Source organism: Lissotriton helveticus, chromosome 10, assembly GCF_964261635.1.
Source record: "Lissotriton helveticus chromosome 10, aLisHel1.1, whole genome shotgun sequence".
Classification (NCBI taxonomy): Eukaryota; Metazoa; Chordata; class Amphibia; order Caudata; family Salamandridae; genus Lissotriton; species Lissotriton helveticus.
This window is the reverse complement of record NC_136071.1, coordinates 464,896,740-464,968,828: the sequence shown is the minus strand read 5'-3', so window position 1 is coordinate 464,968,828 and position 72,089 is coordinate 464,896,740.

The window sequence follows — 72,089 nt, the reverse complement described above, 5'->3', positions numbered from 1 at the left end:
CTTGTTCCTTTAGCTGGTATGCCTTGCTGTCTCCCTGTGTTGTTGCACTGAGTTGCCTGTGGTTTGACTTCACTGATTGCAGCATCCATGTGTGGTTTGATGGTCTGACGGGGGTGTTCTGTGTTCCTGGTCTTGGATGAGATGTGCACATTCTTGTTGTGTGTCTCCATGGCCTTCCATTTGTGTACACCCCAGTTTGGATTGCTGATTTGTTGTGCTCCATTGCTGTTGACATTTTGGATGTCTGTGTGCGGGTGTGTGGTATGTATGTGTGAGTATGCAGGCTGTGTGTCCATTTGTATGTTTGTTCCTTGTATGTGTTACTTTGGTGCTTGTACTCATGTTTGTTTCTATGTGTGTGGTAGTGCTGTGGTGTGTATGTTTCGTGGCACTCTGCTATGTGTTGCGTGTTCCTGTGCAGCCACTTCTGCAGTGTCTGTCTCCATGGTTGTTTGTTGTGTGGTGCAGGGTGTGGATTGACCTGGCTTGTTGCTGTGCATGGGGGTGCACAGGATGGGCACCTGGCCTGTGCCTTCATGGGGTGCGTTGATGTGTGGTGGGAAGGTGTGTTCCTGGGGTGTTTGTGTCCTGCCCATGCCTTGGATAGGCCCTGCCTTCTGCATTGTGCGCATGTATTCTCCGCTGCAGTGATGTGACCGGGACATTGCTGCAAGTTCGGGGTTGATGTGTGTCCAGGATACAGAGGGGTGACTTAGTGGCAGGTGGGTCATGTGTGGGTGCCCTTGTGGATGAGTTGATGCCCCCACAGGGTGTCCATTGTGGATTTGGACCCTGTGTCAGCACATATGTTGTGTGTTGTATTTGTGTAGTTGCATACCTGCGGCAGCGTCCGCGGTGGCCCATGAGATGATAGTGCTGTACCAGGTACAGCACCGGGTACACGTGTAGTGCAGGGTCCATGGCGGTCGTGCTACAAAAGGGGATGGTGGACGGAGGGTTTGAACAAATCAAACACTCACCCCCAGTCAACTGATCTGGGTTTAATCCATCACCATTCTTTAGTTCACTCAGCCACCCCAGTTCAGACATGGCTATATGCAAATCAGTCTGACCCTGTGCCTCATGGGAACAGTCCAGCCCGAACTGCCAAGCCATGTCTTTCCTGGACCGGAAACAAGTATCCTGGGACCGGTTTTGGATTCATAATCCTCATCAGCCAGGCTATCTTGAATCCAGTGGCCAAGTGAACAAGGGACTCACATCTGAGCATACCCTGCCACACTTAGGGCGAACAAAGCGATACAAAAGGGGATGATGGATGGAGGGTTTGAACAAATCAAACACTCACCCCCAGTCAACTGGCGGTCGTGACCAGGTGGTGTGGACCGGGACTCTGGTATCGCGCTCCGCTGTCGAGTTTCCAACGTCTCTAGTTGGGCGGTGTCTCCGCTGCGGTGCGTCTGCTTGTTTGGGCCATCCTAATTTGTGGAGCGGGGCGGACGTCATTCCGCATGGCGGTGAGTCCACATTGGCTCACACCGCTGAGCCGGCAGGCGCACTTTGATGGTGGTGCGCGTCACTCCGCGGCAGACGGGAATTGACCTATGTTTTGCAATACTAATATGGCAGACGTGTTTCCTGCTGCTCGCGGGCGCAAAATGCATTTTTCCTCCCCACCAGCACCGCGGTGGTGCCACCGCCTGACATCCTAATGGACCCCTAGGTGTTTCACAAGACATAGGGCTGAACCAGGCATGGTAATGTTCTATATTGGGGTTTTTAACCTGTTGTCTGGGGACTCAAGGGATCTCCAAAGCCTACTCAGGGGGTCCGTGACTGCCTAAAAAATTAAACAAAGTTAACATATTAATAAGGTGTGTATATATAAAGAAGCAAAATGTACAATTGTAAATTTTATAACATTATGTAAATATGAAAGAATCTGCAATTGGAGGCTAATAATTAAGTTAGATCCCAAGAATGATTTGTGAGGGCCATGCAAATGAATCAAACAGTATATAGTATGAACAATGAGTGGCCTCACTTGATTTAACAAAAGCACCAACCTTCCTATTCAAATTTAAATTTTGATTCTTCTTTTTATATTTGTTTGTGAATTAAATACAATCTTTTTACATTGATGTATTTTGATGAATGCTTGCTTCTGTACATGTTGTGTACTGCTTTACAGTTCAAATTATAAGTGTTTAGGTGGGGATCCCGGCTTCCGGAATGTCTCAGTGGGGGTCAATAAGTTCCATTGATGATTAAGTGAGGGTCCTCAGAAGCAAACAGGTTAAGAAACACTGCTCTATATGGTTCCTCTCTAACCCGGCCACCGTTGTCTAGCTCTTGAAATCAGGAGCGGGTATTTGGGTCCATACCTAACATTAATTTGTAGATGGGTAAAAGTAATCAACCGTGATGTTTTTCACCTCAGGGTTCTGAGTTACATTATAAACAACTGAAGCTTTGCCCTTGCTGTCTATTATTCACTGTTAACCACCGACTGTTCTATATATTTCCATTAGTAGGGATTTGAACTTGTTCACCACGAGGGGATGAAAATTACATATTGACACACACACTCTCTTGGAGTCTGCACATTTGAAGTGATCAGAGTTTGCTGTTATAGCTGCAAAACTCACTGGCCCTCTGATTTGATAAATTATGAGACCTTTCTTCAGAGGTTTAAACTGGGCATTAAAGGCTCTCTTTTTGATTGACAGGCCTGAGCCACAGGCGAGGGCCTATAACAAGAGAGAGTGGAGTAATATTACCTAACAGCGATTTGCTATTTACCGAAATGCTATTAGGTAATATTAAGTAATTGTAAACACTTTGGCGATTCCTATATACACAGCATTTTGCAATTACGAAATAACAATTCAGTAAAAATCGCTATTTGTTGAGCGCAAAAAGCTTGTTTCATACATGTGACTCTATGTCCTATAGATGGTATTGACTCAGGAAATATGACCTTCTTTCTCTTAAACAAAACAATGTAATCTTCCATGACAACTTCAACTATTGTCTCAAAGACTTAAAGTGGCTTGTGGGTCACTTCCAGCAATTGGAGGTTTACAACATTAAACCAGTCAAAACACAAACAACCAACACAACTGGTTACCTTATCGACCGTATTTTCACTTACGTAATCACCCACTAAGATCCAGCCTCTTTCATTTGAATTGATCATCTGGGGGTTCCCTTACAACTGGTAATTGAGGTTCAAACTAGTTACCAGAAAACCTCAGGATAATCTGTTAGTCCACAAGGCAAGTACAGGAGACAATTGCAATAGCTGATCTTTTTCAATCCACAGATTTTTGCAACCTCCACAACAAATCTATGAATCTATCCACAGCAGTTCGTGAAGTTTTCCACTGCACTGAAAAGATCTTTAGCAGCCAAAACATAGAAATTATGTGAATATCCTTCTGATTTCTTCTTAGAAATGATAGGTATAATCCATTAAAAAGGAGCGTATACCCACCCAACAAGGAGTGGAATTGGTATTTGTAGGAGAGTAGGGTTTGCTTCCTATGGTTACCCCCACTTTTTGCTGTGTTTCACTGGTTTTTCGAATTTAGGGGCCTATTAGGATGTCCGTCCGCCACCCCAGAGGTGGAGGCACCGTCCGCAGGAGCAGCGGCGGTCCCTCCGTGCGAATTAGGATGTAACCGCCACCCTGGTGGTCACATCCTGTATTTTTAACATTGCGGCGGGTGCTGCTTGAAGCAGCACCCGCCGCAATGTTAAAACTGCAAGCAGTGCATTTGCATGCACAAAGCGGCAGGCACCGCGCGGTGCCTGCCGCTTCGTGCATGCAAATGCAGGGGGGTACCATAGGTACCCCCCATGTGCACCCCCCCTTCACCCTGGGGGCCCGCAACGGGCCCCCAAAGAAAAGACCGCATGCCTTTTCATGGCGGCATTGCCGCCGCGGAAAGGAATGTCCCAGGGCATATCCTAATATGGCTGGCGGTGTCTGATAGACACCACCACCATATCAGAGCTTTTCCGCCGTGGTCTCGCAATCATAATCGGCCCCTTAGTATGGCTGTGGTCCTGCTAATCAGGCCTACATCCTAGCTGTACTCTCTCTAAATTGATACCATGTACTCTAGGTACATACCAGATTGGTTACTGGGTCACTCTTGTGAGCCCCTGTATATGGTACCCTAGGTACCCAGGGTATAGGTGCACCCTAGGCCTACTAGGGGCTGCAGCATGTATTGTGCCACCCCTGGTTAGCCTTCCAAACTGACACCACAGGTCTGTATTTACAGCCTGGGTGAGGTGGTGTAATCACCCCTTACTTAGATATAGTATATCTATATCTACCTTATATATAGACACATAGTAACCTATAAGTCACTCCTATGACAGGCCTTGACAATCCTGTGTGGGAGGGCGCCCTAGCATGACCTGAGTCCCTCTGCAGCTTTCGGAACCATCTCCTTATAGCTGTTCTATGATATAGCCATACCATATACTCTTAAGTGCATTATAATCCTCGTGGTTAATGCTAACTCTGGTATGGCTTTATCAAAACATGTTGTGTAAGGTGTCAAACACTTTGAAATACTACCCCCTGCCAGTTCTTGTGGTGGGGGTAGCATTCCACCCTTCTAGAGGGAGAAGACATGTAGTTACTGTTAAACCCGGTTAAAGTTAAACAGAGCACAGCATCACAAAATGGAGGCTGCTACCACAGACACAAGTCTGCCCTCCTGCTGCTGGACGAAACTCCGGCAGGGGAGGGCTGGACAATAGGTTTCCTGTTTAGTGAGGTGCTAGCACCTCCCCAGACATGCTTTAGTGTATTGGGGAAGGGAGGGTTGCATTCAGTGAATGCTTTTCAGACACGGCCTGGGATACACAAGAAGGTGCTCCATTCATTTCCCAGTTCAAACCGGTTGCTGGGGCACTCAGCCCCAGCTCTGGTGCAAAACTGGACAAAGGAGAAGGGGTGTAACCACCCCCTCCCCTGGTCTACCCATAGGAGGGACCTTGGAGTTAGTCCAACCCCTAAACTTACTATAAGTATAGAACCTCACTCCCTAGGACTTTAGATTACCATGGACGAAACTCTGCAACATGTATCTTGGACCTTCGACATTCCATATCGACTGGAAGATGGAAGAAATCTCCTTTTTGGTCAAAGTGTGACCACCCTGTTCAAACAGGCACCAACTGCAACTTTGCTGGTCTGCATTTTCGAGGCTCCCACCGGATCCTAAAGAATCTGCAACACAGAACACAGACTTCCAGTCTTCTGTGATGCTGCCCTGCGCTTCCAGCAAAGCTGAGACCTGTAGCAGACACAAGAGACGTGGGACCAGTACTCCTGTATATCCTGCATTTTGCAACTTGCACCTACTTCCTGAGGTATCCCGATGTTGTGCTTTGGAGTGCTTGAAGACCCCTGCCCTGAGTACCTTTTGTGCCGAAGCTCACAGGCCCACAGTCCACGAATGTCCCGTGGGCCCGCTTTGTGTATTTCAGCTTGATGCATCTTCACGGTTCCTAGTCTGCTGACTAGTGAGCCCCCAAGCAGCCCAATTCGTGAATTACTTTGCTTTCCTGGTTGCACTAGACATGCTCCAACTCCTCTCCAAAGGGGGAGTTCCTCAGATCTTGCTGGTCTGCACCGAAGCCCATCTCAACATTTTGTGTGGATTGCGTTTGCCAAGGCTTGTTGGGTCCAATCCGGATATCAACACCGCAGTCAACTAGATCATTTGTGGGACAGCTCGAATCCAGCTTCTGGTTGCTGTCGACACCTCCTGGTCCTCGTGGCTGAAGAGACAAGCTTCACCTTCTCACCTGAAATCCCCCACATCGGCTGGCATCTTCCCATTGCCATCATGGTCACTGGATAGTGACCGAGACTCTGTCTCCTCTGCTTTCAGGTTCTTCACATCTCCGATCCACCCTTGGATCCATCTGGACACATTTCCTCTGGTCACCTGCAGCACTTCTTCGCAGCTCTCCATTGGAATCGACAAAGAAACCCAACACCAAAAGGCACCTGCTTCCCTGGGTGAGGTAACACGAGTACTCCGGTGCTCCCGTGGGTCTTGACTCTAGAAGTTTCCTAGTCTAAAAGGGTTCCATTGTAGTTCACCTAGAAGTACCCTTAAACTGTAACTTTGTAACTTGTTCGTTCTCCATAGAAAGTCAATGGTAACCAGCAGCTGTGTTTAGACACTGCACGCGTCTCCAGTGGACCTCCTACATCCTATCCTTTGGTGGTTCTAGGTAGCCCCAGAGATTTCACAGGCCTTATGCCTGCTTTCTAACTCTCACGTGGTTCTTATACAGCTATTTTAGTATATGGTTTGTGAGGCCCCTAGGGCATAACGTATACTGTGCAACTTATCGTATGCTAATTAAGTACCTTGTATTGTACTTTTACCTCTGACCTCATAAAGAGTGCAGAGGGGTTGTGTATAGAATAAATACATATATATTTGATATATACCTTTTGTGGTGTGCTTTCATTTGATCATTCAAGAGATTATAATTGGTAAAACAACTTGCTTTACTCGTCTACAAGTCTTAGCCTGAAGGCTGCTCTCCACAGCTACCACTAGGATAGTTTAATTTAAGGTTGACTTTATAACCTACCATCAATAAGGGTCGTTTGGACTGGTGCAAGGTGCCCACTAGAATAGTGGACATCATATACCAGGCCAACTTCTCACATTGGTGTGTAGCGGATGGGATAAGAGCTTGCATTGTTTTACCAAATAATCTTGAGAATATCATTTGAAAAATCACATCAAGGTACCAGTAGGTACATATAAACCAAGCTTATAATACAGAAGTTCTACTGAACTTAGAAGTTGTAGGTAGTAAGGGCCTAGCACACCCTGACTACAACTCCTAAAGAGGTTCTAGTAGGTAACCAAGTAGTGTAGGTAGGTGCACACAACACGCCTCACTGGTCCTGGCTTTAAAGGTAGGGTCTAGTGTGCCTCTGCAAGAAGACAGCCCTGTGCTGTCTTCTAAATATGACACATTCTCTTTCCAAGAGTTAAGAGGTTTGTGTTCCATAAGGATATTAAAGCAAGGACAGAGTCCCACCACCCAACGCCTAATAGATATCTTAGTGGTAGATGACTTAGCCAAAGCATCAGAGCCAGATACCCAAGGTAGTAAGGAGGGGGGCCATCCATCATCAGAAGAAGATCCTAGTGGGGTTCCCCACCAGGGCTCTGAGGATGATGAGGATGCAGACCAGGAAGTGGTTAATGAACCCAACCTGGCAGACACAAGGCTACCTGGAGATGGAGAGGGCCTTCAAAGGCCTCCCTCTATCCCCCCACATAGGCCTACTACTGGTGGACCTGGAAGGGTAAGATCACCTTCAGTGGAATCTAACTATTCTGGTTCATCAATAGGGTCCTCTGCCTCATCTCATAGGAGAAGAAGTTCTCCTGAGAGGAGGGAACATGACTATAGGATGAAGGAAGTCCAGCTTAGGATCAAGAGGCAAGAAGTTGCCCTTGAAAAAAGACCCTGGCTCTTGAAAGAGAGAGACTAAGGAGGGGACTAGAGTCCCCTGGTGGCAGCATTATCCCTAGTATTAGGGATAGGTCTTATGACCATAAAAACCTAAACAAGATTGTCCCTCCCTATCAGACTGGGGATGACATCCACAAATGGATCACTGCACTGGAAAGGGCCTGCAAAGTACAGAAGGTACCCCAGGAGCAGTGGGCAGCAATCTTGTGGCTCTCCTTTGCAGATAAAGGTAGATATACACTCCTCACTGTAAGAGAAGAGGGTGCTGATGATTACAAAGTCCTGAAGACTGCTCTAATAGATGGGTTTGGCCTAACCACTGAACAGTATAGGTTGCAGTTCAGAGATACCCAGAAGGCACAGACTCAGAACTGGACTGACTTTGTAGATTGTGCTACTAAGGCTCTGGAAGGTTGGTTACTGGGCAGTAAAGTGTGTGACTATACAGGGTTGTATAATCTAATCATGAGAGAACAGATTCTTAATAATTGTCAGAACCTGTTGTTGCATCAGCACTTGGTTGACTCTGCTTTGACCTCTCAGCAAGAATTGGGTAAGAAGGCAGACAAATGGGTCAGAACCAGGGTGAAGCAGAAGGTACAGAATCAAGGTGGTGAACAGAGGAAGCAAGACCAAAAGGGTGGGGAGAAAGCTAAAGACCAGAAGTCTTCACACGGTCCCCAAAAAGCTTCTAATGGTGGGGGTCCCCAACAATCCAAAAAGAAAGAAGGCCCAAAGAAACCCTGGTGCAAAGTTTGTAAAAGTAATAGTCACTGGACTTGTGATTGCACCAAAAAGGAGACAGCTCCAGCCACCATTGCCCCTAGGGCAACTGTTCCCCCAGTTCAGCTCCAAGTGGTGGTTCTCAACAGAAGAGTGTAGTAGGGTTAACTCTGGGAACTGAGATGGACTCTGGCCTAGTCAGAATGCCAACTCAAGTTGTTTTGATCTGTGATGGAGGCATAGATATGTCCTCCTTTGTGTGTCCCAGTAATCTGGGCAAGTACAGACACACTCCTTTAGTCAATGAGAAAAAGGCTCAGGCCTACAAGGACACAGGTGCCAGTGTCACAATGGTGACACTTGACTTTGTGGATCCTGGACAGATCATAGTTGGTGAAACCTACCAAGGGACCAATGCTAGCAATGTTACTACCACACCTAGTATGGCAGTTGTTAATTTCTCCTGGGGAGGGGTAACTGGCCTTAAGAAGGTTGTTGTTAGTTCAGACCTCCCTGTAGAATGTTTGCTTGGCAATGACCTACAGACTTCAGCCTGGTCTGAAGTGGAGTTTAGGGCACGTGTTCATGCAGTGACTAGGTCACAGGCCAGAAATTGCAACACTGAGCAGGCACTGGATTCTGAAATAATGGACCAGTTGCCTACCTGGAAAAGGAGCAGTAGGGTTAAGGCTGGGCCTTCCCCCTACCTCAGAGTGAGGATCAGCTTTCCGAGGAAGCTGATTGTGAGCCTGAAGAAGGAACTGTCCTAGAAGAACTTGAACCTCATCAGGTTGAGTTTCTTGGGACAGGGGGACCTTCCAAGGCAGATCTGAGGCAGGCGCAGTTCGACTGCCCTTCTCTTGAACCCCTCAGACAGCAAGCTGCTGCTGAAGCTGCACGGAATGCCAGCGGAACCCATAAAGTTTACTGGGATGAAGGGCTCCTGTATTTAGAGGGTAGAGACCCCAAGCTTGTTGCTTCCAGGAGGTTGGTCATACCTTAGGCATTCAGGGGCTTCCTTTTGACAATAGCCCATGATATTCCCCTTGCAGTACATCTTTGCCAGAACAAAACTTGGGACAGGCTTGTTAATCATTTTCACTGGCCCCACATGTCAGAAGACCCAAGGAGTTTTGTCGCTCCTGTGTGACCTGTCAAGCCAGTGGCAAAGCAGGTGGCACTACAAAAACCCCCCTTATACCACTACCTGTGGTGGGGGTTCCCTTTGAAAGAGTAGGGATTGACATTGTTGGACCAATGAATCCCCAAACAGCTTCTGAGCACAGGTTTATTCTGGTGATAGTGGATCATGCCACCAGATACCCAGAAGCTATACCTCTTAGGACCACTAAAGCACCTGTGGTGGCAAGAGCACTCTTGGGAGTTTTCTCAAGAGTGGGTTTCCCTAAAGAGGTTGTATCGGACAGAGGTGCAAACTTTATGTCTAATTACTTGACTGCAAAGTGGAAGGAGTGTGGAGTGAACTATAAGTTCACCGCACCCTATCAGACAAGTGGAGTGGACCCCACACTATTGTTAAACAGAAGGGAGAGGTCACCTATTTGGTAGATCTGGGAATTCCCAGTAGCCCCCATAGGGTGCTTCATGTCAACAGACTGAAACCATATGTTGACAGTACAGACATGGGCTTGCTCATGGCTACTGATGAAGGACAGGAGGAAGAGAGTGACCCTCTCCCATACATGCTCTCTCAGAACCCTGATGATGGGTCAGTTGATGGTGTAACCTTGGCAGGTATCCTCACTAACCAGCAGCAAAATGACTGCAGCAATTCAAACATGTTTTCACTGACTCCAAGTCAGACTCCCTGGTGCACTCATAAAGTAGACACTGGGGACAGTCTGCCTGTTAAAAATAAGATTTACAGGCAACCTTATCATGTCAGGGACTGCATCAGGACAGAAGTCCAGAAAATGTTGGATTTGGGAGTGATTGAGCCCTCAGAGAGCCCTTGGGCCAGTCCCGTAGTCCTTGTGCCAAAACCTTACACCCAGGGTGGTAAGAGAGAGATGAGGTTTTGTGCAGACTACAGAGGTCTTAATGCTGTCACTAAGACAGATGCCCATGCAATACCCAGAGCAGATAAGCTCATAGAGAAGGTGGCCTCTGCCAAATTTCTGAGCACATTTGATCTGACAGCTGGCTACTGGCAAATCAGGTTTGCGGATGATGCCAAGCCAAATACAGCATTTTCTCCCCCTAGTGGGCATTATCAGTTTGTTGTGATGCCCTTTGGTCTGAAACATGCACCTGACACATTTCAAAGATTAGTGAACAAAGTCCTCTCAGGCCTGGATGACTACTGTGCAGCTTATCTTGATGATATACCGGTCTTTAGTTCCACCTGGGAAGATCACCTGATCTACCTGAAAAATGTTTTGGAGACCCTGCAAACAGCAGGCCTAACTATCAAGGCTACTAAGTGCCAGATAGGGCAAAGTCAGTTTGTGTACCTGGGCCACCTTGTAGGCGGAGGCCAGGTTCAACCATTGCAGAGCAAAATCCAAACCCTAATGGACTGGGTTGCTCCAAACACCAAGACTCATATCAGAGCTTTTTGGGGCCTGACTGGGTACTAAAGGAGATTTGTCAAGGGGTATTGTTGCATTGTGACACCCCTGAATGACTTAACTTCTAAACGAATGCCAAAGAAAGTTCAGTGGAGAGTCAGCTGTCAAAAGGCATTTGATGACCTGAAGCAGGCCATGTGCACTGCACCAATTCTGCAACCTCCTAATTACTCCAAATAATTAATTGTTCAAACAGATGCTTCTGAGTTGGGGGTAGGGGTAGGGGCTGTGCTATCACAATTGAATGAAGAAGGTCAGGCTCAGCCAGTAGGTTTTATTAGCAGAAGGCTGAAGCTGAAAGCTGAAGAGAAACATTGGTCAGCTATTGAGAGGGAGGTCTTTGCAATACTGAACCTTGGGACATGATGGCGGCCGCAGGGTCGGCTGTGTGATTGGGAAACAGAAAGAAGGGAGGCGACGTGTTCATGTTTGTGCTAATCATTGCATAACTCTGCATTAATTTTGGTGATCTGGCGATTACTTTACAAATTTTATTGATCATTTTTAAGTGCTGAAACTCTGCGCCACGGCTTCCTGCTAGGAGTATAGGATGGTGTATCTGTTCCTGTTTCCCAGTATGCGGAGAGTGCCGGTCTGGCGTTTTCCACCTCTCTTGCCTAGAACATACCTGGGCATAATCCGTGGCATTGGAGCGGCAGCTACGTGGAATAGAATGTCTCCGAAGCCACTGGTTACAAGAAGCGGGAAAACGAAAGCTCAACCCGTGCTGGATGAAGGTATGAATTCCGATAATCTCGTAGCTGCGGGTGCGCCGGGGGAGATGGGAGGAGGTGAAGAAACTGCACAAATACATAAGAAAGGAGGTGAGCGCCTAACTAAAGCCAGTTTAGCTGCTCGTTCTGCTAATCAGGGATCACAAACTTTACCAGCTCTTTTCGAGAAGCAGCTTTCTAGGAACTTACAGACTTCACGTACAGATATCTCATCAAAAGGTGCAATTGACATAAATAAGGATACCTGTGTTCAGGGGGCACTTTTGTCTTCGTCTCAAGAACCTTTTGTACTGGTTCCCTCAAGTGTTCTTGTAGAGACACCATCTGCTGTTACAGGAAATGCTGTTTAAACTTAAACATAGCATACGCGTTTTTTTACTGTTTTGTGGGGGAGGCGGGGGGGTTAACTGTACGTTTGTTTTCCTGAAACTTAACTGGCTGGTAAATTCAAATTGTCTAATCGCCCAAATTTGTACAAAAGAACCACTGACAGAGTTTGTGAATTCAATTGTCCTACTACTCAACTGGTACTACCGTCAGTTTCTCCTCTCCTCCTACTCTATTATTCTTCCTCCCCCAAAATGCTTATCTTACCTGTGATTCGTGTTTGAGAATAGGGCTAGGCACAGGGCTGGCTGCATGGCAAATGGCGATTAAGGTTGGCTATGGAATCCTGGACGGATGAAATGTCATTGTTGTGGTGGTAGTAGTAGTGGTACACACTGGCAGTAGCAGCATATGAAAAAAAAGGAAATGAAACATTGAGTCGCCTGAGCGGAGCATTAGAACAGTACGATAGATAGTACAGTACACAAGAACACTGCCATAAATTGTAGCCTAAGCAATGCTAAAGTATACAAAATATAACTACTAGTTGCGTGGAGTATGGCTACTACAAGAAATAGTACTGAAGGTGAAGGACACAGCAGCGTAAGCATTCGTCACTCATAGAAGTTCACAACAATAACATTATTTAAAAGATAAGGAAAAGTGAAGAGGATACTGTAAATGTATGTTGTAGTTGTCCTGTTCAATTTGGGAAGTTGCATCCATCCAGCCATTCCTCTTGTTCGCGGTACTCCTCTATTCCATCTGACGCTCCGTCGATCAATCTTGGTGACCTGACCAGACACACTGTCCACTGCCTGCCTGGCAGATGCGGAATTGCAGATTGCTATGGTAAGCCTGAGTTAATGTTTTTCCCATCGCACAAGGTGAAATCCGGCCTGTAATTATCGATGGAAAAACAGGAAGGGATATTAAACACCACGATGAAAAAATATAAGGTACGGTGTGTAGTGCAAAAATAACACTTTCAGTTTCAGAGGCAACAGTATTACATACAACAAGCATCATTTCTAAAGTGCGTACTCTGAGTCTCCTTTTCAAGGATAGTAATTAGCACACAGCAGGCCAGGGCCATGCAGACCGTCAAGGCAGGCAGCACTGAGTGATCCAACCTCCATGTAGCATACCTCTTTGACACAAACAGACAAAGCAGATCTAATTTTATTCAGCAAGCCACATAGCCGCAATTTTACATGAACTGCTGCCTGGACTCTAGCATAACAACACTAAACTAGCTCGACCACTCCATACCACTACTAGACAGACATGTAGTTCTGCTGTGGATGTTGTTGACTTGTTTACCTGTTTGCCACCCACAAAATGGCCATAGTTCTTCCGTAAACCGACGATGATGATCCATCCATCCCAGTGAGTGACTGTAAAGATATTAACTTTGATCATCAAGACTCATCATCATCATGGTATTGGCAAACTCAATGTTATTCATGCAGTCACAGTCTACACACAGTAAGTCCAAGGACATTTTCCATATTTAAAAATGCAACGTAGTGGCCCCTGCAGTAGAAGTAAAATTTGAATTAAACAAGGTAAAAACAGAGTAGACTTGAGTTACATTTAGTGTGTAAAAGATTAAATAATAACAGAACACATATGATTCATTTCATGCACAACAAATAAACAGCAATTGCTTTCATCAGAGCCAGACAGCCAGTGATGTCCACTGCATGCCATCTCATTATTCCTTACCTGTTCCACTTTTTGCCCGCATCTTATTCTTCAAGTGAAGGCCCACAGGGCAGCCTCTCGTGTCAATTTTAGAAGTAACAGTCAGCATATAGTCAGTAATTCCAGTCCCACTTCTTTTGAGGGGGCTCGTCTACGAAGCGACAGTTTCTTGATTCTGCGTAGTCCAGCCATTTGCCTTGAGGGAAATGGATAGGGGGAGTCTGGAGGAGGAGGATAGAAGAGCAAGACTGAGTAGTGAACTTGTGAACTTCAGGATTGCAGACAGCAACACCTTCAATAAGGAAATAAGACGAAGACAGTGCTGCTGATGGATTTGTTGTGATTAGAGTTTTGTTGTGCTAAAAGTTGCAAAAGAAAGAAAGACACACAGAAATAAAAGTGAATAAGGTCGAAAAAAAAGTAAGTCAGTATTTCAGGCCGAGGTGTCAGGGAAGTAGAGCTTGTCCTCAAACTCTGTGAATTGGATCGGGAGTAGGTCAGCTAACAGAGAAGAACTTCCGTCACCTAAGTCGGTGTCCTTTTCTTCCTGCGTGTATTCACGTATTTTGTAATCTGGGGGTACGAAGTGCTGATTCATCTTGATCATTGTTAACCCCTCCACATTTTTGGGCGAGAGGCGGGTCCTTTTTGAAGTGACAATGGCACCAGCAGCACTGAAAACACGTTCAGAAGACACGCTTGCGAGTGGGCAAGCCAAATATTTATAGCCAGCCTAGTGATCAGTGGCCATTGAGGCCTTTTCTCATACCAATACACCAATGGGTTAGGATCAATGAAGACCTCTGTTGGGTCATCCAGATAGGCCTGCACCATCCGCTCAAGGTCCTCCAGGGTTGCTCCACTTTGCGTACCATCTGTTGCCTTTGGATTAACACTGGAACGAGCAAACCCTTGATGAGTTATCCAATCCGCTTCCGACAATATTATGGCTGGGCCTGGTGCAGGTGATGATCTGGTTGCTGGTGTCTTTAACAGATCTGAGGGAAAGTGACTGCCTTCAGCCACAGAAGTGAACTTTGACGCCGGATGGCCTGCTGCTTCAGTAGTACTTGTGGTGGTTCCATCAATTTCCTACCGCTCTTTTTCGAACCGAGTGGCTGACAGAGCTAGCCAATGTTTGTACTTTGAAACATCTTCTTCAGAAAAAGGAATTAATGCATTGCTGGCCAATGCCTTTTTGTACCGTGGATCCAGAATAGTGGCACAAATGTAATGTTGTTCTGAATGTATTGCTTTAAGCCTTTCATTGTCAACTAGGCGGCTTATTAAGCTCTCCGCCAACAGATATGCGCCTTGTTTTTCAGCATCAACTCGGAAAGTTGGAAGACACCGCCTTCAGTTGGTGTTCTAGCATGCGCAACAATGGGATAGCTTTGCCCAAATACAGTCCTCCCTGCTGACTTCACGGATAAAGACCTCAAAAGAACGAAGCATGCCTGTCAGGCTTTTAACTAGGTCCCATTCCTCCACCTCTAGCCTCATGTCTTTCATAGCAGCAGCCCGTGCGTTAAAGACATACTCATTGATTACCAAGTACTGCTCAAACAGACGCTCAAGCATGAAAGGTTGAGTTCCAACGTGTTGCCACCTCCTGGATGAGTCCTCTGACTGGCACTCTACGGTTATGTTGAATGATCCTCAGCTGCTTCCGGGCCTTAAAAGAATGGCTGAAATGTGTGCAGATTCTTCGGCAGGTGGTCAGTAACTTGCTGACTGTGTTTTCTTTTTTCAAGAAATCTTGAACAACAATGTTAATGCTGTGCGCCAAACACGACACTCTGAAATAGCCACCATCATTCATGGCCTTAACTATATTACTGCCATTATCCGTGGAAACATAACCAATCATGCGCCTTCTTGGCAGCAGCCATTCAAAGACCTTACTGTTAAACTCCTCCAAAATGTTTACTGCAGTATAAGGTTTCTCCATGGCAAACATGGCTATTGTTGCATGTTTTCGAGTAGCTTGAAAAATTGTGACACTGTCAACACCTGCAGCAACACCTGATGCACATGTAATCAACAGCTTGGCAACTGGTCCACATGTCTGCTGTCAGGTGGATAGTGTGCACAGCACTCTTCTGCATAGCTGCTCCAATCACTTCCAGCACTTCTTCATGTAGTGCTGGAACCGCAACTCTGGCAAAATAAGACCAGCTAGGAACATTCCATTTAGGGCAGACTGTTGTCACAAATTCTAGAAAAACCACCCCTTCCACGTAAGAAAAAGGGAGAAGGTCCAGCGCTAGCATTTTAGCCAGCATTGCATTATACAGATGTGCTATTGGGTGGTTGCGTTCAAATGGCGCCTCTGACCAGAACATGCTTTTAATGGTGGTCTGGACCGTTTTCATATCGATGATGGTGATCCAGACTTCTTCAACCTAGTTAGGCTCATTGATCTACTTTTTCGTACTGGTGTCTCTACCAGACTCTTACTGTGCCTCATAGATGTTGCTGGGGTAGAGGGTGTGGGCGCTACCATTGCAGTGCTGCTGCCAGGGGTACTGTGTGTACCAGAAAAAATGTCTGTCGGTTCTTCACCTTCCCCCTGCACGATCAGCCCCTCGTCATCATCAGATGCAATATCAATGGATACATTTGGATTTGTTGTAATTTTGGCTTCCCGGATCTTACTAAGGTGCGCCTCCCACTGGATAATGTGGTGTTTTTTTAGATGACCTCTCTGGCCTCCGGCACCATAGTTGGTACCAAGCTTACCCCAACTAACTACTTATTTACAAAACGGACAAATAACTACGTTTTTCGCCTTTTTGCTAATACTAAAGAAGTCCCAAACTGGGGAGTTGAGATTTCTGGTCGTGGTGGTGGAGGTGCTACTTTCAATGCCAGATGAAGTGGAGGATGGGCATGGCCGAATTTGAGTCTGCTGTACACTTACAGTTACAGCACCACTACATGAGGTAACGGAGGTCGAGCTGGAAGGAGGTCCCTGCCGGCCGTTCTGAAGAGAAAATATGGCAGCTGTAGGTCATGTTGGTGTAGTAGTTACCTGTGTTGGTGGTGGTACCAGTGCCACGCCGCCCACATCCCGCACAGCAGCTTTTCGGGATAGGGTAAAAATGTCTGTCTGCTGCATGCCCGCTGGGGCTGGTGTGACGACTGTGATGACTGGGTCGTCATCGTCAGACTCTTCATCAGCAGCCGAATACACCACTTCTACTGCTTCTTCGTCATCACCCATAAGTGGAAGCCTTGCGGGAACCTTCCTTTTACCTAGATTTGTCGGCTCATGGCATGCCTCCCTCTCAGAATAAATTGGTGGCTGCCAATCAAGATCTAGATCATCAGAAGGAAGGGGGCTTGAAGAAGAACCTGTACTAGCCCTCCTTTTCCTTGCTGGGGATCTGGAAGACAATGGATCATCAGGACTCAGAGTGGCTTGTTCGGCTGATAGCTCCGCATGAATCTCAATTTCCTCATGTGCCGCTACTTCTGGAGGAACAAGCATTGTGGGCAGTTGTGCCTCTCCATGCGGCTCTCCATGTGGCTCTCCATGTGCCTCTACTTGCACCTCTACTTACACCTCTACTTGCGCCTCTACTTGCGCCTCTACTTGGGCCTCTCCTTGCGCCTCTACTTGCACCTCTACATGTGCCTCTCCATGCGCCTCTCCTTGCGCTTCTCCTTGCACCTCTCCTTGTTGCACCTGTGGTTGTCGTTGCGGCTGTGGTTGAACACTCGTCAGCTGAGTTACACCCGGCGTTGATTGGATGCTACTTTGCGATGAGTCAACGCCAACATCACTGGTCGATGGTGAAAGAGCAATTAAAGTTGCTGCCTCAGCGGCACTCATGGGCATGGGCCTAACTTGGTGTGGTGGCACTGAGACCAATGAAGCGGAGGTGCTGCTCCAAGCTTGATACCGGGCGGACACCGCTGCTGCAGGGGTAGTTCCCCCCCCAAAAAAAGTGTCTGTCTGCACACCAGTCTCCTAGGTAAGTGGTGCCACTTGCTTCTGTAGCGGAAATTCCGTTCTCCTACAGAACTGTGCATAGAGATTTGGAACCTCAGTGAATTAGGGTGGCCCAAAACTCACCTTAGTACCCAAAATCCCCTTACCGAGCTAGCTACAGTGTCTCATTGGTCATAACAAACTCCCAATGTTTAGACAGACCAGAACATGAACTTAGAATACCTCAGGTATCGTGGAACACATGAACACTCTTTCGCTATACAATCATTTCAAACCAGAACGTGGAGTAAAAGAGGACACGTGCATATTTGAAATATATATTTACTAATGCAGGGTTCTCAAACGCAGTATCTTATATAGTACAAGCAAACATATTATAAGAAACAAAGTTATCAGCATAGTTACTAGTCCATAGAAAGCAAAAGGTGACAGCATGCTAAAATGCTGAAATGAATAGGAGTTAGCAACACCTAATTCTCACCCTCCCTAACCAGCATAGAATATTATATCTATGAAGGTCTCTTTGGGTTTTAGCAGGGCGGGCCCATACCTCAAGATCTCAGTGTCAGAGGATCACATCATCTTCCACCAGCTCTCTGCATGCTAAGCACCATCAAGTGTGTATCGTGTGCTCTAAGCAAAGCAATATAAAACGTGTGTAAAGCCAGATTTTGGCAGCAGCTGCGTTCATGTTATGTCTAGAAAGGTGCGAAGATCAGACCTCACAAAAACACTGTGTCAAGTTATCCTTGGAAGCTTCAGCACTCACTGTACAGACATATTTTACCAAGCAAGCTGATATCAGAGCAATAACATATTATTCTCATGTAAATCACAACGCTCTTCTAGGTTGAAAGCTAAAATAACAATTATGTGTCGTGTTGAAAAGCAGCAAAAGGAAAAATGGCGTTTAAACATTTAATAAGCTCATGCTAACTTAACACAGTATATAGGTAAGCAGTAACTATATGACACCCCCCCCAATGATTCGAGCACGGACAAAACAAGGAATGAGAAGACCAGAATAGGGGCACAGCATGAAACCAGAGTTCGATAATAATGAGCTCGGTTTAAAGGGCAAAAGCAGGTGCAAAGACATCATAGAGCTCAATTAAAAAAGGTCTCAACTCGCCAATCTAGCACTCAAGTCAATAGGTCTGGGTGTGTAAAAGAATTTGTACGCAAAAACGTGACATCCTGAGATGTCAAGGATGCAGCCCATTGAATCCACCAAGGGTGCAAAGCTTTATAATTTGGTACACTGGCTTTCGTAACTGCCTCCAAGGCAGGACATGGGGTAACAACAAACATGCGTTTTCTCTGAGACAGGGCACGTTCCTTAAGAATTGCCATCTGCACAGCCGTTAAAACCTTCTCCACAGTGGAAAATCGCATTTCAGCCAAAGTGTACAAGTGTGACTTGTAAGCAATGGGTACTGTGTCTCCTTCATTAAAAGTAAGGTACGTGAAACCCACCGTCCCAGGGATTATTCTTATCACCAGGTTGGTGTGGTTATCACGAGTCAGTAAGAATTTAGAAGCGAGCAGATCAGCCTGCATAGTTGCAAAATGCCTAAGTGCTCAGGCAGCCAGCATGATTTGGAAAAAGTTGGTTGTATAAAAGCATACAAAGGCTTCATACGCTGGGCATATTCCGGAATGTATGTCCTCCTGAAATTTAAGAAACCCAGTAAAGACGGTAATTTTTTCAGCGTTGTCGGAGCGCGCAGTTGTGCGCATTGCTCCAGGAAGTGAGGAGCCAAACCTCTACCTTCGTTGTTGAGCTCACAGCCCAGGAACAACACTGTGTACTCTGCAATGTGCGATTTTGCAAAGTTGAATTTGTAACCCATGTCTGCAAAGGTACAAATTATGCTGTTTACTCGACACAGATACTCCCAAATTGCGTCGTCTGTGAGATATATGTCATCCACAAACGAGCATGCATCTGGGTCGATTCTCTCCAAAAGAGAGACAATGCGGGCGGTAAAAATCCCAGGACTTTTCTTATAGCCCATAGGCAATAGCCTAAATTGTTTTTGCACACCGCCGCAAGTAAAGGGGGTCCATTGGGAACTTAGACCATCCAATCGATGGGCATAAAAACCGTTGCAAATGTCAAGCGTGGTCTTAAAACGCTTACGCACTAGGCTATCCACCAGGGCAGAGCCGTGAGTATTCTGTACTGCACAGTTACGGCAATGCGAGTTTAAATGCCGGTAATCCAACATCAAACGATATGAACCGTCAGGCTTGGTTACAGTAAAGAAGGGGTATTCATCGGTGACACACACGTTTGAATCACTCCTTGATATTCCAGTTGTTCAAGGATTGCCGCGACGGAAGCTTTTGCTTCACGCCGAATGGGATATTGAGGTTGAGGTTGTGGCTGAGACCGTAAAGGAATCTCGTGGTTTGGGGACAACTTATCCCAACCACATTGGTTGCGGTACAGAGCCGGCGCTAGAGCCTTAGCCCACTCTTCTGCAAAATGCAGCGCATGCACTTTCGAGACTGTGTTCGTGAAACTGGGGAGGATTACCTCCTCCCCTCGTGGTGCTGCGAGAACAAAAGGTGGGGGCCAGTCAGCCTCCGAAAGCAAAATGTCATATGTAGACGAAAGATTTTCCCAAAATACCCCTTTTATGGTACGTTGTATGTCTCCTTCGATGAACAGGACAATTTCATAAAGTCTATCAGGGGGAGAAACTCTCGTATCAGCTGTTTCTATCACAACATAAATATCAGTCGCTGTCACCTTCAGTAGTGGACGCAGGGCCTCTCTCACAATGGTAATCTCCGCCGCGCTGTCCAGCAAGGTCAGAGCCCTTGTCAGATTCCGAAGCCGTGTTCTCACTATCTGTGGCATATCGATGCGCTGTTAAAGCCGCGACTTTCTTCTTGGCAAACTGCGGTCCCTTCGACGTTGAGCCGTCCTGCTGTCCAGCACGGTCTTTTGGGCGGGGCTGGTCACATCCTTGCTGATCACCCCGACCCCTTCTGCCTCCTCCACCACCGGTCGGCGTGGCCGATGAGTCCTGAAAGGAACGAGGAGAGCGTTGATCAGAAACCTGAAATCGATCAGGTGATTTAATCTTTGCGCGATCGCGCAAGTCATATACTCGGTCTGTTTACGCAGGTAACGGAAACGCAGAACCCGATTCCTGTGTCTGCTGTTGTTGCTGTTGCTTTCCCTGTTTTTGTTTTTTAGGCCAATTTTGTTTTTTGGACTTGGGCTGAACTTCTGTTTCTGAATTCTGCCCTTGGGGCTGCTTTTTCTCTTTAACAGAAAAAGGCTTGAGACCCCTACTATTGCGACCCACGGTCTTATAAGCCGCCACAATAATCCTCGCTAACTGTCGGGGTTTCTCGGCATCGGGAATTGCCGCCAAAGCATTAGCTAACTGAAAGTTCACTGCATCCCCTTGACATTAGCAAGAATGAGATCGCAAACTATATCAAAGGTGCCACACAGGCGCATACCCAATTCAACCGCAGCCTCTGGTCCGTGATCATCCTGAACACGTTTAAGGACCGTAGGCAGGACAGCCATAGACGGAGTGCCGTAACACCTCGCATAGACCGCCGCAAATGTTCTACCCCAGGTCTCACAGTCACCTAGTTCAGGGGCCAAATCCTTTGGCAAGCTAAGTATTAGAATCCTGTGTTTTTCACCAGGAGTCGTATTAGGAAATACAGCTTCCAGCTAGTCAAATTTTGCGGCAAGCCAGAAAGGAAAATCATCCTTTTCCTGGGGACGCCTGCCCATTACAGCATTGACCATTACGGGACTGAGCTTCAAACCGCCCTGTCCGGCCGGAATCGCCGCACCCCCCGGGGGCCAACCCGGAAGATTACGGGCAATGTATTGCACTAAGGCTCGAATCACGGCAATAGAGACTACATGTAGTCTACGAATTTCAGCAAGGTTACAAATGCCGTGTAGAGGATGAGGAGTAAATCCAGCCAAAACAAGCCAATTTGCGCCTGGAATGGACAAAGGACCTAACCTTGGAGTGGTTCAAGGATGGGGGAGGGCGCCACCAAAGCAAACGCGATGCTGCCAAGTATCAATAGGTATTTCCTGTGCCCTGTACGGAGTATATTCAGCCGGCACAGGTGAGGGATTGTAAGTGTGGAACAGACCAGAAGTAGCGCCACAGCTGGAAACGTCACCCATGAATAAAACAGTACGTATGGGTAAACTGCATCCACACTCAACACCAATATCACAGCCCAGCCTTCCAAGGGTACTTGGTAAGTCTGCAAATGATTGCGCACCGCAATTCGACTATGCTGCGGAATGTCCACAGGCTGGGCCATGACAGCACAGGAACGTAGAAAAACAAAGTAAACTTTGTAGCACAACTGGGTAGTAATTCAAGGAAACCGTTTTAGAAAGATTCAAGCTTGAAAAGACCTATTTCAAAAATAGGTAGGTTTTGTCCGACACCACCGTTTTCAGGAAACAACAGTGAAGGGGTTAAGTATTGAATGATATACTACTCGAGTGTCATGATATAAGACCACCAACATATGGGCGCCATGTAGCGGGAATTCCGTTCTCCTACAGAACTGTGCATAGAGATTTGGAACCTCAGTGAATTAGGGTGGCTCAAAATTCACCATAGTACCCAAAATCCCCTTACCAAGCTAGCTACAGTGTCTCATTGGTCATAACAAACTCCCAATGTTTAGACAGACCAGAACATGAACTTAGAATACCTCAGGTATCGTGGAACACATTGACACTCTTTCGCTATACAATCATTTCAAACCAGAACGTGGAGTAAAAGAGGACACGTGCATATTTGAAATATTTATTTACTAATGCCGGGTTCTCAAACGCAGTATCTTATATAATACAAGCAAACATATTATAAGAAACAAAGTTATCAGCATAGTTACTAGTTCATAGAAAGCGAAAGGTGACAGCATGCTAAAATGCTGAAATGAATAGGAGTTAGCAACACCTAATTCTCACCCTCCCTAACTAGCATAGAATATTATGTCTATGAAGGTCTCTTTGGGTTTTAGCAGGGCGGGCCCAAACCTCAAGATCTCAGTGTCAGAGGATCACATCATCTTCCACCAGCTCTCTGCATGCGAAGCACCATCAAGTGTGTATCGTGTGCTCTAAGCAAAGCAATATAAAACACGCGTAAAGCCAGATTTTGGCAGCAGCTGCATTCATGTTATGTCTAGAAATGTGTGAAGATCAGACCTCACAACAACACTGTGTCAAGTTATCGTTGGAAGCTTCAGCACTCACTGTACAGACATATTTTACCAAGCAAGCTGATATCAGAGCAATAACATATTATTCTCATGTAAATCACAACGCTCTTCTAGGTTGAAAGCTAAAATAACAATTATGTGTTGTGTGCAAAAGCAGCAAAAGGAAAAATGGCGTTTAAACATTTAATACGCTCACGCTAACTTAACACGGTATATAGGTAAGCAGTAACTATATGACACTTCTTCTGCTCCTTCTTACTGGCAGAGGCACGCCAACTTTCTTGGTTAAGGAGCTATGGCCACCTTTCTTTGGGCCCATCTTCTTCAGATGTCAGAACAGCAGGACACAGTTGCATGAGTTCTAGAGTTGTCTGTGGCCACACGTGATGTTGTGCACACACCGCAGCAGGACTTCTTCCTGGCACTACAACAAGTGATGATGATGAGGATGATTCCTGGTTCTTCTCAGTATTTGTGCACCTAAAAGCAAAAGAAGCAAGAGAAACATCAGTTAAATAAATGTTGCATATGTTGTGCTTTAATTAATATTTGCAACTAGGCATTTATTATTATTAACACAACACACCCAAAAATGGAAAGACCAAAAATTTTAATTACAATTCTAATCCAAAATGGATGTTTAATTTATTAGAAGAGAGACCCCACAGAAAGACATGGCCCATGCACCACTGAGTACCCCTGGGTGTAATGGATGAAAGCAAGACAGACTGGGTGCAGGCCTATGGCACAAAGCACACTGCCTGGCTTCAAAATGGCCCCTAGACCCCCACCCATATGGCCAGGCCCTGGACCAGGCCTCAAAATGGCCCCCACCCTTATGGCCAGGCCCTGGACCAGGCCCCAACAACACCCAAAACATCGAAATACACACAAAAATCACCCCAATCCAATGTGATCCATGCCCTAAATGATGTTTAAATTCAAGAGACCCCACAAAAAGACATGGCCTATGCACCACTGAGTACCCCTGGGCATAATGGATGAAAGCAAAGCAGACTGGGTGCAGGCCTATGGCACAAAGCACACTGCCTGGCTTCAAAATGGCCCCTTAACCCCCACCCACATGGCCAGGCCCTGGACCAGGCCTCAAAATGGCCCCCACCCACATGGCCAGGCCCTGGACCAGGCCCCAACAACACCCAAAAAATCAAAATACACTCAAATATCACCCCAATCCAATGCCATCCATTCCCTAAATGATGTTTAAATTCAAGAGACCCCACAGAAAGACTTGGTCCATGCACCACTTACTACCCCTGGGCCTACTGGCTAGTGTGGCTTTAACACGCACCCAAAAATTAAAAAAGAACTTCCACATATAACAGTGAGCTACTCAATGACATGCCATAAATGATATTTAAGTTCAAGAAAACTCACCGAAACAGTTTATCATGCACCCATGACTAACCCTGGGCCTACTGGATACTGTGGGTACCCACAATATATATTTTTTAAAGTTGTGAAAAAGTTTATAAATTGTAGTTGCAGCAACTGCAATGCCCCAAACAACACCAACTTACTTGTAAAATCTCGAATCCAAAAGTGATCCCCAAAAAAAGTCCTCAAATACAAATATCCAGCAGCAGCCACAAAGAGTAATCCTTCCAGCTCCAGATCCAAACGAAAATGTAAATGTAAATGTACATGTATTTATATAGCGCAAATCACCGACACGGTATCTAAGCGCTTGCTTAGGGAACCTGTCCTGGTATTCCCCTGTGAGAAGCCCCGACAGGGTGTCCACAAGGTGAAAGCCAGGCATCCCGCCGCGAGGGGCCGTAGTGGAGATTAAGCAAGCTATTGCCCAGAGTCGCAGAGTGTGACCCCGTGAGTCGAGTAGGCACCAGAGCGAGAATTATCGAGTCCGTGGAATTTTGAGCCCGAGACCCGCCGAGGTGGGGAATCGAACCTTGGTCCACGGTCGATCTCAGCTTCCGGGTCTGCCGCCTCTAACCACTGAGCCACGCTTCTCCACTCCAAAGTGACCAGGACATGGACAAAGCACTGGGAGGAGCCTGCTTGACAGGAACAGGAAGTTGGAGACTGTGGGGCACTTCCTCCCTCCCACCCCCCCCCAAAAAAGGAATCCTTGCACAAAAACTGCTGCCAAATGTCAATCAGAGGAGTTATTCTTATCCAATTCATCATATTCAGGAGGTATATGCCAGCGATAGATTTCTTGTGCCGAATAGTGCAATTTCGGGAAAGCGAAAGTCTCCCGCCGGATGTCAGCTGCGCGTCGCATCTACGTCTTCGAAATTGTTTTCTCTTGCGGTGCGTGACCGCGGGCCCTTATGACGTATTCACGTTCAACAAGTCTCGCAGGGCGAGATGGCGGGACACTATGGCATAGTTGCGGTCAAAAAGTCTTGCGCGATCATGCAGCACGATCGAAAATGGCACAGCGCACGCAAACCGGGAGGAAAACAACTCGGCGAACTCAGAATCACGGTAAGTCAATGCCGCGCACGAAAGATTTTTTTAAGCGCGACCTAGCCAAAAAATACGCCAACTCGCAAATTGCGAATTCTTTGACAATTTCACGCGATTCGCGGACTGCGAAATTGTAAAAAATGTGCAAATTCCACGAGCGGAACGGATTTTCAGCCCATGCTTAGAAGTCAATCGCCTCATGACACATTGTTGTTATCTAGTTTGCCCTTGTAGAAGGTAAATGTGCTATTATGGCAAGTATGAGTTGGAAAGCTCCCAGGCCCGAAGGGGTCCCCTTTGGTCTTTACAAATCTAATCTGCTGCTGTGGGGCCCGCTTTTAACCCAAGAAATAACAGCATGCTGTTCTTCTCGTTTTATAGAGAGCTAGTCAGATCAATCTGGTTCCAATTTTTAAAAAAGGTGACCACCAGAATCCTGGCTGTTATCGGCCCATATCATTATTAGGCTCCCTGGTTAAAGTAGCAGGGCAAATTATACTTAATATACTACAGGATTGGGCCGAAGATAATAGAATAATCTCTGAATTACAATTTGGCTTTAGTGAGGTTCTAGGTACAGTCGAGCAGTGTTTAAATCTCAATCTCATTGTGGGTAAGTATTCGCTGGCAAAGCAAGGCAGGCTGTATTTAGCATTTGTGGACCTCACAGCAGCATTTGACTGTGTACTGCATGATAAGTTATGGAGGATCTAGGAGTATTTAGTAGTGGAACCTCCAATATTATATTTTTAAGGCAACTATATAGTGCCGCAAATGCAGGGGTGCAGTATGGGGCCTGTAGGGAGTACACAACCTTATTTAAAAAACAGCGACGGATAAGGCAAGGTTGTGTATTGGCCTCCTTTCTATTTACACTCTATATTAATAGACTGGGTCAAGCACTGGTGTAACAAATTGCCACAAATTAGTAGGCGGCCCATACCCGCCCTACACTATGCGGATAATGCCTTATTGATGTCACGTACTCAAGTGGGACTTCAAAGGGTAGTGACCAGTTTCTCCATGTATAAGGATGATTTGGGTCTCAGAGTAAATGCGTCAGAGACTTTCATTATTAGATGTGGTATTTGTAGTACCAAATGTAGAGACGTCTATATTGACAAGAAAAAGGTTGAATTCAAAAAAAGATTTTCCTATATGGGTATACTTTTTGACTAAAAGGGGACAAGAACTCAGGCAGTCCAAGTAAGGAAATTAATGTTCATGAAAGCTATAGCAGCCTCAGCAAATTTTGCTAGAAAACTAGGCAGATGGCCGTCTGCAGAGTTACTACATATCTTTGAGGCTAAGGGCATCTCTACTACTTTGTACAGCTCCAGTGTCGCGGGCCACATTGATTTTACAGCCATTAAATCTAGTGGAGAATGCGTTTTTAAAATTCTTATTAGCAGTCCTGAGTAGTACATCCTCTTATGTATGCCATTCCGAATTAGGTTTGCCATATATAAATGACCTTGTAAAAATAGAACCTGTTCTAATATGGCACAGGAACTGGACATCATCAAAAACGATGTTTAATCGAGACATTCTAAATGATAGTCTTAAGCCTGAGAAGTATCAACTATACTGTGGCTAAAATATATTAAAAACGTTATGAATGACCTTGGCCATCCTGAATTTTATAATGAACCTAGTACAATGACTGCTGTTACAAGATAATATCTTTAAGGAAAAATGTCTGACTTTACTGGATTCAATTAGATTATCTACAGAAATCGTGAAGTCAAGAGTATTGGCAAATCAAATTATTTTAACTACCGATAGCATCCATCCCTATCTTAAAATTCTACCCGGATATGATTGATTTTTATTGACCAGATTTAGATTAGGGACTATACATAGACTAATACGTTTTCCTACAATGAATGATGGATCAAGAGTAATGAGCAGGTGCCCTTGTGATGATGTCTCCCAAAAAAGAACATTCCATGTCGTTTTATTTTGTAAATTTTGTTCTGTACAAAGAAAGGAATGGATTTTACCAATTTTAAAACCACTCATCCTTAAGCAATGCTGCCCTTTATTTATTGCCGTACAATTTTTAGAAAATGAATATTTAATGTGGATTTTACCAATGTTCTTGAAAAATATACTTAAATGAAGAAACACTATTTTAATGTGAATTTAAAAAATATATATCTTTCAACTACTAGGCAGGCAGGAAGGCAGCTTAAATTACCTGAATAGATTTCATACATGATGTTTTAAAACCCTGTTTTTGATTATAATGATGTATGATATTGTGTCCTTTTATGATTATCTTGAAAGAAATCGTACAAAGCTTGGTTGACTTGACTTGACTATATAGAAATTTGGATTTCAAATAATATCTTAAATTACTGAACAGATCTACACCAAATCAGAAAAAAAAACACTTCTCCCAGCCAAAAGCTATCTTTCTTGCAAATATGGTGTAATTCCTTTCTGCAGTTTGGGCTGTAGCTGTGTGTAAAGTTCCTATAGGAATTAACACGTAGGAAAATGCATTTTAGGCCTCTTTCTCAGTCCCCACTTGATGGATCACCACAAAACTTTCAAGACAGCAACTGAAGTAAGCATCATAGTAGTTTTGAAAATATCTTAAGGATTCACCAAAAGGCGATGTCATCACTGATGCCATTTGAGATGTCCTCTGTGATGTCACTGACCATGTCTTGATTGATGTAATATGTTAAGTCATATGTAGTGCTTTGCTGGGGCGTAAGTTATAGAGAGCTCAGGTAACTATAACTGCCAAATATCTTTGATTTTGTGTGAGTGAAATGTGAGCCTATCTATAACACCCTGTAACCTTTGTTTTTTCAGTGAATTTCTAAGGTATTTTTAAATTCTATTTCCTAACTATAAAATCCCTGTAACCTTTGTTTTTTTAAGTTAATTTTTAAGGTTTTTTCATTTTTTTTCCTAAGTAACCGATTCCCTCTCAAGGGTGAGTGTGTGAGTGAGTGCATGAGTGTCACAGTGGGTGAGTGAGAGAGTGTATGAGTGTCTCAATGTTATCTAATGGGCCTGGGAGTGGATGCCCAAGTGTTTCACTGGGTGTGTGAGTGGGTGCATGAGTGTCTGAGTTGGTATGTGAGTGGGTGCATGAGTGTCTGAGTTGGTGTTTGAGTCAGTGCATGAGTGTCTGAGTGAGTTGTGAGTGGGTCTGTGAGAGAGTGTCAGAGTGGGATTGCTAGTGCTTCCATGTGTGTATGAGTCAGTCTGTGAGTGAGCACATGAGTATCCAAGTCAGTCTGTGACTGGTTGCATGGATCTCTAAGTGGGTCTGTGAGTGGGTCCATACATCTGTGAGTAAGTTTCTGAGTGGGTGTAGGAGTGTCTGAGTGAGTCTCTGAGTGACCGCATCAGGATATCAATGGGTCTTTGATTAAGTGCACAAGTATCTGTTTGGGTGTCTGAGTGAGTGCATGACACTCCGAGTGGGTCTCTGAGTAAGTATATGAGTGCCTAAGTGGATCTGTGAGTGGGTGCGTAAGTCTCTGAGTGGATCGGTGGGTAGCTATGTGAATCTCTAAGTTGGTCTGTGAATGTGTGCATGAGTGTCTGATGTGTTTTGTGAGTGGGTACTTGAGTATCTGAGTGGGTCTCTGATTGGGTATGTGAGTCTGAGTGGGTCTGCCAGTGGGTTCGTACATGTCTGGCTGTGTGGGTATGTGAGTGCCTAAGTAAAACTGAGGGTGGGTGTATGAACATATTTTTTTTCCACTCATATTCGCAAATATGTCACAATGTATATTCACAACTTTGTTGGGCATTACACAGGACCATGCTGACAGTCATGGTGAATTCTAGAACATCACGAGTGAAAAAAAATTCAAAACTAGTATGAAGCTCACTTCAGCTGCTGTTTTTGAAAGTTTCATGGTGACCCTTCAAGTGGGGGCCGAGAAAAAGGGGGTACCAAAACATGTTTTCACCATGTTAGTTACCATAGATGTTTTAGACACGACTACAGCCCGCACTGTTCAACGGAATTACACCATTTGGCAGAAAGGTAGTTGTTGGTTCAGAAGGCAACCTTTTTGTCAATTGGCATAACTCTGTTCAGTAGTTTTATAAATATTAAGGAAAAACTAATTTTTAGTTATAAGGATGCAAAGGCTCCAGGCACCCTCCCGATCTCGTGCTGAGATCTGATTGGCTGCCAACACTTCAAACCAGGAAGTGTTGGCAGCCATCTTGGGATTTGGCTTGAGTTGAGTCCCGAAAAATCATTAAAAAAAGAAAGAGAAGGGGCAGGGTGGGAAGTCCCTAACCCCCTAGGTCTCTGGGAGAGCCGTAGAGGGACCTCACCTAAGCAAAAACAAGTCTTTAAAAAACAATTTGGTGGAGCCACATTGGAGATGGGGCTTCTGCTGAAAAAAAGAAAGACATGTAGGCTCCCGCGCTTCTTTAGTAATAGGCCCACAGGTGGGCTAGATCCTGGGGTCATGTCACACTTAAAGGAGGGGTGCGCACAGGCCCCCCTCCTGAAGCTTATAAATACCTCTAGGACTACCACCTCCCAGGGCTTATGAGTTCTTAAAGGGGGGCCTCACGGAAACACCATGGCCCGGGACCTCCACTTCTACAAGGCTGTTTCAATTGTAATGGGGGACTCAGAGACCAGTCAGGGACCTCCACCTCCTAGGGGCCAAATTATGCTTTTAATATGGGACCATGACCCCCTGCCAGGCCTCCCTTGGTCGGGGGCTCATCACCTGTATGGGCCACATTGAAAAAATAAATTGGGAGCCTTGTGGACCCCTTGTGCCATGTGGTCCTCCACTATTTGGGACTATTTAATTTGTAATAGGGGTCCCAGGGAACACACAGGCCACCGTGGAACACCAGCACCCAGGGTCCAAATTATATTTATTTAAATGGGAGGGGGCTGCAGGCCCGCTCCCAGGCCATTCTCGGACCCAGAGATCACCAGCTTCCCGGGGCCAGCACTACTAGAACAAAGGAAGAGGGGCTTGTAACCCCCCTCCTGGAGCCAAAGATGGCTGTGGGGACTGCCACCCCTTAGGACTGGCTCCTGCTATGTCCCAGGGCACCCAACCCTGGGACAGAAATGTTTGCTGTGGCTTGGAGGAGCTTTAACCGCTCCCACCAAGTCACAGCAAACTCTCTGCTTTCAGCAAGTAAGAGCTGTGAAAATGTTTTTGCTTGCTGAAAGTGGAGCATTTGTCTGTTTCTCTGCCCGCTGACAAGTGAGCAGGGAAACAGACAAATTGTTTCCAGATGCAGGGAGCTGCATGTTTAGCAGCCCCCTGTGTCTGAACACAATGCCGACTCCTGCAATAGGTGGGGATCTGGCAGGGACCATGGGGGCCTTCAAGGTTCCAGGGGGTGGAGTCCCCAAAGCCAAAATTGGCTTCTTGGTGCACAACATTTTAGAGAATGAAGTCACCTTGTATGCTGAGGGTCCTTCGAGGCCAAGAACCCCTCCTGTTACCTACAGTAATTCCCACCGAGCAGGTTTGCTGAGAGCTCATGTCAGGCTTGCCCCCTTTACTCACCACTCTCCAAACGTTCGTCCTGGCACACTGGTTGGAGGATGAAGTCCCCTTGGCTGCTGAGAGTCCTTGGGGGCCAACAACCCCTCCTGTTACCTCCAGTAAGTCACACAGAATGAGATTGCTGAGAGCTCATGGGATGCCCAGGTCCATTTTTCCACCACTCTGCAAATACGCCTAGTAGTTATAAAAAACATAGAAATTCACTTAAAAGCCAAAGGTTAGAGGGACGCTATAGTTAAGAAATAGTTTTTAAACTGTTCTAAAAATTAGCTGAAAAGCAAAGGGATACAGGGACGTGATAGTTAGGCTCTGATTTCACTCGTACAAAACCACTGTAAGTAAGTAATATTTATTTGTACATGATTAATTAAAATCTTTACAAAAATATAAAATACCAGTAGCAACATTAAAAACTATACTGTAATTAGAATTAAAAAGAATACTGCATTACTGTGAGCAGATCAGAAAATGTCCTCAGGTGCTAGTGAAGAACTTCAAACATTGTCAAGTCTTTTTTTTAATGAGTCAAAGAACTTAACGACCTGGCAGTTAAATTTTGTGTTGCTAGAAGTAAAGCATAGTATAACTGCCTGCCTAAAGGTCCGTACAGCATGTGACTTAAAAAATGGAAGCAGGAGATTGCGCCTCAGGTCCCTCAGTCTGGAGCATATACATATCACGTGGACAATATCCTCCGTGCCAGACTTGCACAGGCGACACTGTTGCAAAGCGGGTGGTCTCACCCAGGGGGGGAGGAGTGGCAATATCGGGATTACACCGAGGCGCAGTTTCAAGAACTTTTCTTTGACTTGTATTTTCATCCCGATGTTAAGGTATGCTTGTGACTGTATTTTACCATATCCACCCAGGGTTGTCCATCCGTGCGCTCTGTTTGCTAGGACTTTCTTGTCTTCAATCGCAGAGATGATGCGTGCTGATTTTTTAGCCAGGTTTTTTAAAGGACTGGAGGTCTGTAGACGTATCCCAGGTGTCAGACAAACCTAGGACTTCAATTGATTCAAAAAGATAAACTCTATGCAGCGACGTGCGGTGCCATAGTAGCTCAGACCATATGTTGGCGTTTAGGGAGTCGGCTTCTGCGTTGCGGATTTTGGCGCCAGGTTGCTACATACGCACTCAGCCTTTCTAGGGTTTGTTTGATGATGCCGAATTCCAAGCGAATCTGGGCAGGGGAGACATATGTAGGAAGGTTAAAAATGGCCCTATAGGAGTTGGCTATGACCGTGTCAAGCAGTTCGGCATCCTTCCCATAAAGTGATTCACTCCCATACGTGAGAGTTGGTTGTAGTTTCGCACGCAAGATTTCAAGAAATGGTTTTAGTGTGAGATCAGGGAGTTTTGCCTTTAGAGATTTTAATGCCAGTTAAGTCATTGTGGCTTTCCCTCGGATGGAATGGAGTTGAGGTCTAGAGTTGTTGTTTGAATCCAAGAGGACACCCAGATATTTATATGAGGCTACCCTGTCAAGTTTTTCTCCATTCAGGTACCAGCAAGGGTTCAGTTATTTCCTATAATTGACCGTCATGGATTTTGACTTATGAAGATTTATTTGGAGGGCGTTCTTTGCTGAGAAGGCATAGGTTGCGTTCAGGAGGTGCTGGAGGCCTACTTGGGAGCGGCTTATCGTTGGCGTACAACAGATTTGAGAGAGTGATGTTCCCTAACTTGGGTGCATGATTACGGCATTTCTCTAATTCTGCAGGCAGATCCGCTAGAAAGAGATTAAATAGGATGGCGCTAGAAGGCAACCCTGTTTTAATCCCTTTGTCGTCCTGATCGGTTTTGAAACGTGTGTGCCAGCACCAAGCTTGATTTTAATCCAGGTATTGGAGTGGAACAGTATTAGAACGTCTAGGAGGAGCTTCGGAATGCCCCAGTTGTAAAGCTTCAGCCAAAGTTTGTTGCGATCAACGTGATCGAAAGCTGCAGAATAATCAATAAATGTAAGGAATAAGGGTGACTTAGCTACTTTTGCTGCGCTCATCAAAAGGGACAGAGCCATGATGTTGGTGATGGTCCCTTGACCTTTGCAGAAACCCGTTTGGTTCAAGGGAATGATGGCATTTTCGGAGGCCCATGATGTTAATTCCTCCAGGATAAGACCTGCAAAGTATTTTGCTTCAATGTTAAGCAAAGCAATGAGACGGTAACTATTTGGATGGCTCTTGTTCCCGTGTTTGTAAATAGGACTTATGACGGACCCGTGCCATGAGTCAGGAAGTGTCAAAGTGGAGTTTATGTTGGTAAATATTGGGGCCAGAGATGCACTCCAAAAATCTGCATCTGATTTGTACAACATAGATGGTATTCCATTTGGCCCTGGCGCTCCATTAGGTCTCCCTTTTTTTAGTTGCCGACTGATGTATGCTGGGATAATTTTCATTTGCTCTTGCTCGGCGCCCTTTCCTAGACTTTCTTCCTCTTTTAGATAGTCAGATTTCGTTGGCCTTATTACATCACTCTCCCATGTTTCCTTTATGCTCGCGATCTCGTGGTAATTGAATTGTTCCTTGTTCCCAGGCCTTAAAGGTGTTAAGCCAGGAGGCATTGTTGCCGTGACACCTAAAGCGTCATTATCATTGAAGTGTGATGATAGGTATTTTGTCCATACTTCCTCAGATATATGAGAGTTTTGCCCTAAGTGGTCGGGGTTCTGCAATCTTTTCACCATTCACCAAAACCTGGAGCTGTTTTTCTGCTTCCCCTCGTGGACAAGTTTTATCCAAAAATCGTCGTTTCTTTGCTTTTGACTTTCCCATTTCATCCGTTTAAGCTGTTTTTTAGCTTCTCGGAGAACTGTTTGCAAGCTATAGTTTGCCTGGTCCTTTCTCATTAGTCTCAAGGTTTGATTTATTATTCGTTTTTGTACTTTCATGTCCATGGTTAAGTGGTTCCCGATAAAAGAACCATTTATTTGTCCTGGATTTTTGGACGCCATACCTTTCATTTTCTCCATCATGGCGTCGCAGAAGTTTTGCCAGACGCCCGTCAGCTTGGTGGAGGACCCAGAGAATTAAGAAAAAATGGTTTTCGCGGTGAGGCTGATGGAGTCAATGTTGCCGGGGTTACACTGTAGCCGCTTTAAGTTTGAACTAACATCTGTAACTGAGCCAGTAAGGGGCGCAATTTCCAGATTCGAGCTAGGTCTTATTTCAGCCACTAGGGGCAGGTGGTCGCTGAAGTCGCTCGCTCCAATTTTGAAGGAAGAAATCCAACAAAACATGTTCAGAGAAACGAAGATGTAGTCGAGATGCGAGGAGTGCAAGTTAGAGTGGAAGGTGGCTACTGGAGGGTCGTCTTCGGCATAGCGACCGTTTAAGGCCCTTAGATTAAGTTGTTCCAAGTGGAAAAGGAATTTTTTCGAGAGCTTCGTTCGGGTATTATTTTTTGTGATTCCTTGAGGCGGCACGCCCCATGCTGAGTTTAGTTCTTGAGTGAGTTCGCTGTCTTGATCTTTGCTGATGAGAAGCGTATTGAAGTCACCGGCCATCAAGAGTAGATCAGACAGACTGGCTTCCCTTATTTTTTCTAAAACTTTCACCAGCTCTTCTACCGCCTTATGTTTCTGTTTGGGATGCACATAGGTGTTGATTATGATTGTTTCTTGGGGCTGCATTGTTAGCCCAAGTGAGAGCTTTACCACCTGGATGACACTTGGTGGAGAAATGTGAAAGTCCATTGCCTCGATTTTGCCTATTGTTGATATGGATGCGAGGACCGTCATCCCTCCCGATCTGTGACCAAAGATTGAATTTTTGTTTGCCGGTATGGAACAGGACGTGAAGCCCTGAAGATCTAATCCTTTGTCTTCCCAGGTTTCTTGTAATAATAGGAGGTCAAATGTGAGTAGATATTGTTGGAATTCGGGGGCGGTCTTTTTGCTTTCTAGGCCGTTAATGTTCCAGGAACAGATTCTTAAAACCCTGCCCCTTGGTGAGTAATTGGAGGGAACTTGCCCTTTTTGTCAATTATCTACGTTCGTGAAGCAGATTGTACGCTGAATTGACTTCCAATTAAGGTCGGAATTAAAAAGTTGAGTTCCATGGCTTTTATTTTGTGCAAGTCGAGGACTTTTTACGGATCCCCCGAGAGGCCCAGGTGAACTGCTCCTGGCTCCCTTTAGTATTGAACTGATGTTATTTTGAGATTGTGACCAGGTAGGAGGTAGGAGAGGAGTCGGGTAACGGGGTTGCTTTTCAAGTTTCAAGGCAATCCCCCATTGTTGGAACAGTGCTTCCTCTTTCATTATTTTATGCGCTGTCTCCGAGGAATTCCAGGTTGTTTTTGTTATGTCTGGGCACTGAGGGGCGGTGTTGGGCTGAAACCCTACTTGGAGGAGGTCGGTGGTGCTGATTTTTGCAAGGTATGTTAGTGAGTGCATAAGTTTTAATATATTGCCCCTGTTCAATATATCGTCCTTGCCTCTAGATCTATATTCAGGGATGAAGAGGATCGAAGTTGGATTGCTCGGGTGCTTCATTGTTGCTGAGACTATTGCTGGACACTTGTTCTCCTGTTGCACCTGATCAGTCTGTGAACCTGAAGAGGTTATCTCTGGGGCAGGGGAGAACCCACTATGGTCGTTGGCCAGCCTTGTTGACCCCAATGGGATGTTTAATTTTGATGTAGGCTGTTGGGGTTTCTCAGTGACGTTGGCCATGGGAATATCATCATAGCCTGTTGTTGAGGCCTCGTCAGATGGTTTAGGTTTTGTGAAGACGATGTTTTGGCCTAGTTGTATTGGTTTGAATTGTAAAAGTTCCTGTTTGTATTTTAAAGGTGATGATTTCTTTGCAGGTGTGAGACCTGAGTTTGCACTCTGGGAAAGAGATACCAAAGGGGAAGTACGTGGAGCCTCGGGCAGTGGAGATGACTGGACATTGGTTGTCTGGCTCCGGGTGACGGAGGGTGATGAGTAGTCATAATTATGCCCCACAATGCACTGCTTTTGATGTCACTTATTACATCACACATGACATGATCAGTGCTATGACTGACGACATCTCAAATAAAGTCACTGATGTTGTAATCTACATAACCAGTCACATACCCACTTATACCCCCACCCAACCTCTTGTATGCCCACTCACAAAACCCACACAACTACTCACATACCCATTCACAGACCCATACAAGTACTCACACAACCACTCACTCACTCATACAGCCACTCACACATCTATTCACTCACCTACACAGTCACTCATACAACCAGGCACTTGCCCATATAGACACACACAAAGCCATACTCTCACCCATAGAGCTACTCATACATAGACATATTCACCTATATAGCTACTCCGCATGAACTCACACACCCATACAGCCTCCCAACACACCTACTCACATCACCCATACAAGCACTCATTCACATACTCACACAACCACTTACATAACCATTCACACATCCATTCAAGCACTGCTATATCTGCTCACTCACCCATACTGTCGTTCACACAGACACTTACTCTCTAATACAACCACTCACACAAAAACTCACTTAAGCAAACACTCACTCAAACAGCCACTCACCCATCTATACAGCCACTTACACACTCATTCACTTGTTTATATAGCTATTCAGGTACCCACTCACTCACCTGTACAGTCACTCACACAGTAACTCACTCGCCTATACAGCCACTGAGACCCCCATTTACTCATCAATACAGCCACTCACCGAGCCACTCACTGACCCAAACAGCTACTCACACACCCACTATAGACTTTTAAAAATTTTTAGAAATTCACTAAAAAGCCAAAGGTTACAGGGATGTTAAGGTTGGGGAACAGGATAAAAAAAACCTTAGAAATTCTCTGAAATAAAACAAAGGTTACAGAGACGTTATAGTTAGATCTGAATTACACTCATACAATGCGAGTGAAATTCAGAAGTTATAGTTACCGCTGAAAACTATAAATTACACCCTTGCAATGCACTGCTTATAACCTCACATGATTCTTTACTCATGACATGGTCATTGACATCACTGTCGACATCACATTGTAGGAGTGAAATGCAAGCTTAACTATAAAATCACACTGTAGGAGTGAAATGCAAGCTTAACTATAAAATCCTTGTACTCTTTTGTCTTTTCAATAAATCTCTAAAGTTTTTTTATTCTATTTCCTAACTTTGACTTCCCTTCAACCTTTGTTTTTTTTAATGAATTTCTAAGATTTTCTTTTACTCTATTTCCCAACTAGAATATCCTTGTAACTTTTGTTTTTTGTGTGAATTTAGATATAATACACTAACTGTTTTTTCAAATAAAAATCATTGGTAATATTTTTTTTAATTAATATATGCTGGCATCGTTTTTTTATCTTTTTCATTTTTTTTAGTTCCGGTGTACTTCTGCAGTTCCCACAAGACACACTAGTCAGCCAGAATTATATGGTTTTCTTCTCTGATCAAGTGATTGCAATGTAAATGCTGTGCTGAAATCATGGATTCAACAAAATGTAGAAAATTAAATTTGTCCTATATACAACACTATTTCTGATTTAAGCAATAGAGTAGACATATTACAGGATAACAATGTGCAATACTATATTTATTTTTAAATATGATTCAGTTAAATTATTGTATACGGCACCACAAATTTGCTTATTGACACCGCAGATTAGCTCGAAAACCCAGCAAAATCTCCTCATTTCATTGGACTCATGGGGACCTCACTTTTTTCCCCATTAAACTCCACTCACAACTATAAAATGTAATAGGAAAGAGACAAAGGAGGACATAACTTGTATGATATACTGTTTTACCTGTTGTAACAGTCAGAAACTCTTGAAAACGACTGGAGAATCAACACCTGCTCCTTTATAAGATCATATTCTCTTAGAAGATGAGGAGAATGAAGAACATGCAGCACAACATAGGAAGGAAAGTGACGTCTGGTGATACTTTAGCTTTTCATCATACGAAAAGAATGTTTCTGCAAAAATTGGCTAATGTTACATCTGTGGCAAAGAACTTTAATGAGGAACAGCTAAAAAGTACAGTCTCTTCCATGTGGAAGAATATTAAAACAATCCGTGAGAAAACATGACACAGGACGCTACATAATAAGGAAGCTGCTTCCTATCCTTCTGTTTAATCTCTGAGCATCCACCTCAGCAACCATAACGGTTGCAGCTCTGCCCCCCAAGTTGACGTGCATGGCAACCCATTGTGTACAGTGTCATATGGCTGTTGGACTAAATACAGAGGCCTAATTATGACTACGGTGGTCTATTGGCCCGCCATAGTCGCGGTGGTGGTCAGTGGACCACCAGACTGGCCGTCCACCTGCCGTAGTAGGAGCTCAGCAGTTGAACCACCACTGGATTGCTGCAACTGCAAGGGAATCCTAATCCTGCAGCGTTGTCACAGTGGTCTGAGGCAGCAATATAATGGGGGTGCTGATGTGGCACTGCTGAGCATATTACAAATTGCCTCACTGCAGCTCTATCCACAGCGGGGAGCCAGCCATGGAAAAGGTGGAGGTGAGCTAACTCAAGGGGCCCTTAAAGGGCCCTTTGTCGCATCTGTGCATGGAGGGTGCATGCAGGGGGCACATGTTGTGCCCCCATGTATTTCTGCACCCCTGTACCTGCACGGGTAGAAATGCAGGACATGGTGTATTTCTTCCTGTAATCACAGAAAAAAGAATCCCCTGGTCTAAAAAGGTCAATGAGAGAGAGAGGTTAGCTGAGAAGGTGTTTGACCAACCCCTGAGATATTCTTTTCATAGGACGAAATACCTCACCACCCAAAGGTGCCATGCTTCATTATTAGGATTCTCTTTGTACCGGGATGTCTATCCTGGCATGGGCTTCAATTCCCTCACTGAGATGGAAGAGCTCAGGGATGTTTTGTTTCTAATCAAAGGTATGCTAAATACCACAATGGTGAGTCAGATGAGAGATGCAGCACAAGAAAAAATAATTGTGAAAAAGTAAAACTAGCTACCAGGCACATAATGTACGTTTATTGACATGTCCGGGGCTAGGTTTAAAAACAGGGCACTAACTAGCAGGAATAAAATATACCTGCAGTTAGTGACGATAGTGGTCTACAAGGTTCAGCATATTGACCCTAAGAATGAGGTGTCTTGGATTTCGTCAGGGCCCACTTGTGCTGCTGTAAAGTGAATTATATGTCAAAGTTCCTGTGTAGTACGGAATGACATAAGTCATAGCAAATATTCAAAAAAGGGATGAAATATGATAGGAAAAGAAAAAGATAAAGATACAAAACCAGTGATCCTTATTCCATCTGCTCTATATTTTTTCTGAGGATTCACTGGTAACACCTATACAAGGGCATAATTGGAAAAATGGGAATTAGTGATCGCTTATGCTGGGATGCTCAGTTTCACATTCTGGATATGCTCTCACTTAGTTCTTACAATATCCTAAAGAACTACAAACAGTAACTAACACAATTCATTAACAAATTATAAGATGCATGTAATGTGCATATATCTTGTCTTAGTGTCTTACCTGTTTTTTCCAGGAGAACAGACCTCACCATAACCTGGCAGGCAGCTCAAGAAGGACACCGCTCTTAAAAAAACATGAGGAATGAGTCAGTAATCTCATTCTGTTCGGATGTTGTTGATTAATAACAGTCAGTCTATTTAAGGAGAAAATCAAAGAACCATAGAATCACATAAGGTCAAACGGGTGGTCAGCTGTTGGAAGTGTCCACATAGGGGATTGTGTTGTGGGCTTAGAACGTCTCTTGTGTGAGGTGTAAATGACATGACTCCTCTGTTTATGGCAATCAAGGCCAAATATGCCCCTGTGTAAACTCCACTCAGATCCTAATCCGGGCAAATCATGGGAAGGGCCTGTAGGTAAAAGAGGAGATCAGAAAGAAGAGACAGGGCACAGAAGACGTGAGAGGGACAAAGAACCATTAACTTCCTGTCTAGCGATTTGAGAGGGGTTGAGCTCTCTGCATAAGCAAAAAAGGGAAGGTTGGAAGGCCCTCTCCTTTGGAACCCTAGGCAGATCGATCTGCTGCTGGGTCGTGAAGGCACTGAGGCAGCTAAAACGCTGTGTTTTGTAAGGGATTGCGGGAGGACTTGTTCCGTGGTTGTGGGATGTACGTCAAATCGGCATCAGTAAATCAATAGTGGTACTATGAAATGTAGTCCAACGATGCATCACTATTGAAAAATGCTGTGTTTTGTAAGTAATCACAGGAGGACATATCCAGCGGTTGCGTAATTTACATCGTCAAATTGGCATCAGTCCATCGATGGTGGTGCTGGGAAAAATAGTCCCACGGCATGTCTTTTATCGTTAACGCCGAACAAAAAAGCATGTCTTAATCTGAGATGAGGTTATATACTACAAATGTATACAAATGGAATGGGCAGCAGGTTTCCAGGGCACCAATCCATCTAAAAGATCAATTAATTAGCTAACTTGCAAAGAATTGTATGTTTGTATTCCTCCAGGTGCTGATGTGAAATGGTGATCATGAGTGTTTGTGTATGTGAGATAACTGTCATCCATGAGGATGATAAATACATGAACTCACATAAGTGTGAGGCTGGTGATCTGTTTGTGTATGTGTGGTTACTGTTATTATAGGGGACTCCGAATCCAGGAGCTCACATGGACGTGAGGCTGGTGACCTGGTAGTATAACAAAGCTCCAATAGTGGTTGTTCGAGAAACTTCTTGTGAGTAAGAATGTAATGGTACAGAGGTATATAAGCAAGTCTGTCCTGAATGGAATTTGTATACTGCCCACCTCTGAACTGTTTATACAACTGTCATTTATGAAGGAATATTTCAAATAGCTCATTCTTTCCATTATCGGTTCAGTGGTTAGGAGTCACATGAATGGAGATCAAGTCAATCACAGCTAATGGGTCATCTCATGGTAGTGGAGCCCAGAGAATGTCATCATTGAGTCCATTTCTGTCACTGTGTAGCCTATATATCCATTTTTGTTCTCTTACAAATAGGAAACTAGTGATGTTGCCAATATATGGGGGATATAGGGCTGGTCAAGTACTGTTCACTTCAGATTTTCTATTGTGTGACACTTCTCCAGAAAGTCATTGGTCAGTTTAGTAGCCTTTTTTAATCGCGTATTGTAGTCTTATGTTCTTTTATCCTGGTCTTTTATATTACACGCTGTCTTGCTTAAATAGTGTAGTTTGCATGGGCATGTGATGAGATAGATCAGTTTATCATTGATGCAGTTCCTATTTCTTTTCAATAACCAAGGCCTGTCTGTCCCAATGTCAATGGAGGTTGTATGACACTTGTTTTTGCACACCCCGCATGAGCCACATAGGAAATGACCCTTCACTGCAGCTAATCCTCAAAGAGTCACTTGATTCAGGTTTCTCTTATCCCGTGGCCTGGTGTTTACCAGACTGTCTCTCAAGTTGCTACTTCTTTTGAATGTCAATTAAGGGATTTCAATGGAAGTATTGCCTATATAAAAAAGTTTCCCAGTTCTTGCTGATCGATTTTTATATATTGTTGGCTCACGTGTAATAAGTGTTCACAAAGGTCAATCTGGAATTTTGTTCTTTGGGAGTGGCAATTTCTAACAGTGCATCTCTATTATTATTCTGTGCCCTCTTCTCAGATCTACGTATCAGGTGTGTAGGATAGTCTCTCTTCTGTAGCTGTTGAGTGAGAGTCTCAGCATGTTCCTTGTATTTGGCTATTGACGTGCAGTTCCTCTGTAAAAACTGTCCAAAAGGGAGGTTACCTCATAGGGCTTTTGCATAGTAACTGTTATATGGCAACAGGGTGTTCCGAGCCATCGGTTTTCTGTACAGTTCGGTCTCAAGGCCTCCTACTGAAGGACAAATGAGTATGTCTAGGAAGGGTAGACTAGATTTACTGTGTTCCAGGGTAAACCTGTGAAAGTTGTTCTGGTTGTACAACCACTGATAAAAATTGTTGATGGTCTTAGCCTCCCAACACCAGATGACAAAAATGTCATCAAGATATCATTTCTATTATGTGGGACCTGAATGGGTGTTAGATGACAGCATCTGTCTGTCATCAAAGGAATGCATATACAGGGTCACCAGGCTTGGAGAAAATGTGCTACCTATCAATGTACTTGATACTTGGAGGTATAAGGTGTCCTCAAAGCGTAAGAAATTGTCTTTCATTGCTATGCGAGCACGGTCCATGATACATTTGGACTAGGGTATTTGTGTTTAGGTCTCTCTCTCTCGCAGTATGGTCTCAATGTTTGTCAATGTCTCATCTTGTGGAATACAGGTGTATAGAGACTCCACATCAAATAAAACAGTGTAGTCTGTTTTGATTGTAAAAAGTATCTCTGTCAGATGTCTCAAGACATCATTGGCATCTTGCAGATAAGTTGGAATCTTTCTGACCAGTGGTCTGAGGAAATAGTCCACGAATTGGGATAATGGCTCAAGTAGGGAGCCTATTCCAGAGATGATAGGTCTTCCTGGTGGGACTCTCAGTGCTTTGTGTATTTTTGTAAGTGTATATAAGTATGGAATCACTGGATCTGGAGTAACCAGGAAATCTACCTCCTTCGTGGTGATCCATCCATTCTCATTAGCTGTGTTAACCAACATGGTAATTTCCACTGTAAACCTTGTAGGATAAAGCTTCAAAGGACGATAAGAACATCTCTTGTTTAGTTGTTTAGGGCACTCTGCCCTGTACATACTTGTGTCCATTATGACTGTTGCCCCTCCTTTGTTGGCTGGCTTGATGGTGATGGACTCGTCATTACTCAAAGTTTACAAAGCCTTGAGTTTGTTTTTTTGTAGAATGTGGAAGTGTTTCTTGTTGTTCCTGAAGATACCTTCCACCTCTTTCAGGACGGCTTTCTCAAAGGTGTGAACTTGAGGTGGTATTGCAAGGTAAGGTGGATAAAAAGTAGAACTTCTTCACACGTTGGTATTGGAAATATTATCCACAGTGGTCAGTATTGGGCTATCCACGAAGAAGAAATGGAGTTGGATGTCCTGAAAGAACTGAGCCAGTTCTTGATGAATCTGGAATGTATTGCCTCTAAATGTGGGTACAAAGTCAAGTCCTCATTTCATCTGAAGACAAGGTCTTGTCGCTCCAATTGACGACTAATCTGTGTCGTTGCTCATCCCTGGTTGGGGATGTGTTCTCGTCTTGCTCCTAGTGTGACGAGGAGATGGCGGAGGGCTCCAATGTACTTGTATCTGCTGTTGTTATCTCCTTGTTCCTCGTGATCACCCATGGCCTTGTCCTAAAAAAGTCTGGTTGAAGAAAGGTAGGGGTTGTGGTTCATAGGGTAACAGAGATGGGGTTTAACATTTTATGTTGGGTGTCCCCACAGTGCCAGGGGCCACCATTACTGTTGCAGTGGTTGTGAGTATTGGCCCCTCCATCTTCCTTTGTCTCTTCTTGGAATTCCTTTCTTCTGTGTTTCACCAGTGTTGTTAAAGTCCGAGTTGCTGGACAATTTTTCACTCCCAGATGATAAATAGTTAGAGCCATATTTCTCTCCTTTCTGATTGAACCGTGGTGGTGTGTAATCATCACTGGTGTAGGTATACACCCTCTTTAAAGAAAAAAGGGCTAGGGCTTTCTTGAATTTGTTGATCTTGGCCGAGGGTGGGGACTCTTTATATTCCTTGTTGGTTTTCTAAGCCTCATTGGCTTGTTTTTTATGTAGGGAAACCAAAACAATGGTTTTCAAATGAGTTTTGAGAGTATAGATTTCGACCAAGATGGCATCTGCGATTCGCTTAGCTGTGCTTATTATGACGATTAGCCAATCCCTGGTGCATCGCCAGGTGATCATTTCTTTCTGTACAAGAACATGCTTCAGCAGTCTCACTGCACTGCCTTTGTATGGCTCTCCCTTGATTCATCAGAAAGGCACCCCTGTTGGACCACTACAGCACACACCACCCATCAGGATAAAACTTGTAATCCTGTGGGTGGTCTGACTTTGTGTTTGGGGTTCTTCCTGTGGGTCACTGGCGTGGCGGCCGGCAGGGAGCCTGCCAAACTCATAATCAGGCCCAAAGTCTTTTACTGAGTGTTAATACTCATCCTTACTAGCTTTTTTTTGTCATCACCAACACATTTGATTCCTGAATTTTTTACCTTGATAATATGTCCATTGACATGAAACTGGTTTTGAAATGGTTCAGTACCAAGTTTGTATGGGGTACATTAATCCTTTAAAAAATTATATTAACAGCAGTTTTATCATAAAAAAGGTTATTTTTAGAACCTAACCACTGTGTTTTGCTTAATTTATTTATTGTACATATAGTGTATACGTGTGTGTGTATGGGTTTGTTAGTATATGTGTCTATCAGTGTTGGGGTGTGTTTGTGTGTGTATGAGTAAGTGTATCAGTAACTCAGTGCATGTATTATTGTGTCAAAGGGAGTGTCAGTGTACGTATTAGTAAATCCGACTCCTAGGGTACCTCAGGGTGTGTATAAGTAAGTGTGTGAGTGTGTTTGTGAATTCATTAGTGTATGCATGGGTGTGTCAGTGTGTGTATTAGTTTATCCTAGGATATGTATGTGTGTACATGAGTGAGTGTGTGAGTTTGTTAGTTCATGTGTGCATCAGTGTATATATTTGGGAGTCTTAGGTTGTCCCAGGGTGAGTAAAAGTAAGCATGTAAGTGAGCTAGTGAATGCATTAGTGAATCCATGGGTGTTTCACTGTGTATATCAGTCACTCCTGAGTGTTTCAGGGTGTGTTTGAATAACTGTTTGTTTATCAGAGACTATATCAGTGTGTCCATTGGTGTGCTAGTGTAAGTATTAGTGAGTCCGAGGATATGTCAGAATGTGTATGACTGAGTGAGTATGTCAGTTAATGCATCAGTGTGTCCATGGGTTTGTCAATGTATGTATTAGTGTGTCCCAGAGTGTGTCACTGTGTGTATAATTGGGTGGGTGTGTATGTTAGTGAATGCTTTAGTATTTCCAAGGGTATGTTAGTGTATGCATCAGTGAGTCCTAGGTTGTCTGCTACTCTATCTATTTAAATATATTATAACATCTATAAATGTCTGGAAGATATCTGAATGGGAGTTTGTGTCTACATGGGTATGTGAGTGGGTGTAAATGTGTCTATAAAGGTGTAAGAGTGAGAGTCTCTGTATGGGTTTGTGAATGGGTGAAACAGTGTCTGCTTGAGTGTAAGAGTTAGGATGAGAGTCTCTGTATAGGTGATTGAATGGGTGTGATAGTCTGTAAGGGTTTGTGAATGGAGTTAACAGAATGGTCCCAGGGTTAGAATTCAATTGCACCGCCCTGGTTGAAGTTGCCTCTTTATATTTATGTTTACTCCATCGGATGTCCTGCTCATGTTTTAGATCGAACTCCTTAAAGTCCTTTTCCATTTGGATTTAATGCATGTGACTGATGTTGGCAATTTTGTTTGTAGATTCCCCTAATGAAGGGCAATTGTTCATGCCCAAAATGCATTGGGATTGGCCCTATTGATTAATCATCATTTGTTATTATTGAACTATGGACTAAGAAGATCATTACTTTGTTGAGATGTTATTTTCATCTGAACATTAAAACAATGGAGCAAGATCCAGCAGTCTATTGATTATTTTGCCATGGACATTGTCACTATGTTATTGATTATGCATAGTCGTTGAATTTTGGTTACACTTTGTTGAACATTTCTTTCATCTCTTGATATTTACATTGCTCACACTATTACAGTGGTTTATTGCAGTGCATCCAGTGTCTAGGACACACGTCCCAGTTTTCTTTTTCCTTTTGAATTGGGTGGCTGGGAAGGAACACCCCCCCCCATGGTGCACACTTGAGAAAACAATCTTCAGTAATTTGATTCATATATGTTTAAAATGTGTTTCATTTGAGTGCATCCAAACAGTTTTTTTTTCGATTGGGACACTTTACATCATATGCGTTTTCAACTCACACGATTACAATGTGGTTGTTACAACTGCTGCGTTGTTACATCGCAGTACATTACAACGCAAGTCATTACATGGACTTAACGTAGGGGGCACGCTGGACTTAGGAATGGTATAATTTACTATTCAAACTCCAGTGTGCACAACAGTAGGAAGGTGTTGGAATAGTAAATGATACAATTCCTTAAGTTAGCGAGCCCCCTAGAGCAAGTCGATGTAATGACTTGGGGTGTAATGTACTGCGATGCAACAATGCGGTCGTTGTAACGCATGCGATGTAATGGCTGTTACCCGATTTCTTTGTACTTTTAGACAGTTGGCATTTTCGTACCTTAGCCATTTGGTGCCTGCAGCCTGTCTCTGGTCACCTGGCTGACTATATTTGGCAGTTGGGGCTTGTGTATTCCTCTTAGACAGCTATACACAATGGGAGTGCAGGTGTGATTGGATGGGAGAGACGAGCTTGTCTCAGCCTCACTTACACTTGAGTAGGCTGTATCCTGTCTCCACACAAAAGGGTTTATCAACCCTGCATTGTCACTTCAACCACATTGAAGCTAGGGCACTGGAAGTTGGGAATCCCATGAAATACAGATACTGTCTAGAAGCTTCTCCCACCTACCTGAACCAGGGCACCAGTGTATAAATGAAGGAAATCTAACCCCACCACTTAAGAGCACTTCTGGACCTGTCGATATTCTGCCAGGAAGAAGGACTGCTGTGCAGCTGAAAGGACTGTCACTCTGCTCGACTGCTACTCCAACGGAGCTGTTGCCTTGCTGTGCTGACCAGCTTCCTGTTGCCCTCTTGCCTGGGAAGAATAACTTAACCTGAAACTCATCATCAACTCAGAACCCCAGAGTAACTCAAAGGGCTAGTCTGCTGGCCTCCTGATCTGAGCTGCAGGGACAAAACAGGTTCCCTACATCTCCTGCACTCATCTTCTGTGAGTTCTTGAACCCTAAGAGGTGCTTCTCAGGACCTGTACCCTTAATGTGGCTCTTGAGCTCTTAAATTCAGGCTTTTGGGCTCTTTGTGACTGTGAACTGGCCCATTTGCAATGGAACTGTGACATTTGCAACAAAATTCAGCCAAGCGGCCGATAGCCTGTCTGTGAAGCAAACATCAATCGTCTGCATGGATTGTTAATGCAAAACCACAGCCTGCCAATCAGCGATTCCCAGCTTGCTCTTCCTGCCATACCAACCACTGCCAGTGACACTCTCCTTGCTCCTGGCAACCTTCTTATATGCAAACGGCACTCTTGGCTTAAAACTTGTAGGTAAACATTCAGGGGGACTAATCTGGGACTTTAGCTGACCTGCGCTCCATCGCTATTGGCCTTAACCTTTGAGTTTGACCTGGTACAGAATAACCAGGTATCCCCGGTTGGTGCTTTATGCTTTTACGTGCTATTTTGCAGTTTATCCTTTAAAAATTCATAACTCTAATTCTACTCATATGATTGTTGTTGTTTTATTTATTAAATTATGATCTATTTTTCTAACTTGGTGTGGGATCTTTTTGTGTGGTGTTTTCACTGTTTCACCATTTGTAGTGTTGTGCAGATACTTTATGCATTGCCTCTAAGTTAAGCCTGACTGCTCTGTACCAAGCTACCAGGGGTGAGCACAGGTTATTATAGGGTTTACTTGTGCCTTAACCTCATCACTGCGGCACGAATTGCACCGCAGTGCTGAGCATTCCAATCGCGGGCGTGGTCATGACGGCTCCCGGCCGTCATCAGCACACACCCACTGGACTCATGATGGCCGGGAGCCGTCATCAGCGTCGAAGAGGTTAACCTGGCTAGGATTGTGGTTGCTGCTTGACCAGGGCTCACAACCCAGTCAACCAGTAACCCCATTTCTAACAAATACCTATTGAATAAATGAAATAAAAGATACTATGGTCAGGTGTATGTTGTGTTGTATACCTATTGCTGATCTCCACTGCTTGCTTTGTATCACCCAAACTTCCAAAATGATGCATTTTAATAGTTTAATTGGTTTGTTGAAATAAGAAGCTACATATTTCGATATTATTTTATTCCAGTGGCGCATCCCGAATCTCATTTCACTAATTATTTCTTTCTTATGGGTGGCCCAGATATGACTTTTATACGAAAGTGGAATAGTGCTATGATTAGGAAGGTGAAGTCTTTATTAAGTTGGGCTTCTAGAACAATCTTCTTTAATCTCCCTATTCAAGACCTGTCTCTATAGACATTTCCACATTTACTGAGTGCATTTATATCGTCATCGTAGCTTAATATTACACTCTCTAAAGCACTAGTACAACATTTAATTAATCATAATTCAAAGGACTAACCAATTGGTATTCTGAGATGCAATTCCTAAAAAATATTAAGAAAAACCTACAATTATAACGATACTGAATGATATGTGTGGAAGTGTTTCCTCAGCATCAGATTGGCAGTAACTCCCATTACTGAAGTTATCTTAAATTTGAAAAGTAAAATTATTCAGAATGCTTCTCTACAGTTTGCAGGTTATTCATTATACTCGTGCATATATATGATGCATAGATTTGGTCTTGTGTCATTTTTAATTATCTTTATGTATCTTTTTTCCACTGGACATATTGGCCCTGAAAACCACTCTCTACCTAAATAGTCATCATCACTGGTGGAACAGGAGATTACTCCACTGATGTTCATGCTAGGTCCAATATACTGAGTAAAGTAATACATTCTGAGCATTCTTACAATTTATAACTTTTACTTAAAAAAATCCTAGAGACTTGAAACTGAGGATCAATTACATTCAAATAAATGATAAATAACACATTTATATTTTGGTTGACTTTAAGATTATGGAATAGATAATGGATGAGAGATGGATTGGTTTTTGTTATTTGCTTGGTCCTAATCAACTTGTTTATTATGGTGAAATATCTTTGAGCTGATCAATTAACTATTTTTGTGACTGTATTATCTAATGTGAATATAATTATTATTCAATTTCGATTTTGTTTGTCAAATCTAAACATATATATATTGATAGGAGCACATTTAATTTGCATGTGCTCTAGAATCTATACTCCTTTTTTTTATTGAGCATACTTGGCAACTCACTCACATTTCCTGAATGATAAATAGTACAACAAAAATGAACCACACAACAAAACGAATGGCACCTTGATTTAAACAACCCATCTAAAATACACAGTAAAGACATCTGTATATAATTCCCTCCATATGTTGTAGATGCACGTTTCGACCGTATAATATTTAATCACTTAGGAGAGCTAGAGAAGTTTATTCCACTAAAAAATGATACTATTTCTAAAATGTATTCATCATTTTCTTCATCACCTCTGCTCTAATCCACGTAGTCGATCCTGATCTTACATTTGTAAAGAGCTAGTGCAAAAGTGCTATTGTATTGACATCAACATTTTGTCACTTTATCATTCTGTCCATTTAACAATTCATTAAAGAAAAACATGTGTCATGGTGCTAATATGCTCCAATGTAAAAACAAAACTTCTGAATGAGGGAGGTTAGTGCTTCTAGCGAATAATATATACTTGGGTGCACTGAAACTTTGGTACAAAAAAATTGCCAGATCGGAAGCATCTCTAAGAAAAAGCCAATATTCTCTTTTTTTTATACATTTTGAAAAAGAACCCGCAATTCACTTTGTAGTCTGCAACCTTTTCCTTGGTTACTTCAGCTCCTTAATTCCAAAATTGACAGATGGCTTTACATCTTTTCAGTTCCCCTACTTGCTTTGCATAAGCCTTTTCAAACTTCATGGTGTGAGTCATTTTGTCTTTCCGGTGCAAATTTGTAGGAGGCTTACAAGTTCACCAATTCTGCAGGATAAAGGAACGTGCAATTAGCAATAATATAAAAATAAAATATTTTTGACCATTTGTTAATTGCTGGCTCCTTTTAGAGACGCCAAATAAAGCCAAATTAGGATCTGGCAAAACTTGTATCCTGTAGCCTGACTTATATCCTGAAACACTTGCAGCCAGAAATTGTTGAGGTGAGGAAATGTAAAAAATGTATGGAGCCATCCCCTTTGCCTAATCGCTGACACCAAAAGCAGTTGTTGGAAATTGCTGGATACATTTGGTGGAACATTTCTAGAGTATAATATGCCATCTTGACAGAAATGCCATTCTTTTGTAGTTGGCTGCCCGTAAAGATTTATAACCTAACTCTGCAATTAGTTTCCACTGGCTCACTGATAGCTGGCATTGTGTTTTTTCAAGCACCCTTGAAAAACAATTGCTAGTTCCAGCTTGCCGGAACCTCCTTTAAAGTTTTATACCAGTTTCCAATTCCTTGTAATTTGCCCTTATTAAGAATACTGCTAATCGAATGAAGCTCTTGTGTCAGATTTGTGTGGTGACTCTGCACAAAATGCTTCATCTTATTAAAACTCAAAAAGTGTTGCTTGCACTGAGAGCCCACCCTAGCAATTAGATCTCTCCATGAGATAGATTTTCCCTGCCACATAAAGTCACCAAGAGTTTTAAAACCTATAGAGTTCCAGAATATCGTCTCCCGAACTGTCAGGGAGAGGCCCAAATAGCTGCCAGTGGTTCGTTAAACAATGTAAACTGAATGGGCGAGAAGAGACACCCTTGGCGAGTGCCTCTTTTAATCACAACCGATCCTGCCATCGTGGAATTCACTATCCTTAGCTTGAGTCCCATTCAATAGATTGGATTTCATTGACAAACATTGGGTGGGAAAACCAAACCTCTGGAGACAAAAAAGGCATGCCAATTCACCAGATCGAATGCCTTTTCGGCATCGACTAGCATGACTAAGGCCCTGTTATGATTCATTGAAAAATAGTCTATGGCTTGAATTTGAAACTGGGTGTTTGAGGCCATTAACCCGCCAGCTATAAAATCACTTTGAACTGTATGTGTCATCTGTTGTGCGGCACGTATTATACGGACAGCCCCCATCTTTGTTAGCAATTGGTAATCCGAATTGAGCAGGCTAATTGGCCTATAGGAATAAACAGATGTTGTATTTTTATCCTTCTTCAGGAAATAAACTATTGTTGCTTGTGAGCCAATCAGAAATAGAATGGATCTTTAGAATCTAAATTATTTCTGATTGGCCCACACTGATGTGCTTAAATTTGCCAGTGTGACCAGCACCCAGAAACAAACCCAGTCATTGTGACTACAACGTTCTATAGACCTGTTACATTACCAGGGCCTAATTGGCTGGTCCTGTGTAAGCCTTAATAATGTTTGTTCACTTTGCCAAATTTTGCTACAGTTTTTTGTTGTTCTTTTTTCTTTACTAGAATACCTAATCTGATGCTTTTCTGCCCCGTTTTGAGCAGTTACAATTTTCTAGCAGACTCTAGAGACACGTGCCCTATTCTGCTGCGCTTCTAAAGGAATGGAAGAACATCATTTATTATCACCACCAATGTTTGCCATTATGCTGAATAGGAGGCATGTGCATATTGAACATAACATATCGTGTAGTTGTAAAGTACAAGTCCTCCTTTGTTGCTCAAATAACAGTTTTTTTATTATGCCCGACTCACTGGTGCTCATGTTATCGATCTTGTAAGCATGAAAGTTTGAGTGGACCCATTGAGATTAAACCTTTGACTTCGAAGTCAAACACAAGATTCCTGTAGTGGATGAGTCAGTCATCTGTGCCAAAGAAATCAGAACATTGGATAGAATCATTCACAGTAAATATATTTTATTGTTTTCTTCCTCAATGTAATGAGATGTTCTCCGCCTGAATTAAATCATTTAACATGTTCCAAAGGAAGCATCTATTAGGTACAGATGACTTTCTGCTCACCTGTGCCAGAGGAATTGTTGGGACAACCAGTATCCTCATCCACCTTTATGGTAACTTTCTTGTGCGATCAAATACATTAGGGTACAGATAACTCGTAAAACGAAAATAATAAAACATGATTTCCACAAGTTTAATCCCACTGGGGGTTAGTTGTGGTGGTCTAAAACACCTCAGATATACACAGTAGGAATATCCATTTGCACCAAACAAGGTAAACACAAAACAATACAAATCACTGTCTATGGTGTTCATTGTTTCTGTCAATAATTAAAGAAATTTTTTTGATCTGATAATTGCACTTACAACTTTAGCCCTTCATTTCCCTCCTAATAATCAATATGGTAGATGGACAAGGCCACCCCAGAATTAGAATAGCTCTCCATGGCAAGGCTGAGTTTCAGATGACACGAAGTGTACTTTTTGTGTGTGCGTCCATTGGAAAATCAGGTATTATCTAATTCTTATTGCTTGGAAGTGTTAATTCATTTTTCTTTTTTTTTCTGGTCCAATTAAAAAGCAAATGCTATTTTATTTTAGTTTTATAATTAAAACCGAATCACTTGTCGCTCAGTGGTAAATATTGTGGGGTATTCTCTTAGTCAGAATGTAGTTCATGGTGATTTAGCTTTCATCAGCAAAATTGTCAAATGGCACCCCAAAGTTTTGCAGAATCTGATGTAATGATATATTGTGTATATTCAAGAATGTTGAAGCTAGACATCCGTCATCTATTCTTTGCGCTTCCCATTGAACCCACTGTCCACTGGTGCATGCTCTAACTCCATGTGAATTACTAAAGGAGGCTTAACTGGTACCAGAGCCTTAACCAATCCCCATTTTTAAACGAGTTGCCTCCCTGTCCCATTCCACTTGTACACCAGTTGGTCCATGTCAGCGGTATCCACTCATACATTCATCTTCGTGGAGGGGCGGAATATTGAGTGGCGAATTTTGAGATATCAGAATAATACAGCCAACATATTTATAGTTAAGTATATATAGGTAAGTATGGGTTTACTACATTGAACTCCATATATACTTAACAATATGATATATCAAAATATGAATATATGGAGTTATAAATAGCAAATCTATATTTACGTATATGTCTTTACCTCCTCAATATACCCTACTCGATATTGCAGACTAACACCTTTCATTTTAGCATTTTGATATTGTGATCCAAAATGCATAATTCACAAATAGAACTAGAAATACTAGGAAGGAAAGCAATATAGCGGGGAGGGATAAGTTACCCACACGTGACATTACACGGTAAAGCTAAGCTTTGGAAAGAGTAAAACGCAGCTAGCTTGTACTCTTGTGCTGTAGTTTGTTTCATGAAAGAACAAATTCTAGTTATTTTGCTAAGAATGAGATTCCATGACACTCTAGTAGTAGGGCACGCTACGAAATTTGTTTTATTAATTTAATTGTTTACTTACCTGCAATCATCCAGATTCCGTTGTTTATCACCCCCCACCCTGCCCCTCCACCGCCCAGCCTGCCTGCCCCACCGCAACTCCCTCCACGGGCCGCGGCTGCACAGGAGTCATGTGTTTCCTTTGACATCAGCATTGGGACTGAAATATCAAATGGCGTTTTGTAAAAGGGCTGGAATAGTAATATTAAAGAAACAAATATTGATGACATGTTATAACTGGGGTGGGTCAAATATGTCTATATTGCATAGATGTCAAAGTTTCATACATGTTCAATACTTGTGATTTTCTTTTCTTTTTTGAAGGCGAGTAAACACACACGATTTCGTTTTATAGGGCATTGCTATATCACGTCCTTGTTTTGCCATACACTTATCTTCTCCTGCTACATGTGTCCACGGACCACTTAGAGACACATCCGCTCTAGACGAATGACCTATAAAAAGTGTTACCACCTGTCCTAATAATACAATGGATGCATGACCAGTTATATCCTGAAACAAAGTGTCTCTGTTGCAAAGGGGCGCACAATGTGGGCTTAAAGGGAAGTTCCAAGCACTGAGAACAGAAATTAATGAACTATGAAAACTATGAAAATTAAAACAGCTGTACAAAACTGATTGGTCTGTAAAGGTTAAAGTTTCTGTCGTTAATCACTTAATGCTACATTAGGACAAGCTTTTTTTTTGGTCCTCATTCCACCGTCAGTTTCTCGTCGTAATATTTCCTTCAACCGAAAGAAACGGACTTTGGGGCACATTATCAAGGACGGCGTTAAAAATTGTCGCCGGTTTATAGGCAACTGCCGCTAAAGTGGCGATAATGGGCTTGATAATATGCCCTTGTGAATTCCCATAGAAGCCCATGTTCTGGTGTGGACATGAGCTTCTATTGGAATTCTCTAGGGCATATTATCAAGCCCATTATTGCCGCTTTTGCGGCAGTTTTCTGCCGCTAAACGGGCGATACTTTTAAAGCTCTCCTTGATAATATGAAATTAATTTGCTGACCGCGTCCCCACGCCAGGAACTGAGCTGTATGACATAGCGAATTAGAGTGTAATTTTTGAACTCATTAGTAATTTTTGCCACTAAACATAGTGCTTCCAAATTTTCTACAAGTTTTTGAGTCCCATGTAATATCCAGCTGACTGATAAATTTAATGGCTTTATTGCAGTCTAATATCGCTGGAGGTTCTAAGGCCGTCCATTTTCGGCATATTTCTCTCCTTGCTGGTAAAATCATATATAAAAAGCAAGGGGCATATTTACAATAAAATGGTGCAGTGCGGCGCTGCAAGCAATTTTGCTGCGCTGAAATGCGTTATTTTTAATAAGCAGGGATGCGTCATATTTACAACAATACAGCGCACCCCTGTGCTCTCCCCTTTGTTGTGTGCCAACGCAGGTGTTTGCGTTGTGGGGAGAATTGTTGTTGTGCAGGAAGGGACACCTTCCCGCACAAAACAATCATTAATGGTTGTGAAGGAAGGGACACCTTCCTGCACAAAAACAATCATTAATGGCTTTTTGCTCCTTCTATATGTGCTTGAGAATGCAGGACACATAGAAAGAGCAAAAAACTAGGAGAAATAAAAGTATTTCTCCTCATTGTGCCACTTTAATGCCTCCCGTGGAGAGGTGCTACTTTTTGGTGCTGCCTCAGATTTAGTTCTTGTAAATCTGGGGCAGTGTCAAAAAGCAATGGGTGTTGCGTTGGAATACCCAAAGCAACACCCATGATACGCCCCTTTGATGCAGTGTACTGTGTGAAAGAGGGCCACATTTGCAGGCCATTTAAAGCCACGCAAAGTGGCTCTGCGTGGCCTTGTAAATATGGGCCAGCACACAGCGCCACCAGAGTGACACTCCGATGGCACTAGGTGCCCCTAAGTCTCTTCTGTATCTCGTTGTGCCCGATATTCAACATTGGATCCCTGCTAAATAATACCAGTAACTGGCTTGTCTCAACTTGATGCCCAGTGATCTCTCATGATATCTTACTTACATACTTCCTGAAGGATGCTGGCTCAGGGCGATCTACGGACATATGTTTGTCATCCACCTTCATCACTTTCCACTTTGGGCTTCTCGGTACCTAGTGCCCAAGCTTAGCCAACTTCAATTAGGTCCAATTAAGCTTCTGCAGAGTAAAAGAGTAAATGCGACAAATCTTTCTTGACAAAATGAGATATTATGAGCTGTGACTAAGCAGTGATAGCCACTCTAAGGGCTGTCAACATCTAGAAAATCATGACCAGCAAAGAAAATCTGTGCACTCACAAGCTCACTCCTTCAGCCAATTGTCACAATGGCTGCAGTAGTAATCAAGCTCACAAACGTAATTCCATCTCTTTACAGTAATATGTGGATAATCTTGCCTAGTAATATTGTGTCAGTGTATTTTCATTGTTGGACATATGTAGAGAGTATTTCTTCCCTTTTTTTGTAGTGTTCTGTGATCAAGATCAGAAAATATTTTGCATGCATATGTCAATGCCGTTTTAGCTGTCCTTATGCATTTTTTAACTTATGCTTCCACCTCTCATAGTTTCGTTGCTCTCCCACATTGAATGAAGTCACTCATCTCTTCAATTAAAACGTAATGGGGTTTGCAATGTTAGTGTCTTTGCCATCAGTTAGATATATACAAGCCTTCCATACACTTTATACCTGCAAGTCATGTTTTCTCTTACCTAAGAATTTTCACACCTCCTACTTCTGATGCATCGTGCCAATTGAAGTACGTGGTTCAAATTTTCCAAACAAACGAAATTGCCCATTTAATAATTATTCAGTCGTATGTATTTACTCTTGTCATATTTGTGATTTCTTCTTCGGATAGTTGGTACTCATATTTGCTCCTGATAATGTCATGTGTCCAAACGAAGTCTCCTTGAAGAAACATTTTTCAACATCGCTTATGATCTTTCTGATGTTGTAGTTCATTGCTACTGCCCTTCTGATTTCACCCCATGATTAACTAACCTGTTGTTTATCAATATGTCAGCAGTGCTATGTTCAGCCGTCCTATGTATTATGGCTATGGCCTGTTTTTACTGCCCTTTCACACACAAAATGGCCACTCACCACAGCAGTGGTTGAATACCTTAAGTTTTTCTCATTAATGCACCTAGAAATTATATTTTGTTTGCATTTTCTGTACGTAGGGAGCTTTCAATTGTTGCAATAAATCGTCTTTCTGCAGTTAATGTCATTGTCCTACATATATCTACATATCGACCCTCTATATAGTGGATGACAATCACAACTTAAAAATTATCCTTGTTCAAACATCATTCGAGTAAATGTGTTTTACAATAAGGCTTAAAAGTGCATTCTCTAACCGAAGAGCTGTGAACCGAGAGCTGTGAAACAAAAACGCCAATAGTGAAATATGTGGTGCCTGACACAAATATGACACAAGAATAAATGCACATAATTTAAGAGAAACGGGAATCTGATACAATTTAGCTGATGAAAGCTAATAAAACAAAATTGATGTGGAAACAGAAAATGGATAAGTGCATTTTACTTGGAAAAAGAATGTTTGTGGAGACAACTAGGGGAGGCCACTTCTGAAGGCAAATGCAAAACGGAGGCTTGTTTCCGGTCCTGGGAAGGCATGGCTTGGCAGTTCAGGCTGGACTGTTCCCATGAGGCACAGGGTCAGACTGATTTGCATATAGCCATATCTGAACTGGGGTGGCAGAGTGGGCTAAAGAACGGTGATGGATCAAACCCAGATCTTTTGACTGGGTGTGAGTGTTTGATTGGTTCAGATGCTCCGTCCATCACCACTCCCTTTTGTACCGCTTTGGCCGCCATAAGTGTGGCAGGGTATGCTCAGACGTGAGTCCCTTGCTCGCTTTGCCACTGGATTCAAGCAAGCCGGGCTGAAGAAGGCTGGAATGCCAGAAACCGGTCCTCGAAGGCTTGTTTCCGGTCCAGGGAAGGCATGGCTTGGCAGTTCGGGCTGGACTCTTCCCATGAGGCACAGGGTTAGACTGATTTGCATATAGCCATGTCTGAACTGGGGTGGCAGAGTGGGCTAAAGAACGGTGATGGATCAAACCCAGATCTTTTGACTGGGTGTGAGTGTTTGATTGGTTCAGATGCTCCGTCCATCACCACCCCCTTTTGTACCACTTCTGAAGGCAGACATTTTCTATGTTTGTACGATGCACTCCTGGTTACAATGTGATCAAATCTACCTAGTACTCACCATAATTGCAATTATAAGTCTCAGGCCAATTAAAAAAAGTGATAATCAATAATCTTAAAAAAGACAATAAAGAGATCGGTTCAAAATGCAAAGTGTTCTTCTAATTGATTAGAATACATATTGTGGACAGGCTAAGGGATGTAAATTTGGAATGAGCAGTTAAAAAGGTGCAAGTTGGAATACAATACTATGGTTAAAGAAATACCTTACAAGCTGAAATTAGCTAAGGTTGCTGCACTTAATAATGAGCTGACACAAAATAGTAATTTGATCCTCGGCTAAATTGGATACTGATTCAGATCCTTTAAGTATCTAAATGACTATATTTAATGGCGCATAAAAGGAGCATATCTGCAAACATCAGTGTTGTCTTCGCCAAAGGTCACTTTCAGAAGAGTGAACAGAAAATGTAATCTGAAGATTTCCCAACTTGCCAGAGGCAGGTGATTGGGTACATACTTTTTTTACTTGCCCGAGATTACAATAGTTTTGGGAGGAGGTGTTTAGGTTTATTAGAAAATGTCTTCAAATAGATATCCTACCAGGCGCATCGTTGGCTTTATTTGGCTTTTCTTATGTAGTTGGACAGTTCTCAATACGTAGGCATTTTTTTGTTTCCCAGCAATAGCGGTAGCCAGATCTTTAATATTACAGAATTGGAGATCTCAGAAAATCCATACATTGAGTCAGTGGCTACTTAAGCTAGATCGGACCTACAAATTTGAAGAGGCATACGCAGAGATTTGCTTTGACCTGAGAGGGCTACGTTACGACCACGCAAACAAACTACTCTACATAAAGAGGGGTAGTCCCCAGGAGAGAGTTTAGGATGTAGAATCAAACTAATTATTAAACACCCCTCTGCAAAGATGTTGGCTGGAATCCCATAGATCATTGAAGTTAGGGGTTGCTGCTATTTAGAATGCTGGTATTGCACATCATAAAAAATGGGATATGAATTTGCTGTATGTTTTAGATATGAGACTGGATATTTTACAGGTTTAATCTTTCTACTTTTTGTATATCCTGTGTATCATGTTTATCGTGTACAAATAAATTATGAACTTGTCCTATTTATTATCTATTTTAATATGAGATTGGAGATTGGGTAAATTTGTCTGCTACATGTACCTTGGTTATAATGTCTGCTATTTTTGCACTCCATAAAAGAAAAAAGGATTGCATTCCCATAAGAAGTAAACAGACATCATTGCAAGCAACGCCAGGACCATGTAGCTAGTTTAATAAGTCCGTAAAGCAACAATCAATGTATTTGGATGACATGATGGTTACTGTGCTTAGAACTGTTGTTTATTTTGAAAGATGCTCATACATCTCAAAAGGGGCCCATTTATGATAATGCTTACAGAAGATCATCGATTAAATTACAGACTAGTAACTGTGCTACTTTCTGCAGCAAAAGATGTTGCTAGAATTCTTCTGGACTGACTCCATGGAAGAAAAGGGGAGAGCAATGGTATCCTGTTAGCACATATCAGATTCTTTAGGAAGTCCTCTGCAGTCACCATGATGTGAAAAAGAAAAAAAACTGTAGGTTGTTGTGCCATTGTTACACCACTGATAGAAGTTTATTAGGAACTAAATAAAGAAAGCCTGTGTCTTTCATTAGCTTGTCACTATTGCCAAACTCTCTAATGACACAAAGTCCAGCGTCAAAGTGGGTTGGGTGTTGCTTTTGAGTAATTTAAATAATAATGTAACAGGGCATGATATTAATTTTGAGATCCAATATATACCAATTTATAATATACCATAGCATCAGGCCTCTAATATACCCTTGGGGGAATAAAATACCTTAAAGTGTACACACAACCGTACATTTCACCATTCTTTAACTAAATTCCAGTACCCCACTCTCCACACACTTACACTCTGCTGGCCACCCCCTGGCAATGAACCCGCATCCATTTTTACTTTCTCAGTGTTAGACTACAGGGCGGGCCATCCTCCAGTGTTACTCTATGAGGCCCTTTAGAATCCATTAAGAGGTATTTATGAGTCACGCCAGCATTTGCATTCACAATCTCATTGATTAATTTAGTTTTTTTCAATGATAAGCCTTTGCTACATCTGAAATACACCACTATACTTGGGCACTGAGAGGTTACAGCTTATGTTAGGTCTCTGTCTTACAGTGCATGTTAATCTTTCTCTGCCATTAACTATTGAATCATTAAAAACACTTGTCAATGTCTTTGGCACCAAAGGTTGAGTGTAGGTGAAATAGGTATCTAAAGGATAATGTACCAGTAGACTATGACCTTTCGTCTTTATTGTGTTGGGCTTCACTGTAAACCTACAGGCACCCACCAAATGTTTTGGAGCTTAGTAGTACGTAAGTGTATTTTATGAATTAATGCGTGTTCTATCACTCCCCATATACAATGCACATCACAAATTAGCAAACACACACTAACAATAAATATTTTTGTGATTAGCAAACAAGGAGATACAATAGGGAGCTGTTAACTTAAAGTCCTGAAGAAATCCACGAGAACCCGGTGGTTCAAGGTGGCTAAAACATGTAGGCCACAGTTTGGTTGGTGCCAGGGGTTCCTAACTATGCCCTTTTTGACATCACACTTGTTTTTAACCTTACCTTAGTACCAGTTGAGATTTAATAAATACCTATATTTCTTGGCTATTCGGTTAATATTATTTGAAGATAGATTCCAAAAAGAAATATCCCTTAGAAGTGCTCCTTCTTTCTTGTAGTTGAGCCCACCTAGATACAACAGGTGTTCTGGGGTGGACTCTATGATGAAGCAAGCCACCAGAGGAAGTTCCAGTGGGTGAGAGGCTTTAAAACAAAAAATCCAAGTATTTCCAGAATAGGAAATGTGTTATAGTGGTACCACTTCCCCTTTGAATTCATTTTGGAAGATTAGTTATATACATCATCTACTAAAAAAAAAACTTGAGCAATTCTAACAAAGGAGCTACCTTCAGACTCATTCTCTGCACCACTTCTGAAACAACACAGGGGAAGGAATTATTGTGCCTTGCCTGAAGGATCTAATACCCACACCATTCCAATATAACTTTATTATTCTTATACCTATTTGACAAAACACACTGTGGATTTGTGTTGGTGAAAAGTAATTATGCATGTTAACATTAGTGGTGATATTATATGAATATGCTTGGTTCATGTCCTGAATGTGAAAGATCTCCTTGTCTGGACAACTAAAATGGCAGAGCCAGAACTTTGAAAGAGACAGGCATGGGAGATGGCCTGAACGATTCTACAATCTAACCCCCACTAATATTGGGAAAGTGCATGTACTTACTATTCTAACTCCAGTCCCGCAAATATTGGTCAACGTACATCTAATTGGGAAGTGAAGAATCATATTCACTACTCCAACTCCAGTCTTCAAAACATTGAGAAAAGTGCATATGTTGTGGGAGTCATAGCTACTATTCTAACTAGATTCCTACCAATTTTGAGAAAGTGGTTATAATTGTCAGAGGACATATTGACGTTCTGACGTTAGACCTATGAATATTGAGGAAAGTGCATTTCATTGTAGGCCTTCATATTTACAATTCTAACTGTAGTCCTACAAACAATAGCAACGTTGCTTATATTTAGGGGTGTCAATATTGTGATTGAACAAGTGAATACAAATGGGGGAGAAGGAACTCCAATCAAACAGAAAAAATAGAAGTTTATTTGGGTGAGTCAAATGTACTATTCTCACCCCACTTTCACATTGGGGGGAGGGCATACATTTGACAAAGGGTCAGATTTACTATTGCAACTCCAGTCCTAAAACAGTGAGCAAAGTTTATGTAATGGGTAAGGGGTAATATTACTATTCTAACTCCAATCCCAGCATTTCAGAAAGTTCTCATGTTTGATTGTGTCATAATTACAAGTAAAACTCAATTCTATTAACACTTGGGACAGTGCACTTATTAACTGGGCCATCTCCAGTCCAACAAATACTTGGGAAATTGAATGATTTGAAAGCATCAAATGTATTATTCTAACTGCTGACCTGCTGACACTGGGGAATGTATTGAATAGAAGGCAAATTTACTATTCTATCTCCAGTCCTGCAAACATTGATGAAAGTTCATACAATTGGGAGAGGCATATATGCTATTGTAACCCAAACTTTAGGGTAGGTGCACTGCAAATATTTAGGTTTCTATTTGTATTTTTTCAGAAATCATTACAGAAATTGAACATTTTAAAAGCTAAATTTAAAAAAAATTCTGAAATGATAAAAGTTAAATTCAATATTATCAAATGAGCTCATCTAACATTATAAAAAATATCCATGTTTGCAAAAATAGTTTTTTTATTAAAAAAATTAAAATGTTCAAAAGAAAACATAAAAAAGATGTATTTTTTTAAAAATAAAACACTTTTTATTAGCATTATATCTATGTTTTGTGTAGTCATCAAGCCAACGCAAAAAAATTAAATAATGATTCATTGATATTTGAGATGTCAAACATTTCTTTAAATATGTAATATATACTATAAGCATCAAAATATAACTTATAGAGTTGAGGATCAGAAAAAAAATCCCCCAAAAAGCCTAAACTAGTTCTATATAAATTATTATTCACAATCCAACATTTTGATATGAAGTGACATTTACTTGTCTAAAGTCAGTCTTACAAACAATGGGGACAGTGCAGATATTTGGGGAATCACATTATTATCCTTCTAATTCCCATCTCACTAATATTAGGGAACTTGCATAAATTTTTAGGGCTTACAAATTTACTGTTCAAATTCAGTATTAAAACATTGGGTTATGTGGAAATAATTAGGTGGGTGATTCATATTTACCATTCTAATTTCAGTTCTAGTAACATTGGAGAAAGAGCATATATTTGGTGGGGGTCAGATATACTATTCTAACTCCCGTTGTACAAACATGGAAGAAAGCACCTACAATTTGGCAGGCACTTTTACTATTCTAAAGTCTGTCCTACAAACATTGGGAAAAGTGCATATACATGGGAGTTGTTATGCCTCTGATGTACTATTTTGATTAGAGTCCTAAAAAATGTTTATTTTTTTATTTTTATAAAATCTAATTAGTTTGTTAACATATTCATACTTTTGCAAATGTTTGGGTGTTCAAAATAATTAAAAATCTTTTATTTTGAAAAATAATTACAAATAATATTTCACAAATAGGTAAAGATAATATTCTGTTAATAGTAAAATTCAAAAACATATTCTACAAAAATAATAACTTACATTTTGACCTATTAAATCAATGATTTTAAATGTATAAAGACATATTTTAAATACTTTGAATCAATGTTGTATCAATTTAAACGCATATATTCAAACAACAAGGGGCCCCATTATGATGGCGCACCGTAACGGAGAACGGGACTGACCGCCAGAGGTGCGGCGGTGTCGCTAGGCCAATATGGAGGCGACCGCCACCCTGGCAGTCGCATCCCACATCTTCAACATTGTGGCGGGCGGTGCTGTAAGCTGCACCCGATGCAGTGTTGAATTTGCATGCAGTGCATTGACAGGCACAGCGTGATAGGCACCGCGAGGTGCCTGCCACCTTGTGCGTGGCAATGAAGGGGGTTCCATAAGTACCCCCCAAGTGCAGTCACCCACCCCCTGCAACGGGCCACCAAAGTCCTTTAATGTATGCCTTTCCATGGAGTCTCCGCCATGGAAAGGCATACCCACCGCAGGCATACTAATATGGATGGCGGTGCCTGCAAGGCACTGCCACCATATTGTGGGCCTTTAACAATTAACATAAATAATTACAAATAAAATATCACAAAATAATACATATTTGTGTAAAACACTATTGAACCAAATCTCCAAATGAACCCCAAATGCAAAGATAAAAAAATAATCATTATTATTCACAATGTAAAATGTAACCTCAAAAATGTTACTAAATACTACACACAAAAAAACATTATTTATAATGTCAGTAAACAATATATTAATCTTCAAGATTGTCAAAAAGTATGTAATTATCTTTGACATTCCCTTCCTTCAAATTCATGTATGTATGATAATTTGATCTTTATATTTCGTTGGAATGAGATTCCTAAGTTGATATTATGATCTTCACAATTTTGAGTAAGTTCTTCACCCAAACATCAACACTGTAAAATAGAGATAATTAAAGTGAAATTGCCAAGCCGAGGAGCAGTGCTTGAGCTTGTGGTAATTTTAAGAATTAAAATGCAATCAGATTCTGAACTAATATGGATTAATAATTATGAACTCCTTATGGAGAAAACAGAAAGGAAGTTTAAAAAAATTGTTTAACATCACACTTTCTCTTCCCGGTCAGTCTTGTAAGATGTCTGCATTGGCCAACCAAGTCGGAATGTCTTGCTGGGCCTGGGCCATCATACTGAAGTAGGGCCCTTCATAAGAGAAAAACATATTTCAAAATGTACAAACATGTTCTTCTGGAAAAAATAAAATGCAGGAGATTTTCTTGTAGCACTATCTAGTGAATTAGCTGTGTAAATACGATGACAGTTTATGCTGTTCTGTAGATCAAATTTAATGATTTATGCTTATGAAATTTACACCAGAGGTTGATTGTTCTGTATGTTCTAATAATTCATTATCAAAATATTTTAAAATAATCTATGAAGGCTATATCTGATGTTTCTGGAACATTGCACAGTTACTAAAATGTGTATTTTTTAGTAAAACACTAGGAACTGTTATGTAATAACTGTTTATCATGATTATTATAGCCAATTGTAAGGGAAGTCATATTGGTTGTCTTCTAATGACTATATATTAAAATATAATTGAAATGAATAATAGGGACATATGTGCAAGCCCTGTGCACCACCAGAACGTCACTTTTTTGACATTCCATTGAAGTACAGGGCTTTGCCATATCTACAAGGCTATATAAATCCACCCTGAGTGGCTTTTCATGGCCTTGTAGATATGGAGTCAGGTGGGACAATGCAAGTAGCTGCCTTGCCTTATTCTGTGTGAAAGTGGCATTCCATAGGTATTGCAGTGGGTGTTCCCACTCAGCACCCATGAAATTTGACACTGCCCCAGATTTACAACATCAGGTGAACCTAGGGTAGTGCCAAAACCTTGTGCTTTCATAGAGCAGGCGTTATGAGGAGAAATGTTTACATTTCTCCTCGTTTTTTCCTCTTTTCATATGTGCTGCATTCTGCAGCACACATAGAAAGAGGAAAACGCCTCTTATCATTGCTTTTGTTCAGGCAATGGCCTCTTCCTTCACAAAAAGAATCACATTTTTTGGTACTGGATTTGCAATTAGGATCTTGTCAAGTACAGAAACAAACTTGGAGATGTGACTACAGTCATCATTAGAGAGAAACGAAGGAAAAGGAATCAAAGATAAGTGGAAATAAAGTGAACTCTAAGGCTGTTACATGAAACGGGCAGATATTTTATTGAAATCCTTTAGCTCAATAATTGAGATTGTGGAAAAGATTCCAGTGAAAGTTATGATGATTGACAGTCTATCTTTTTAAAAGGTGGTTTTAGATAGTGTATTAATTATTAAAAGTATTAAAATAATTTGTAGCTACACAAATTGTGATATTATGTGCTTCATGAGAAATACTCCCCCTGTATGGTGTTTTTTTCTAATTTAAGCAAATATAGGTTATGTGGCTCAGTGGGTTTGAGCAAGCACAGGGTCACACAACCAGAGTAACTTAATATGATTGCAATTATGGCAGACTTGTTTATAAAATCTATATATAAATTTGGTGCAGCTCTAGTGCATCATTCTCAAAAAGCGTAGACTGGGGGAAATATTACCCCTCTAACCTCAGCAGTCCTAATGTCCTATCTCTCTGTATCTATTCTGGGGCTGTAACCTGTTTCATTAAACAGTATTTCATGAATAGGCTATGATCAATTACCCAATTTTTCCCCCAAAAAAATGACCAGCCAGGAGTGATCTATATCAAGTTTATTATGAATATAGAAAACAGTGGATTACATTTGCAGAATTAGGATTTTGGTATATTAGGGTGGTAGTATGGATCTGCATTGAGTAGTGCATGAACTCTAACAATGCAGTTTCCAACATGCACAATATATATCACTGGCTTCTCAGGGAGGCAGTGTGAGGGTGCAAGAGCTCAGAGCTCAACAGCTACAATAATGCAGTGCACAGCCCAGAGCTTACCTGTGTTGAAAACAGAAAGTCATTTAATCACACTGCAGGACTAAATTCTACACAACATGTTGAGAGCACAATACAATGTTGTAATCAGTTGCACCTAACAGCAAAGAACTACACCCCTTCTCCCTAGTCTCCTTCTCCTCGCTCTATAGCCACATTCCTGTAAATACAGTTTCCAACCTTATACTGCACAGGTGCAGATAACTCAAAGCAATCTCACTTGTTAGTGGAACAACTCACTTCAAAGTCCTTTTTAAACCCTTGTTTAAAATGTCTCATGTGGCATGACAGTTTGCCCAACTGCATATGCTACTAAATCTTACTTCTTTTACCTGCACTTGGTTGTGTTGCAGTTCATGCAGTATGGCAGGTATGGGATGTGGTTCCACCCTTATGTTGCAGGTCCTTTCCTCACTAGGGACACAATGGCAGACTTGTTCTAAAATCATGGCGGATGCCTGATGGAAAACATGGCGCCCGCGTGTTGAGCGGCAGCGCCCGCCCTCGCTAGAAACCCTTCTCTCTCACCCCACATGAGTAAAACCTAGCGCAGAAGATGCTCGGAAGTGGCAGAAAACGGCAGAAAACGGCGAAATAGGACCGGATTTGTTATATAGGTATATATGTGAGCAGCCCGGCTCGAGGATGTGCCTTGGAGACGTGGTGCGGGTTCCTCACCCCTCCCTCCTGCTATGTTGGGACCTTGCAGCCGTGGAGCTGAGGCGCAGCCGCAAGGCGGCGGCCCGCGGTCTCCTCCGGGGCAACGCCGGTGGTGTCAGAACAAGCGGGAGTAGTGGAGGCAGTTCAAACCGAGACAAGGCTGCCGGCGGGCCAGCAATTAGTGCTTTTTTCTCTTCGGCGACCTCTCCTGCAGTTTTTCGGTGGAGGGGGTGCTCGGCGTACCAGGAGTTTTTGGTGTTGGGAAGACACTGGACGGTTCGGATATTGCAGTCGGCAAGAGCGGTGAGAGTGGGAGTGCTGGCAAGGAGAGGTTGGGGGGTACATGTCTGGTGGGGATAGGAAACGGGAGTGTCCCTACGAAAACTTCCAGGCTGCAAGGCAAGAGGCAAGTCCCGAAAAATAAATCAAAACGGGGGAAGGGCAAGGGCGACCACTTTCTACAAGTTTCACCGGTGGCGGATGGAAGGGTTGAGGCCAGCTCAGAGGATACTGAAAAGGGAACTGAGAAGGGCAGCTTAGGTCAGATGCCCCAAGGGAGAGGTGGGGGTGTGAAAGAGGACAGTAGTAAAGACTCCAAAAGGTCACAGAGAGCTGGAGCTAAAAAAGGCCACGGAGATATTAACACAATCCGTATCACTCCCTCTTTGCGCTCCTTTTTTAAGGTATTACCCCAGGTTTTGAACATTCATCATACTAACCCCTCTGGCCATTCAGACATGGGCGGCTCCCTCCCCAATAGGGCTTCTCTTACGTCTGACCTACCCTTGGCTTCTAGGTGCTCTCCTGTAAACACGACAGAGCTTACAGCTCAGATGGCCGAGTCAGCCAGCCCCCTGAGCATACTAGCCGATACTGTCACCGATACTGTCACTGATATCGGTTGCTCTGGGGAGGGTGTGCCACGAGCCACGGAGCCTCTTACTTCGACCTCGACCTCTGCCCCGCCTGAGAACCCTGGAAATATAATCCCTGAAACCTCCGCATCGTTAGAGTCCGGTGGGTCTGGGGGGTCAGAGAGTTTGGTCTGTCCCTCAATTGAGGCCCTGCTTACTTCAATGAAGGCGGACATAAGAAAAGGGTTCCGGGTTTCGGCAGAAAACCAAACTGAGATCAGGGCAGTGTGTGACGTCCTTGAGAAAAAAGTGGATCGACTGCATGAAAGGACAGAGTCTTTGGAGGGTTTGGTGGAGGTACTCAAGGCTAACCTGGGATCCGCTGAGTTAAAAATTCAATCTCTGCGAAGAGAGGGAGATGCTATTGGAGAGAGGGTGGAATCCCTAGAAAACTACTCAAGGAGGAACAATCTCCGGCATCTGAAGGTCCCGGAGGGGAAAGAAGAGAGTGACATCAAGTCCTTTGTGGTAGTTCTATTAAAGGAAGCATTAAACCTTGAGGAGTCACCTGACATCTTGGAGAAAGACATTCAAAGGGTGCACAGGGACCCTTTTCGCTTAAATCCTGGCAGGGTTAAACCCAGGAAAATACTAGTTAATTTCCATACATACTCGTTAAAGGAAAAGATCCTAACTTTGGCCCTGAAAGCTAAAACGTTAAAAGGTCCGGAATTCCCGTTTGTAGTCCGTTCAGATCTGTCTAAAACCACTTTGGATCGGCAGTGGGAACTCGGCCGAAGGATGGAGAAATTTAGAGCCCTGGGCGCTACGGTTCAAATGAGATTTCCTGCCTTTTTACGAGTCATGCATAATTAGAAGATGCATAATATCAGATCCACTCTCGAGGCGGATGCGATGTTGGAATCACTAAGGGATCTTGCACGGGGGAGGAAACTCAATGGGGATATAAGCTAGGCTAGAGAGCGTATGTGCCACTCTTCCCAGTTTAGGTAAATCAAAGCTTATTTATAATATCATATAGGATACCAGCTCCAGCTGAGATTAGAGGCAGGTCCTATGTAGATAATAACCAATTCTGGGGGGGAAAAAAAGAGATATATAGGCCATTGGTATAGTTTCTCGAGATCTGTAAAAAAAAATACATATAATTATAAAACGCACAATTTGGAAAAAAAAGATATAATAAATAAATAAAATTTAAAAGGATACTGATGGTGCTTTTAATAAAAAAAAGGAAATAAAAAAGAAAAAATAGAGAGGAAAATAAAATATAAGAGAATGCACTACTTCCTAGCACAGATAGGTAGCAGGGTGGGTAGAGGAGGGGGGTGGCTAGATGGTGTAAAACTGGCAATACCTTAGGCCAGTGTAAGTAGGGAGGGGTTTTCCAGGGGGGGGAGTAGTGCCACATGGGGTGGTGGGGGGGAAAATGTAAAAAATCCTCATAGGTCAGAGTCCTCGCAGCTTTCCATAAAATTTAGGTTTGGCCACCGCCAGGGTTCAAGTCACCGAGCTCAGAACACTTTGGTAATAAGGTCCAGGATGGAAGTAGGAACATGTGATAAGGGATTCTCGGGGAAGCTGGAGGGGGCGGTGAAGGGGGTTGTGACGTAATGACGCTGATACAGTTTTTATTCTGGAATGTCAATGGCCTGCGCACGAGGGGTAGAAGAGACAGAATCCTTCAATATTTGAGAGATTCCCCGGAACAGGTCATTGCCATACAGGAGACACATCTCCTCAAATCTGAGACCGCTGAATTATTAAAGAAACAGAAATGGATAGACACCTTTGTGTGCACAGACCAATCTGCAAATATCAGAGGGATCTTGTTTATTTTTAAGAAACAGGCAAAGGCTCAAATTGTGGAGTATACGGAAGACCATAGTGGCTCTTATTAAGGGTTTTGTTGGATGGCTCGCCGTGGTTCTTGGTAGGCTACTACGGTCCAAATCAGGACGATCCTTCTTATTTGGATACTATTCGTGATCACTTACTAGCCTTTCAAGACCCGGTAATTTGGGTCGGTGATTTTAACATCGTTCTAAACCCTAAACTCGACAAATCAGCCAACTCTAGAGCCTGTGTCTTTTCTAAATCCAGGCAAGTCCTTGTGACAATAATGGCGCAGTTGGGGCTTGCAGATATGTGGATGGAAAGGGCAGGGGTTAAGCTGGGGGTCTCATTCTGGAACTTCAAATACAAACATCTATCAAGAATAGATTACGCTTTGTTTAGTTACAGTCTTAAAGACTCATTGGTGGATATAGCATATCTCCCTTCCCATCTCTCTGACAATTCGGCCATCTCTTTTAGCCTAAAATCTGGCCAGCAGTCTAGACATTCTTCCTGGTCCTTTGATCGTACCATCTTATTAGAGGAGGATGAAATCGCTTCCCTTCGATTGGAGACTCAGCATTTTCTTGAGGCCAATTTAGACTCCGCAAACATTTCGACTGTGTGGGATGCTTTGAAAGCCTTCTGGAGGGGCTGCATTACTAGTAGAGCCTCCCATAGAAGAAGGGCATACAGGGAAAACATTAAAAATCTTGAGGCGGATATGAAAGCTATTGAACAAAATTTAGGCACCCACATTAGATCAAGTGAAGATCAAGAAAGGCTAGCCTTATTGAAAAACCAACTTGAAAATGTATTACAAGCTAGGGTCGCCAGGAGATGGAAGGCGAGTAAAATTTCCCATTTCGAATTTGGAGAGGCTGCAGGAAAGATTCTTGCTTGGAAAACAAGAGCGGACCAAGCGCGGAACTATATCAGAGAGATAAGGGTGGAAGGTGAATCAGCTCCCCGGCTCTCAAACCCAGATATTGGGTGTGCGTTTCAGGACTTCTTCCAGGCTATCTATGAGGAAGACACCTGCGAGGATCATGTAGCGAGAGATGCCTGGCTCGACAAAGTCTCCATCCCTAGACTCTCATCTGAGCAAAGTAGCTGTTTGGAGGTAGAGATCTCGGTGGAAGAAGTTAGCAAGGTAATAGGACAAGTGAAGCAAGGGAAGGCAGTCGGCCCGACGGCTTACCGGGGGAACTCTACTGGGCTCTTGGTGAGGAGATTATTCCAATCTTGGCTACTGTCTTTAACAGCATCCTCCTGGAGGGTATGGACCCCCCAAAGTCATGGAGTGACGCGACGGTAGTCTTAATTCCCAAACCAGGGAAAGAAGAGTGTGGGTCTTATCGCCCAATAACACTCCTTAACAGTGAATATAAAATCTTTGCTGTCATTATGGCTAATAGGTTGGGGGGCGTTGTAGACTTGATCATTCATCAAGACCAAAAAGGCTTTATAAAAGGACGACAATTAGCAGACCTCACGCACGATCTAGTTGGGCCCATAGACATCGCTTCTAACTTTTCTCTTCCTTTGGCCACCCTCACTTTGGATGCAACCAAAGCCTTTGATAGGGTCAATTGGGCCTATCTGGCCGGGGTTATGAAAAAATTTAACCTAGCTGACAGCTTTTGTCGTATGATAGCACTTCTTTATAAAGCTCCAACTGCTAAATTGTTAGTCAATAATTCTCTGACAGAGGCCTTCAAAATTACAAGGGGTACAAGGCAGGGCTGCCCGCTTTCCCCCCTCCTCTTTAACCTTTATATCGAGCCCTTCGCTCAGGTTCTCAGAGAGGAGTCTAATATTCCATCTTTTAGATTTGGCGGGTGGGAAAGGCGGGTAGCCCTTTATGCAGACAACATTCTTATTTTGACATCAGACTTAGATCTTGCATTTCCAACAGTTATTAAGAGGGCGGAGGAGTCCGGCAAGGTTTCCAGGTACGAAGTAAACGCCAACAAAATAGAAATTATGGCCTGGAACATCACTAGTACACAACTGGACGTGGCTTCCTCCATGCGATATCTTGGAATTAGAATCCTCCAGGATGTCAGTAAAATCACCGAAAATAACCTCGAACGTGTATCTAAAGAATGTCAGAAACAGTTAAAATCTTGGACCTACCTCCCCTTATCCATCTTGGGGAGGACAAATTTGGTGAAGATGTCTATCCTGACTAAATACACATTTCTTTTCAATTCCATCCCCTTGGCGTTTGACGCCAAACAAATAGACAAATGTCAACGGGAGATAAATTCCTTTATTTGGAAATATAGAGCCACTAGATTGGCTTGGAAGAAGTTGAGGCGAAGGAGGGAAAAAGGTGGGCTAACATTACCTGACCTGCAATATTATGCATGGGCGTTTCAACTCTCGTACTCCAGAATGCTTTTAAAAACACCATCAAATACATTGAGAGGAGCAATGTTTTGGGCTATGCTAGAAGGTGCCGACTTACCACCTGATGGCTTCCTTTTTAAGTTTGAGTACCATAAATTCTTTAAAAAGGTAAAATTAAAAAGCCTCCAATCCTTGGCCAGAAGTTGGTCAACAACAGAATAGGGCTTAGCTATTTTTCAAACCTTGTACCTTTGTGGGACTCCCCAGGTACTCCACCTTGTCTTAATGACAGATTGGCGAGCCCCGTGAAGGATGCCGGAATTTTGAAATGGGGAGATTTGCTGGGAGGTGGCTCAAGGTGTTATGGGAGGATTTGCGGGAGAGAGTTGGGCCGGGCCTGTCAAGATTTAAACACATGCAGCTGAATAGTTGGGCCCAGGCGCTGAGTAGGAAGGGGGTTCCCCTTAACAAAAAATAAGTAATTTGGAAAATCTGTTGGTAGCAAGGCCAGGGGGCGGCAAAGAGGTCTCTCTCTGTTATTGGGCGATCCTGGAGGAGATAGATGGGGATTTCAAACTCGCCGATGAGTTATGGGGAGGTGAGTTGGGCTTTCAGTGTGAGCAGCTGTGGAGGGTCTCTTTCAATCTTCTCCACAAAACAGTGAAACCATCATGGCTGAGGCGCGATCACCTCTTCACGGCACATTGGGCATATTTTTCTCCCCTAAAACATAAATTCCAGCCAGGGAAAATATGCAACAAATGTGACCTGCCCTTCTATTTGCCACTTTTGGGAGGAAGTGAAGGCCTCCCTGGACTCTATACTTAACACTACACTGAATATCACTCTCACCCTAATTATATTTGGCATTGACGAAAATATCTCCGGCCATGCAAGATCCTTCCTTTTCTATTCAATTTTTTGGCAAGGAGGCAAATTTGCAAGTTCTGGGTCGATACCACCCCACCAACACACTCGGGTTGGTTGACGTCCCTATATGAA